The sequence below is a fragment of the Callospermophilus lateralis genome, unplaced genomic scaffold (genome assembly GCF_048772815.1).
Source record: "Callospermophilus lateralis isolate mCalLat2 unplaced genomic scaffold, mCalLat2.hap1 Scaffold_63, whole genome shotgun sequence".
NCBI lineage: Eukaryota > Metazoa > Chordata > Mammalia > Rodentia > Sciuridae > Callospermophilus > Callospermophilus lateralis.
Genome location: NW_027514713.1, coordinates 6855159 through 6927247, shown reverse-complemented (window position 1 = coordinate 6927247; position 72089 = coordinate 6855159). Strand labels below are relative to the sequence as shown.

At 42.8% G+C, this 72089-nt stretch overlaps 3 pseudogenes; 2 read left to right on the top strand and 1 right to left on the bottom strand.

Moving 5' to 3' along the window:
- The first annotated feature begins 7156 nt into the window (after positions 1-7156).
- LOC143389620 (centromere protein K pseudogene) lies at positions 7157-7651 on the top strand (annotated as a pseudogene).
- Positions 7652-39929: 32278 nt separating this feature from the next.
- Positions 39930-52619, top strand: LOC143389487 (sal-like protein 4; annotated as a pseudogene).
- An 18289-nt stretch (positions 52620-70908) lies between these two features.
- LOC143387244 (olfactory receptor 2T33-like) lies at positions 70909-71835 on the bottom strand (annotated as a pseudogene).
- Between the last annotated feature and the right edge of the window lie 254 nt (positions 71836-72089).

Here is a 72089-nt window from a genome sequence, read left to right as displayed (position 1 = left end):
ATTTTGTATTTTTTTTATATTTGTTGATTGAAAAGGAAAAGCAAAACATTGTAATGAGAACTTAACACATTAAGAATCAAACCTCCCATCTTCTCTTTCACAGATTTTGAAAGGACAAGAAAGAGTAAGAGAGGGATTGAGAGACAAGAAAGGAGAGATGAAACAAGAGAGAGATGGAGGTGGGAGAGGAGAGAGAAAGGGGAAGAGAAAGGGGAAAAAGAAGGGAGGGAACAAGGCAGTGAGGAGGGGGGCAGGCAGGCCAAGCAAAGCAAAGAAACAGGCTGGCAGCAAACCATGAGATTATAGCAATTTGAGGGACACTGTCTTGATTATGGCTCAACCCAAAAGCTGGTAGCTGCCTCCTCCTAACATCCAGAGAGTTACCAGAAGCTGCATGGTACAACTGAAGAATCTGGGACCAACTTTTATTGGAGAACTTGGTGCTTGCTAACCAAAGAAAGGAAGAAGAGTTGCAAGTGTCTTAAACTCAACTTAGTCTCTGAAAGAAATGGAATTTATTGGATCCTAAAGGGAAAAATTCAAATATTGGTTTCAGGTATAACTTGCTGTAGGCATCCAATCTAAGTCCATATAAATCCTTGTTTCTGTGTTGGATTTATAAATTTATAGGTGAACTTTCCATATGTCATGGGAAATTTGTTCACCCAGCTTCTCCAGTCATACCATGCAGCATGTGGGTAATATCTGCTCAGACCTCACAGTGCGCACACTCAAAAGAAACACTATTTTCCAGTGGTTCCAAGCAAAATCCTGGGATAGCTTTCAATGACTTGTGTTTGGTCACATACCCATCAGGAAAAGGATACTTGGTTATCAAGGTCAATATGATGGTGTGGATTGACATCAATGTGAACCCCAAAACTACAGATAATAAAATAGAGGTTTCCTCAAAGAAAAAGTGAGGAGAAGGTAGAATAAATGCTAAGCAAACAAAAACTCTAGGCGATGAGTATAAAGGTCCTTGAAAAACAGCATCCAGTGTTCTGGCTCATATTTAAACTACAGTCACTGCTTAAATAATCATTGTCATGTTTTGGATATAAGGTGTCCCCTAAAAGTTTCTGTGTTAATGCAAGAAATAAAATAATTAAATTCTGAGAGTTGTAAACTAATCAGTGGATTAAAGTCATTTGAGGGATTAATAATTTGAATGAACTAACTGGGTCGTAACTGTAGACAGGTACCATGGGACCACAGATATTGAGTCACTGGGGGCATGCCCCTGGAGATTGTATCTCTTCTCTTTCCCTTTCTCTCTTTCCTGGTTGCCATGAACTTTTCAGTTTTCCTCTGCCCAACCCTCTGCCATGATGCTCCATCCACCTGGAACCTGGAGCAATGCAGCCACTCAACTGTGGACTGAACCTCTTTAAAAGAAAATGCAAGATTAAAAATTTCTCCTCTGAGTTGTTCTGGTCAGGGATTTTGGTCAAAGAAATCAAAGGTTAACTAACACAGAAATTGATACAAGAAATGGGTTTGCTGTGGTGACTAACCTGACCATGTGGTTCAGAAGCCTTTGGAGCTGTTTTGTGGGAGTAGTTGGAAAGCCAGGAGCTAAAGACTGGGGGAGTCTCAGGCTGTTGTCTGCAGAGCTTGATGGGCAATTCTGGTGGGAGTTCAGAATACCCAGACAACAGAGTTTTCTCAGGATGCAGGTCCATGTCCCATCCTTCTGCATACTCGGTGGGAAACAGTGGCCTTGACCATGGCCATCAGTAAATATCTTCAGAAGGGCCCAGCTACTGCACACTTCCACAGGGGAGAGCAACTCAATAAAAAGGAAACACCTTGGCCCAGGGAGACAAGAGATGAGCCAAGTGTTTTAGTTTTCTGATGCTTAGAGTTTCAGATGTCTTAGTTCAGAGAAGGCTGGCTCCATTCCTTAAGGATCAAGGTGAGGATGAAAATCATGGCAGGAGAGGGCAGCAAAGGGAAGAAGACACATCATGGTAACCAGGAAGTAGAGAGAGAGACTCCACTTGCCAGATACAAATATATATCCAAAGCCACACCCTAATACTCACCTCCCCCAGCCACACCCCCCCACTTCAGTTGCCACTCAATTAATTCCTATCAAGGGATTAATTCACTGATTGGGTTAAGACTCTTACAACCAAGTCATTTCCCCCTTGAACCATCTTGCATTTTCACACGTGAGGTCATGGGGGACACCTCGCATCCAAACCATATCACCAAGGATGCAGGAGGGCAATGCACTGGTGATGGCCTCTGATGGTTTTGACTTCTGGTCAGGGCTACCAGCTTGCCATCCATATTTTGGCATGATGGTAGGAACAAACTTGTCTGCATCACTGAGTGCACCCTGTGCTCACATGTCCCTGGGCCCTACCAGCCTTCCATGCCTAACCTCCCTCTTCTCTTTGTTTGTCATAAAACTTGTCCCCTTCCACAGTGCATCTCCTTCTTTTCTGCCTTAGGTCTTACAGAAATTTTCTCCCTGGCCTGGGAACTTATGCTCTTTGCATGTGTGGTTTCTCTCTGTCATTCAGGTCTCTGTTCAAAACTAATGTTCATAGCTGTCTTTCCTAAACACCTGTCTGCAGTGGCACCCTGGCTGTAGTCCCTGAAACCACTCAGTTTTGCCTTCTTCACAGAACACACAAGCAGGGCATTTCCTGGTTGTTATCTGGGCTGTCATCTTGGTCTTATTGCTGGACCAAACAGTCCTGCTAAGCAGGGCTGTATGTCCCATTTGACGCTGCTCTCTGGTACCTATGAAGGGGAGAAAGACTGGCCCTTTAGGTCAATGGCTTGCCCTTGATCTTACCTGAATTCCCACCATGCAACCATGGAAACAGAGGCAGAGCACGGATGTGGGGTGCACATGGCACCCTTGGAGAAAATGACAGAGATGGAGTTGAAAACAAATACAGTTTTCTATATCAATAGAACCATCTGCCTGAGCATTTGATGCTATACTCCATCCAGTTTCAGGAGAGGCAACCTCATTGTTTTGATCAATTCTAATAAGGTATAATTTATGTATTAAAAAAAACACTCCAACTACATCTATGCAAAAGCCTTAGATGCCATGAGCTTTGACATAGATGCAGGTGAAACTACCACAATTAAGATATACAACCCTTTCATCTCCCCCAAAACCTCCTGTCACTCTCTGCCTGTCTCTCCAGCAGCTCCTGGCCCCAAGCTGCTAGTATTATTCTTTCTGACAGAATGCATCAGTCTTCCATTTCAAGAAAATTAAAATAAATGGAATTGTAGAACATGGATTATTTTGTGTTTGACTTCTTTCTGTCCATGGAATGATTATTGCCACATTTATTAATAGCCTCTTGCTGTGGTGGAGTGATATTATTCTGTTATATGTTTGTTTCATTTTTAATATCTATGTATACAAGTTGTCACTTATTATGGATTTGTTACTGGTATGTGGGTGTCTCTGTTGTCCTAATTCAGCCTGAGCCCTAGGGAGGGTCTGGGAACCTAGGCAGGGAGCTACAGAGTTCTATTCTCTTCTGGTGGTGCCCAGACTCTGTCTCATTTTATATGGAGTCTCACCCCTGTGATTTCCTAGATCTCCTGAGGAAATTTTTTATTCTGTGCTCCAACCAGCAGCAAAGAATCATTGCATGTGTCTTGGGAATCCAAGAGACACCCCCTCTCTCTTAAAAATATCAGAAGGTTGTGCTTCTACTGCTCCTGCAGGAGCAATGGGCTTGTCCATGTCCTGAGGGTGGAGGGCTTATTCCTGCTCCCCTGATGATGTCATGCTTTGGTTTAGTTGGACGAACTTCTGGGAAGCAGGGAGGGCATAGTGTCCCAACCCAAGAAACCACAGGTCCCAATATGTATGCCAGGCCACCCTAGTGAGAACTGTTCTGGCTTCAGTCTTTCCCCCAAGCATCTGTCCAAGGTTCAGTGAAGGACTTCCATGTGCATCTGGACCCCTCTGTGTCTGGGGCCTGCAGCTTCTCCAGACTGGCCTGCCCACTCACACATAGTCCTTGGCTGCTCCTGAACATCTTTACTGTCTACCCCTGGCCACCTGCAGGACAGCCACCTCTTTATCCCACATTCTGACACAGGTGAAAGCATCTGGTTGTCCTGTCTTTCTGTGAAGGTTCCCATTCTTTCTTGGGAATCAGTTTACTTGGTGGCTTCAAAATCTCAGCTCTCTGATGGATACTAAAACTTTTCTGATTTTGTAGATGACCTGGCCTTTCCTGTATTAAGTGAGGTGTTCTTAGCCCATGCCTAAATCCTAAGTAGAGGGAAAGGCTCATTCTTAGCATTTTCCCCCAATTCTTCACATTTCTATGTTTCTATTCTGGGTTCTTCTTATCACTGAAACCAGATATGTCACCCGGTTCTAATGGCAAGACTTGGGCATGTACCTAAGCATAAGACTGACCCCAGAAAGATGACAACTGCCAAGTAGGCACTTGAGCCCAGAATACTGAGCTTTAAATTTGGAATTATGTCAATTTAAAAACATCACCTAAGACATATAGTACCCTTTGGTGAGATATTACTTTATTCCAAGATTTGAGATGTCCACATCTTCAAAAACTATAGAGCTGAGACTCTTTGAGATTTCTAACATATAAAGAGCCTTAAGAATCAAAATAAAAAAATAACAAAGATTATGAAAAGATGATTCATCAAGGAACAAGTACCAATACGCAATATTGAGCAAAAATGTCTCAACTTCATCAGTAAAAATTGCATGTACAGTGTAGTCCTCCCTCTGTCTCCTCAGGGTCCTGCAGACACCAAAATCAAGGGCGTTCAAGTCCCATATACAAAGAAGTGTGACATTTGCCTAGAACCTGTGTGTGTCCTACTGTTCCTTAAATCATCTCTAGATCATTGCCTGATACAATGCAAATACTGTGTAAATGGCTGTTGTTCAGGCAACAGTGAGAGAAATGAAGGTCTGTACATGCTCAGCACAGATGGAGTTTTTAGAAATATTTGTAAACTAAGGTCATCTGAATTCTCAGATGAAGAATTCATGGATACAGAGGGCCAAGTGTACACAACAAGATATCAACTACACTGACAAAAATGTCTAAACATGTATTTCTGTAGGTATACAGCTAATGTTTGATATTATCTAATATAGAAATATTTATGAGAAGACAGAAAATTGTGCTAGATGCCAGGAAGTGTCAGAGCCATTTGCAAGGCCAGATTCACAGTGTTGTGCGCTAAGAATGTTAAAACCGGCATTTCAACCTTGACCCATCTTTCTCACATCTTAATGTGTACACTGCAGAATTTATCATGAATTGCAAAAAATGTTTTAGTTCAAATATGTTCACTCATCCACTGTTTAAGATAATGAAATGCTGAGCAGACTGAATATAATAACACAGGACTGGTTCCATTGTAACTTGTAAATGAGAAACCTGTGAGGTAAATATCAAAAGCCAACAGTTGGCTGGGGATGTAGCTCAGTTGGTAGAGTGCCTTGCATACACAAGGCCCTGGGTCCAATCCCCAGCACCACAAAAACAAAACCAAACAAAAGGGCCAATAGATTCTGCTGGTCTCACTCAGTAAGGTAAATAAACTGTAATTTCAGTGCCAATACTTACAAAAAAAATATTTCACATATAAAATTTCAGAATGAGGGTTTCTTTTCAAAGAACAGGGAATATCTGGAATTCTCTATTCCAGAATCAAACAATAATAATAGTAATAATAATAAAAATTCATCAAAAATAAAGTCATCATAATTAGTAAAACCATAAATCCAGTTGTAGCTGGTATATTGTCCCCTTCAGACTGGCCACCACTTTCCAGGTCTCTGGGATGCCCCCATCATTCATTCCACTATGTCCATTTTTTATAATTTTACTTTACCTGTCTGAATCCCATTAGCACTTACACTATGACCCTGGGATTAAAAGACAACAGCACCTCATGCACTGGAATGCTAGTCACCCATTAACCAGGTGAAAAGAGGGCTCCATGTCACTGCAAATGTGATTCCTTCACTGCATATCTCTGCATTAGATTTTTATGCTGCATCACAAATGATCATCTGTGACACAAGATCATTCTCTCATACAGGCACAGGATTACTGGGCTCTCTGCTCAAGGTCTCAAAGACAATAGGTGTCAGCCAGGTCTGGAGTCTCATTTAAGACTGGAGCTCTTCCAATTTCATGTCTGTAGGTGGAATCCCTTTTTGTGGTTGAAGAACTCATGCTGAGTTGTTACTTCAAGGCAAGCAAGGAAGTGTCCATTGCTGTGTCTAGCCTCTGAGCACAGGAAAGTCCTTAGTCTCCTTGTAAGGGCTTACCTGATTAGGGCAGGACACCATGGATGCCTCACATTTGATTGCCTCAAAGTCAATTGATTAGAGACTTTAATTATGCCTGAAAAATCCCTTTATCTTTGTCATATAGGTAAACATATCTGTAGATCTCACTCACAAGCAAATGAGCTTATCTTCCAAGGAGTAAGGTTCTTGCAGGCCAACTTAGAAGGTTAGTGGTCCCAACAGTGCTAAATGCATTTTTTTTTTGCTAAGAACAAATGACTAAAAAAAATGCACCAAAATTTTAACCACAGTTTCTTCTGACTATCAAAATGATGTATCCATTTTCTCTCTTCTTTGTAGACGTCAGTATTTTCCAGATATTTTATGGGAAATGAACTTGTATAATTAGGAGGGGAAAAAGACCCCAGCAGGTGACAGAATCCTGTTTATATAATTTGAGCTCCCAAAACTAGTGAAGCCTGAAACCCTGAATGTGTGCAAGGTCTGATAAATTTTCCCTTGGAAAACAGAATAATAACAAATTTCAAAGCTTTTTTTTTCTTTTTTTTCTCTCCTCTTGCATATGTAAAGAGCAATAACCTTGGAAATCAAGCCAGTGGATTGGCTGGAGCTTCTGAATTTGATCCCCAGTATAATAAAGATGCTACAAGCAGACCAACAGATAATATTCTAATACCTCAGCTGATCAGAGAGATTGGCAGCATTAATTTAAAGAAGAATGAGCCTCAACTTACCTGCCCATATAGCCTGAAGGCCGGAGTTCTTTTACTGTCTCATCTTGCTAGAATGAAAATTCCTGAGACCCTTGAAGAAGATCAGCAATTTATGCTGAAAAAATGCCCTTCTTTGCTTCAAGAAATGGTACTATCTACTATTCAGTCAAAGAATGAAAATTTAAAGGAAGACTTAGAAAGGGAGCAACAATAGTTGGATGAACAGCAACAAATAATGGAATCTCTTAATGCACTTTACAATGAATTGAAAAATCAGTTTGTGACATTTTCTGAAACAAGAATCTTTAGTGAGCTGAAAACTAAAATGCTCAATATAAAAGCATTCAAGGAGAAACTCTTGAGTACCTTGGGTGAATTTCTAGAAGACCACTTTCCTCTGCCTGATGGGAATGTTAAAAAGAAAAAGAAAAACATTCAAGAATCAACCAAATAGCTGATAACACCGCATGAAATACTAGAGATTCTTATAAATAGATTACTTGATGTTCCACATGATCCATATGTCAAAATCAGTGATTCCTTTTGGCTACCTTATATTGAGTTGCTGCTGCGTACTGGAATTGCTTTGAGACATCCAGAAGATCCAACCAGATTGAGATTAGAAGCCTTCCATCGATAAGAAGATGTTCTTTTTTCATAACAGGAAAGAATCTTGTCATCTAAGTATAATGGAAACAGGACTATTTGAATAAAAGAATATTATTTGCAAATCAAAATAATAATCCATCTTTCTTTTATCCTTAAGTGACATGTATTGCCATTTCTTCATTTTAAAAATGGCCCTTTCTTATTCATTCAGTGCTATGGTATTTTAAACTGTACAAAGAAAGCAAGTAAAAAATATTGTAGATTTATAAACCATTAATGTACTTTGCCTCATTCGATGTTCTTTGGAAAATTCTTTGTTAATTTAGGATATTCCTAATGTAGTAATAATAATTTTCTTTTCAATTTTATGGCAGTATATTTTATGCACGTTAAGTTTTATTTGTATTTAAGAATTATATTTAGGAATTATAATGGATAGGTCATTTAATTTGCCGATGTTTATAAAATTGAAGTAATATCCCAAGGAGAAAGTGACATAATTAAAAATACTAGCAAATCTAAAAAAAAAAAATTGGATCCATTTTTTCATGAGCACTCATCATATATGATATATGGACATATGTACATTCAAACATATGACACAAAACACAAGTGTGCACACATAATATAATACAACACATAGCATAATAGTAAAGGCCTTATAACTTTTTACAGGTGAAATCTCCATTGCAATGTTTAAAAACTCTATAGTCCAAAAAATAGAACTGATCAGCAAAACATTAACCTAGGTCTGTATGAGCTCAAAAAAAAGAAATAGAACTTCATGATATGGGAAAGGGCAATAATAAAATAGATATTGAAAAAAGCATCCTGGTTCTGTCGCAGATGTAAGGGTAGCCAAACTGGAGTTCTGGATATCAGCTGTTATGGATTTGAGCCAAATCACTTCTTTTTGGTCTGTAGAAATCACTTTAGTTAATCTTTCTGGAATCCAAATTGGCTGCTGTTCTCCCTGTGGAAACACACAAATAAGACCCCTGACTCCAGGCAATCACTGGGTCAGGACCATAGTTAATCTCTCTGGAATCCAAATCAACTGCTGTTCTCCCTGTGGAAACACACAAACAGACCCCCAACTCTAGACAATTACTGGGTCAGAGCCTTTCCATTGTCCTGTTAGAATATCTTTCCAAAGTACCTTGGGCTTATGTTCATTTTTTGGACACATAGGTGACATTACCATCTGTTGGCTTTGCCAGCCCTTTGCTCCAGAGCTGCAATCAGGCCTTCTCTGGAAAGCTAGCATTTCCTGGGACTGGGGAAACTTGCTTGTGTTTATTTTTAAATTTGATCTACTTTCCATACCTAAAGCAGGCAAGAATGGACAGAGGCAGGCTGCCTTTGCTGACTCAGGGAGAACACAAGGAGAGGTCAGTGACCTGATGGCACCTGGTGATTCTGAAAGCTGGTGAAGTGCAGCAAGGTGAAGCCCAGCAGCAGCCTGTGGGACATGACCAGGGAGATCAGAGCACTGTTCCAGTGAAAATGAGCTGAGAGAGACCTTTAGAAAAGCTCCTTTATTTTGATGGAATCTGATACAGTAATTGGATTTTTTGCAAAAAAAAATGTTGTGAATAAAGCATCTTTATGACAATCTCCCAAACTCAGAAATTTGCAGCCAAAAAATATTTACCAATCTGTAGGTTAAGTAATGGAGTTTGGGAAGGAGGTGGGGGTTGAGGGCAGAGAGAGAGAGAGAGAGAGAGAGAGAGAGAGAGAGAGAGAGAGAGAGAAACAGCTCACTGATTGTTTACAGTGCTGTCTGCCGTCCATATACCATTTGCTATCACAGATTTTTGATCAATAAAAACTGCTTTAAGCATTGCTCTCACCTCTGCTGAGGTGAGTACATATTTGTCTTGAGTGTACAATCATCTCATTTTTAGCTACTCCAGCACCAAGAGGTAGAAGCTAGAACTGCACAGAAAAATCTCATGGTCACCCAGTGTGATGTTCTGTTCTAATATTGGGCACCAAGACTACCTTTCCCGGACTTGGAAAATGTGGTCTGTGTGACCCACTGGCTGGTCTTCCCCCAGAGGAAAATATAAAGCTCTTGTTTCCCAGGTGCCCCTTTGTTTGTACTTACATTTTTCTCCTGATTGACAAAATAGAGGAGATTGTTAACAAACCTTTTTCATAGATGACTAAAAATTACTTGTTACAATTTTGACGGTGGAAAGTAAAAACACTTTAAAAAATTTATTCTGCACAAGGGAAACTTTTTTTAACCACTGTCATGCTGCATTATGTCTTTGAGCTATTTTCTGTTTTAATTGGAAGGCCTTGGAGAATGCACTGGCTGGAAGCTAGGGGGGTCTGCTGGACACTAGCAGGGGCAAGTAACTCATTATGCCATGCAGGTCCCGGCCCTGATTCTGCTGCAGAAGGAAGGAGGTTCTCTGGAGTTCTGTGTCCATGGGTGATGCTGCAGCTACAAATTATGCTAATTCTTACTTACTTGCAAATAGACCTGTTTTTATTTTGTGCCTCACTAGCTGCCCAAAAAGGCACTTTAGAAATAATTCCCATGTTTAAAGGCAGACTGTGTTCTGGTGTCTCACTGTGAGCTGCCCCAGCAGGAAGCCCATCAGGGTTGTGGAGTGAGTGCTGGCTTTGGAGAGGTGGGCTGGGGGGTTCTCCTGTCAACTCACCACTCCTGTCTCTGCCTCCTCACCTGTGCCTGATCTTACATCACCCAGAGGCTCTCCCAGCTCAAGCCCCTCCCAAGGAATCTAACTTGCTTTTCCCCCCATTCCTCATGGATTGTGGGAATGTCTCCTACATGGTGATTAGGGCCAGTGATGATTTCACTGCCTCCTGATAGAAGTTGGAGAAAACATCCTTCAAACTGAAAATTCTAACATCTCCATTGATTCACCATCTCCATGGCTTTGAAAAGCCTTCTTGCTTAGCCATCAGGCTGGAAAGCAGACAAGGTTTCAGAGGCAGATAACTGTGTTCCTGATCTTACTTTAGGGTTGTGCTTTCTATGTTAGAGTCCAGATTGGGTTTTATTTAATTTAGTAGAAAAAAATAGAGGGGATTTAGAATGGATGTTTATTTAAATAAAAAGGGAGTGTTAGTAAATCAAAAAGCATTGAATTTCTACTGACTTTGTCCCTTCTAACTATTGTCCCTGCTCAGCCATCTTTTATAGTTCACTGAATTTAGGTCTAAGAAGCTCTTGGGCACTCTCCCCCAGGTCCATGCAAACACACTCACCACTCACATACCCCATTGCCTGCCTTCACAGGCTCCATCTCCATTTCCTCAAGAAAAATGTAGTACAGGAAGAGCCTGTGTGCTTGAGATTTCCTTGAAAGAGACCATGGTACCCCTGAAGCCCTTTGAAGGTCATACATGCAGACCACCTGAGGCATGACTCAGCACCAAGCAACAGCCCTTTCAGAGCCCTCCCACCTTGAACCATGAAAACACCCTCAATGGGTGATATGTTCCAGTAGGTAGTTCAGGAGGTAGTACTGGCTACCTCCTCATCATCATCTCTGGGTGGAGCCTTGTGCTGACCTCTGGGACAAATCAACTAGATCCTTCCCTAAAGGAACTAAGAGAATGAGAAAATCACCAACAAATCATGGTCAGAACTCACCCTTCTTTGGGGTGGGGTGGGATGAGCAAAGCTGGGAAGGCTTTCTACATTGTGTGGAGCAGAGGTGATTGGTAACTGTTAACATTAAGCAGAATGCCGCAGTCTGGCTGGGCACAAATCACGAGCCACTCACAGCTTTGTAGATTCAAACAGCAATTCTTTATTCCCGATCTCACACCGGGCATCTACAAACACGTTCTGGGAAAATCCACGTTCTCTGCCCAAATCCACACCTCCACTGGGCTTCTGTCTCCCAAAAATACTGTCTGAATCCCGTGAGAACTCAAGGGGAACTCAGCCAGCAGGATACGCCCTATTCCCAGCAGGAATAACCTTCCTAAACCGGGATGCCCTAAACCCGGATTATCCTAAACCGGAACGCCCTAAACACGGATCCGCCCTGGTCCTTGAGCAAGATCACCTTCCAGGAGTCCTTCCAATAAGCAACATGGGGGTATGCTGGCAAGGAAATTGTCATACCTACTTGGCTAATGGCTCCCAGCAGCAGGAGTTATGAGTGAGGATAGTTTGTGAATGAGTTTCAAAGAAAGCTCAATACTTCTGTGGAGAATAAAATATCACAGGCATCCAGATGTTTCTTTTACCACTACCACCCATTAACTGGGTACATTAGTCCATTTTTCATAACTATAACATTATGCCTGAAGCCAACTACATGTGAAGAAAAAAAGTTTTGGGGGCTCATTTAAATATGATCAATTGATCTTTGATAACGAAGCAAAGGCAATGCAATGGAAAGAAGAGATTCATCTTTTCACCAAATGGTGTGGGCACATCTAGACTTCCACATACAAATAAAAAATAAAAAAAATCTAAACACACACCTTGCACTCTTCAAGCACATTAAATCAAGACAATGTAGACCTAAATGTGAACTTGAAACTCCTAGAAGATAACATAGGAGAAAATTCTAGATGGCTTTTGGATGTGGTGATAATGTTTTGGATTCAACACCCAAGAATGACCAATAAAATACACAACTGGTGAGTTGGAGTTCATTAAAATTAAACCTGCCCTTTGGAAAACATTGCCAATAAAATATGAATACAGGCCATGGACTGGGTGGAAGTATTTGCAGAAGATATAGTTCATAGAGACTTGTTATCAAAATATGAAAAGAACTCTTAAATTCAACAATAAGAAAAGAAACAGCCTGGTTTAAAAATGAAGAGTGTAGCAGATAGCCAATGAGCATGTGAATGGATATTCCATGTCCCATGGCAACAGGGAATCTCAAGGCACAGCACCATCAAGAAGCACTGCACACCAATTGGAACAGCCTAGATTCACAGCACCTGTAAGAGCAGAAGCTGGTGAAAAGGTGAAGTGGTTGGAGCGCTCAGCCACTCCTGGTGGGAGAGCCAAATGTGCAATCACTTTGGAAGACAGTTTGGTGGCTTTTTATGCAAACGACTATGCTGTAACCACAAAAGCCAGATGTTTTGCTCATTGGTATTTATGCACATTGGTTGAACATTTGTGTTTTCACAAAACCTATACACAGTTGTTTGCAGAAACATCATCCATAGTTACCAAGGTTTGGAAGCAACCAAATGTCCTCCAGTAGATGATAAATAAGTGGTGCTGTATCCAGAAAATAGAATGTTATTCAATATAAAAGAGATATGAGTTAATGGGTCACCAAGTCATGAACAGAAATGTGGTAAACTTCAATGCATATTACTAAGTGAACGTTGTCAATCAGAAATGGAGCCACACTGTAACCACAGCAACGTAGCAAGACCCTGTCTCCAAACAAAAATAAAAAGCAACTGGGGATATAGCTCAGTGGTAGAGTACCCCAGGTTCAGTCCCCAGAACCACAAAAGAAAGAAAATAATACATTTGAAAAACCCAATACAGGATCACTGCCAGTATTGGGGATGAATATGGCCCACATCTTGACAGTACAGATGTCAAAATACTTGTGCATCATGCTAGAGCTGCACTTCACCTCGACTCCAGGTCTGTGCTCAGAGATCTTTTCCTACCACCCTATTTAAAATAACAGGATCCTCCATAGTATCCTTATTCTGCTTTATTTCTTCATAGTGCTATATGTAAGCCAGAGCTAAATACACTGCAGAGAACCCACTCACGTTACTGACAAGTGACATGAAATGTGGAACCAGAGAACAGACCACAGAACTCTGAAAACAGGACACAAATGCACCTTCCCAGGCACACAACCACCATTTGCCAGCTGCCCATCTATGTTTTATGTAGATATTTTTAACCTCTGGGAGATCACAAACATGCAGCACAGCTAGTTCTCACTTTGTTTTGTTTAGAATGGGGTTGTGGAAGTTGTGGCCAGACATGTCACCCCACCCAAATCATAAAGATAGGGTGGGTGGGGACAGGGGATAAGAACAGACTCAGCCCAACCAGTGTGTGCATTACTTTCCAATGTCAGCTGCTGTGAAGGAAAGGGAGTAGTTCACCATTGAAAGGAAGCTACAGAGGCAGGGAAAGAAGCCCAAGTTCATCAACCACCGAAGGGTCTGCTGAACTTCAACCTTTCTGGGGTACTCCAGCTACTACCAGAGCCACTTCTTGGGATCTGCAGAAGGGGTAATACTATTAAGTGTAGACAAAGCTTCCCCTTCAAGGATCTGCTGTCATTTATGTGTGTGTTTCAAGGTAAATCCTTAGAAAAAGGGGTTTTGAGTTTGGGAAACAGACTAAAATGATACAAAAGTAGAGGTGAATGCTGTCTTTTGAAAGGAATTCACAGCTACTCTGACAGATCCTAGATGCTGAACAGACTGGCCAATGAGGCCAAGCAAATTGACTTTATGAAGACCACCCATCCCCATGGAAATACACAGCAAGCCCAAGTCTGAATCCAGTTAGTAGATCAGTGCTGGACTCAGAATGGCAGCAATTACTTATGTAGAAGTACTTACTTCCTGAAGGACCTACAGAGAATACAGAGACTAGGATGACAGAGTTCCTGTCCTCAGAGTTTCCAACCTGACATGGAAAACCATAGTGCATAATCAAGTGACCACTGGAAAAGCCCAAGATGGAAAAGCACTCTCCAGATGACAGCTATGCCTTCTCAACCTCCTGCATTCAAGTCCCAGAGCCTCTCGGTCCATTTCACTAGGAACAAAGGAGTCCAGACACTATGATGGCCTACAGATGCTAGTATCCAAATAAAATAGTTAGTGTGGAAATTCAAGGAAGGACCTCAGTTCTCCCCTCCTTTAAGGAAACAAGACATGCACATGTGGTGCTCTCTGCAATGACATTAGCTCCATGATGGCACTCTGGTCCCTGGACCCCACCTTAGCAAGCTTCACTCCCTCGCATAACATTTTTGGGGAGTCAATGAAAATAAGTCTTGCCAAGCTACCTCTAACCAGGCTAACAAGTGAGAGAAGGAGAAGCTCCTTCTCCTCCTCTCCTCCACTCCCTCCTCTCCTCAGTCCCTGCCACCAACACTTTGGTGAAGCTACTGTACCCTGGGGAGCCCCCAGGAAAGAAGACTACCATCTCCAAGGGACTCAAGGCAAAGACATACAATTACAGATGCTTCAATGTGTCAAGTCCATAGAAGTTGACAGTAATAGTTTAGCAAAACAGTCATATAAAACATTAATCAAGAGAAAAAAGTTCTGCAAAGTATAATGGAGAATATTTAAATTCAAACAATAGTAATCAGAGAAAGCTGCCAAACTTCTCCCATGAGACAGGTAAATCTTGAACTCAATATAGACTCCCCTTGTTGGTCAAAACTTCAGTCACTTGTGGTAGTGCAGGCCTGTAATCCCAGTGAGGTGGGAGGGTGAGGCAGGAGAATTATGAGTTCAAGGCCAGTCTCAACAACTTAGTGAGATCCTGTCTCAAAGCAAAAAAATAAAAAAAGGTCTGGAAGTGTAGCTCAGTGGTAGAACACTCCTGGGTTCAATCCCCATACCGCACAAAAAAAAAAAAAGAAAAGAAAAAATATCTTCAGTTAGCAGCTTTATTCATTCACAAGAACACAAGTACTTCTACAAGCAAGTACATAGAATGGCTGTGTTATTTACCAACCACAGCAGGTCACTTTGTGAGAGTGGATGAAGTTTCAGTCAGTAATTTCACCTGGACTAGATTCATCCCAACAAAAGAGGTGGTGTGCTCTCCATGGCTGTCCTCTGGCCACTGACAGCTGACCTGCTTGCTTGGAAGTGTGGGGTTGCCCTCATCCAACAATCAGTTCCTGCATTAACACTAGCCCACAAAGCAACAAACTAGCTAGTCAAAAACACTTATTCAGCATCACTATCCACTCCTGATTACTGGTGACCTCCTGACCTGATTTTCTCATGTCCTAGTTTAGATTCCGGACCCACACATTGTCACTTCTACCACTCAATCCTCCTTATTTCCAGTTCAATCCTGGGTCATTAAAGATATACCTTCTCTACAGAAACATGCCAGCCCATAGACTCTAAATCTCTGCTCATTCTGGCCAGTGCTACTTGTGTCTACCCCAAAATTCATGTATTTAGGCCCTAACCCCCAAAGCAATGGGCCTTTTGCTCCAAATGCCCAAAGCAATGACATTTGGAAGTGGGGCTCTGAGAAAGTAACAAATTTCTAAAACAGGAGCCCTCATGAATGGGATTAGTATCCTTAAAAGGGACGGGAAAGAGAAGGTCACTCTTACCACTAAGGAAACAGCAAGAGGGTCATCTACACACTAGGAAGAAGACCCCACCCTGAACCCCTTAAAACTTTAATCTTAGCTTTGTTAGCCTCTAAACCAGGAAATAAATGACGGCTATTTACACTTCTCAGTCTTTACTTTTTATAGCACCCCAAATAACTGAAAGCAACCCATACCTTTGCATGCAGAGGTGTCCCCTCCATTCTACAATTAGAACTTGGACAGAGCTCCAGTTTGGGCCCTCTACCCCTACCCTCCCAGCCCATCTCTATATTCTACCAATGCTTATAACCTCAGGAGCAAAAGGCCCATGCAATGATACCAATGAAACAGGCATCCACCCCAAACCTGGACCTGATTCTTTCTAACTAAGTCCTAATGGAACCGAGTCTCCTACTGGGTCAGCATGTCAATAATCATGTATGACATCATGTTGAGATACCAACTTAGGGGGAGTGAACACAGGGTGGGCACAAACATTTGTCAATACTTGTGTTTCTGCATGGTGACACAGTGTAGGGATGAGAAAACTTGAGCTCACAGAAGGAAAAGAGGGAACCACATGCCACTCACGTCATCTATGCAGCAAAACATTCATATTCTTTCTAGTATACCCATGTCATAACTAATAAATAACATACAATTGCAAAAGCCCACAGTCCTGGCATGTAAGAAGCATCTTCCATAAATGGGGGAGATTTTTGTCTTTATTCTCCTTACTTTATAGAACTATAGTCTCTCATGTTTATTTGAAAAGAATGCATATGTTATTCAATAATAGGAAGATGCTTAGTCCTAGAAGTCAAAATGTGGACAATGGCAACAGTCAGCAAAAATAGTTCTTATCCATTTAAATAAATGTGTAAGCCTTTGTTTATGGTATACATGGCTATTTTTAATGCTTAATGCTTTTTGGACTTTCTATTAGTATGAGCAAGACTTTTTCTTAAACACACATCAAATAAAAATGTTTTAGGGTGGCAGAATTTTAAACATTCTTTTTTTTTCTCTCTCTGCAATAAAATTATTGTCATCATCCTGGTAACTAGGAAGTTCTGTTTCCTGTTCTTGTTTTTATTCTTTTGTGGTGACAAGTGCCAGCATGTGGGGTAGGTAGGTGGGGTGAGACAGGACCAGTGAGAACAAGGGGAACTCTTTTAAGTGAGAAGTCCAGAAAGTTCTAGTCCAAGACATGCACTAAGGCACCTCTGTCTGTGTAACTCAGCAGTCCCAGATTTCAGTTTTGTCTGAAACCTCAAAGTTTTAAACTCATTATTGCACTCAATCATATTACAATTACTGAAGACTTCAATTATGGGTACATTACTAGCGTAACACACTTCAGAGAAATCACAGGGTGTGATTAGAAGACTATCACATGAATCATCCATGAGTTAAAAAAATTATCTCCATTTAAAAAGCCATATTAATCCACATGATGTTAGCAGAGAGCACCAACCATCTGACAATTATTCCAAAGCAGCTATAAATAGGCAGTTTTTGAAATTAATCAGCTCTGTTCTATGGTTCACCATTAAGCACATGTATGCAACATGTTTTGGGCTGTGTGCAAGCTGTTTAGTTTCTAGCATAAATGAAATAGAAGAAAAAAACAGACTTGGCATCAAGATTCATATATTTCAGCTGTGAGTATGAAACAGGAAGCACACGAAGAACTGCAACTTGGAGATGTTTAAAGCAAACAAAACAAACCTCCTCTGGGCCTATATATGTATAGCTGCAAAACCAACTGTTTATTTTATCACAAGTTGTTTAAAATCAGGGTTCAGAGTACAAACCACATGGAAATTATTGGGGTCTCCTTGTTCTCCCCCAACTAGTATGCTCATTTAATACAGGTAACTAGAAAAAAATGCATCTGGGACAGCACTCTGGGTTCTCTATGGGCAGCAGGAATAAAGAAAAGGAGGAGGGCTTAGGAAACAAGAGGTTAACCCTCAGAAAAGCAACACCAGCCACCCCTTCCCATTACCAGAGGGCGTCTTCTCCTCTCAATTCCTCCCCAGTTACCTGACTTTAGGAAATTTCAACTCCAAGAGCAAGGGAGAGAACAGGAGAGAAAGTATGGAAGATCCCAGATCCCTCCACTATCAACTTCTCGGTGATGTTTTCAAGTATTTGAAGGACAAGTCGTGATTTTTTAAAAAGATTAATCAAAGAAAATGTATAAACTTTTGAGTTCACATGGGGCACTTATCAAAAGAAAATATCAAACCTGCCTCTCCATCTTATAAGACCCTGAAGCATCCATCACCTGAAAGTTTTTTTAAGGCTAAGAATCCAGGTGAAATAACTAAGTATTTAAATAATTATTCTAGCTAATGCATTACTTCCCATCCACCTTATTTACAATAGATTAGAGCTTGCATTTAAAAAAATATACAAACACAAACACACACACACACACACACACACACACACACACACACACACATATATATATATATATATATATATATATATATATATATATATTCATTTTACTTCTAAAATACATATCTTTTGTGTGTATGTAAAAATGTATGGGTGTATATGTACATTTTTGTATATATATTTTGTGTACACACACACACACATTTTAAGAGTGCATGGTTTTGGGTAACTGACTTATTTTACTTATCATGATAGTTTCTAGATCCATCCATTTGCTAGCAATTCATAAAGTCATTCTTTTTTTGGCTGAGTAATATTCCATTATGTATATATACAACATTTTCTTTATCCATTCATCATCTAGGGTATTTATTAATCATTTCATTTATACAAAAGATATAGAACAGGAAAATCCATAGATTTGTATCATTAATGGTTGCCCAGGGAAAGGGCACTTGGGGTAAAAGGAGAAAGTTAATGGGGAGTGACTACTATTCATTCATCTGTTGAGGGACCCCTAGGCTGGTTCCATAGCTTAAATATTGTGCATTGAGCTGCTATAAACACTGATGTGGCTGTGCTACTGTAGGTATGCTAATTTTAAGTCCTTGGAGTATATACCTAGGAGTGGGAAAACTGGGCTAAATGGTGGTTCCATCCCAAGTTCTCAGAGAAATTTCCATACTGCTTTCCAGAGTAGTTGTACCAATTTGCAGTCCCACCAGCAATATGAGAATACATTTTTCCCCACATCCTCACCAACATTTATTATTACTTGTACTTTTGATAACTACCATTCTGACTAGATGAGATGAAATCAATGTAGTTTTAATTTGCATTTCTTTAATTGCTAGAGATTTTGAACACTTTTTCATACATTTGTTGACTGATTGTATTTCTTCTTCTGTGAAGTGTCTGTTCAGTTTCTTTGCCCATTTATTGATTGGGTTTTTGTTTTTTGTTTTTATTTTTTTGGTGTTAAGCTTTTTGAGTTCTTTGTATGCTGGAGATTACTGCTCTATCTGAAGTGCAGGTGAAAAAATTTCTTATGTTTCTATGTAAATTCACCACCAGTAAAATTCCACATCATATACTACCACAAGAATGGGATCCCAAATAGAATAAGTTATACTCCAAGTATGTATATGTCATGTATATCTAAAAAGAAAAAAGAAATCCTGGAACTGGGGTAAAAAAAAGTATATGGAAGGCCTGGAAAGACAATGTGGGTGGGTTTGCTAAGAATAAAGCATTCTTCCAGGAACCAGGCATGGTGGCACATGCCTGTAATCCCAGCAGTTTAGGAGGCTAAGGCAGGAGGATCACAAGTTCAAAGCCAGCCTAAGCAAGTTGGTGAGCGAAGCTCTAAACAATTTAGCAAGACCCTGTCTCAAAATAAAGAAAGAAAAAGAGCTGGGGATGTGGTGCAGTGGTAGAATACCTCTGGGTTCAATTCCTGATACCAAACAAAACAAAAATAAATAAAGCATTATTTTAATGAGGAATAATGGTATAAAAAATAATAAGAGGGAGGCAAGCAGGACCACAGTATATAAAAGAGCACATTCTCTGTAGTGACTCCTGGGTGGTCCTGGGTGTAAGACTCCATGACTATGTGCTGCTCAGTAAAATGAGCCAACTATAGTTCTACATCATAAGGATTTTAAAAAAATGATCCATGTAAACTACTTAGCATGTGCACAGGAAATACTTGAGTGTTAATGATCACTCTGCAATAAGTTTTAGTTCCAACTTTACCTACCATTAGTTGAGTGATGTTGAGCAAACTACTTGAAGTCATTTAAGCATGTATTTATTCACTTGAAAATTAGGCATCTACTTCAGGGAACTTTCAATTTCTACAGCTTTTCTATGCTGAAGCCCTCTCTTAACAACACAGCATCACTTTCAATTTCAAATTCTTTTATAGGAATCCAGATTCCATATCTTTCTTTTATTACTTGCTGAATAGTCATGATTTACTTGACACCACATGTCCAGTCAAAAGCATGACTTCTAATTAAGAGAAAGCACATGGAGGAAGTGTGTCCAACTCCTGGGATGAGCTTCAGGATCATCCTTGTCACAATGTGGTTTCTAGGAGTACATAGTGGCAAAAGGATGGTCAGCCATGATTGGAGGAATCCATGCATTTCCTTGTCAATATAATGGAGGATGTCACCAAATCAGATTGCTACTACAGTATTTCAAGTTACACCCTGGTGGTGATGGGACAATCATAAACCAATTTCTTTGCTATGGTCACACTTCTTTGAAAGCACCTCTCAACTACTTCTTTCTGTTAATACCGTTGTTATCCATACTTTCCAAGCAGTCTTAACAATGAAATTAAAATTGCCTTTTAGGAGCCATTTATTATATCTTGGCAGAAGAGAAATAAAGCTATTTCAGATTTTTCATTCTCCTTTTAAAATTCATCAATGACTTACCTTTTCTAAGAAAAGATTAGGCATAAATGTCCTTGCATGTCAAGAAATTTAAAGTGATTACTGAAAAAGATAATCTACCATGATCTGCACCATTTTATAGAATTGTCCTCATAATCCCCTATCATAATCTCCTAATACAGGTGGTGAACAGGCACTCATGTTATGTAAACAATACATTTACTACATTGCAAATAATTTAATATTGCTGCTCAATAGACTTACAATATAATTAACCTAACACAACAGCATTCATAAAAGATTGTGCAAATGGCAATTAGCTTTAATGATAGGAAGTACCTGCAATAATGGAAAATCAAACCAGTCTTTGCTTTTCTCTATTAAGTTTCTTAACGACCCTGATCTCCATCAGTGTTGACAGTTTTCCCAGACACCCTGACCAGTCTGTCTCAGCTCACACTCACTCATATGCTCATTAAACAATCTCTAATGAAATAATTAATTCAAGCAACTGTCATCAATGGGTGCTAACGACATTGAGAGACAAGTCGATGAGGAAATACACAATGAAGAATCAAGCTGCCAGGACAGAAACCTGATGATCAATGTTTGTATCACAAGTCAGACAGCCAGACATTTCCATGAGATGATGCAAGATGAAGTAGATGACACCACCAACAAATTAATCCTCTTCGAAAAGCTCACCAAGAATCTAATCAAGCTTTAGTACTTGATTTCAGTTTATAGAAACACAAAAAAACAAGTGGAACAAGTTTTAAAAGCAAACTAGTTGCCAAATTCAGAATGTTTTATTGGACAAAGATTGTCAATTTTTGAAAAAATCAGTGCACAGGGGAAAAGGGTGAGGGAAGTAGAGCTGTTCTCAATTTATAAAGTTTTAAGAGGCACAGCAGTCAAATGTGCTATGTGGGTTTTGCTGGGATCCTGGTTGGAAGAAACTAATTGTAAAAATCCATTTTTAATCTAATGAGGGATGCATTCAATGTGGGGGTGAAGGGGTGGAGGTTTAACAGATCACTGGTGTCCCTTCCATTCTTTGCTGTCTGATTTCTCAAACTGTTTCAGCCACCCCCAAGTTGAAGGCCTGGGCCCAGTCACAGAAACTGGGCGATAAATAGGTGGATTCACCAGCTCCAAACAGTAAAACCCTCAGTGGGGAGGACTCACACATGGAGAAACAAGGGGGAGTTCCCAGGGATCTCTAGAAAAGACACTTACTGGTTACTCTGCCCAGCAATTCTGCCAATGGGTCTCTATAACAGCTCTGAGCTTCAACTAAAAAGCAGAAAATCAATACTCTGAGAAATAAGCACTTTAAGCAAACAAAGTGCCCATGAGGTAGGAAAGGAGGAAGAGATAAGCAATGCTCAAGAGATAACTAAGATTTGGCATTCCTGAACAGTATTCCACCCTAACACCCCTACCCAGAAGGTTTCTCGGTTTTGCTTTTTTGTCTCTTTTTCAACGTCTGACGTATAATATGCACTAAATGCACATACTGCAGTGTGGTTCAATTTTCACTTCCTGTAACTTTAACTTTATTTAGTTTTCATATATATATATATATATATATTTTTTTTCTTTTTCTTTTTTTTTTCTGAAGGCCTGTGTCTGTTAGAAGCCAGCCTGAGATAGAGCAGTAGAACTTGCTTCCAACTTTTATGCACTGCTGGTGGCCTAAGAAGGTGATACACACTGACCAGCAAAGACATAATAATTAAAGTTGAACAGAGGCTTTTTGAGCCTTTTAAGTCTCTACCTCTGCCCTCTAGTCCTGCTTTTCTCAAGTTTCTTGCTCAAGTCATAGGATTTTTATCCTGTCTCTGCACAGAACTGTCCAAAAAGTATGGAACACACTGCTGTGGTTTAGATATTAGGTGTCCCCCAAAAACTCATGTATGAGACAATGGAAAAAGGCTTAGAGGTGAAGACTGGGTTATGAGAACCTAATCTAGTCAGTGAATTAACCCCTGATTAGGATTAACTGAGTGCTAACTGAAGGCAGGTAGGGAGTGGCTGAAGGAAGTGGGCATCCGAGGCATGTCTTTGGGATATTTATTTATTTATTTTGAGAAATGATTACAAAATTTATTGTGTGAATATTAAATATGTTTATTTAAATTAAATATATTACTAAATTCTACTATAAACTAGAATCTACCTTAGGGAAAGCTACCACAATAGTAGCTACTAAAGATCAAAGTGTTATATTAAAGAATTCAGGAGATATTGAAGAAGCTCCCACTGGCCAAAATTAGGACAATTTGCATATTAACACAGATAATAACTGATTGGATTGAAATACATAATCAAATATGTTTAAATCCATTAATAATAATAATAATAATAATAATAATAATAATAATACACCTTTAGAGGGTATTTATTTTTGTATTTGGCAAGTGGAGACTCTTTTTGCTCCTTGATCATCACGTGAGCTGGTTCCCTCTGCCACATTCTTCTGCCATGATGTTCTGCAATACTTGGAGCCCTAAGGAATGGAGCCAGCTGTCTATGGACTAAAACCTCTGATACCATGAGCCCCCAAATAAACAATCCTCCTTAAAATTGTTCTTGTCAGGTATTTTGGTTGCAGCAGAAAAAAAGCTGACTAAAAACACCAACTTCAAAGGCCTGGCAAAGTATTTCATCATTAATCTTTTTTAAAAAAAGCAAATTCCCCTGTGGTTTCAACACATATAGATTACTTAGAGAGTTGAAAGAAATATTTTAAAATTAAAGTTATTAATTTTTTTGTTTTTAAAACCATATACTCCAAAATAAAAAGCAGCAGTCTTTTAGTTTTTTTAATTCTGAACTCATAAACTAGATTATAAATAAAAATCCCTAAAAATGCAAGACACTTGCAGAGTTAGTTTAACTAGGCCATAAATATATTTTACAAACTTAGGAAAATGTGAGACTAGTGAAAATTGTCTTACCAGAAAATAGGGTATAATCCAGGTTAAAGTCAGTACTTACTCCAAAAACTTTATTGTTCATCGTGGCCAAAATTCCATATCTAGCTCTAAGCCACCTGTGTGCATGAAATCTTTTCAAACATTTCAGAACTCTTGTGAAGGACAAAAGTTTCTGTGCACCAAATAATATGAAATCTTCCAATATGGACATTAATGTTGATAGGGAAAAAAACGCCATTTAAATATAGAGTTTAGGGCCAGGGGTGTAGTTCAGTAGTAGAGCTCTTGCCTAGCATGTGTGAGGCACCAGGTTCGATCCTCAGGATCACATAAAAATAAATAAGAAAGGCATTGTGTCCATCTACAATTAATAAAAACAAATTTTAAAAAATAAATGTAGAGTTGGTAGATAGAGGGGGAAATGTATTAACACATAATACAATTATATAAACATTGAAAAAAATGCATGATGCCTAATCAAATTCTATCCATTAATAGTAAGAAAACAGCCAAGGGATGATTCATACAAAAATGTATTTCTAGTAAAAATGACATTTAAAACATAACTCAAACATGCAATCTTGGCCTAATGGCATAATTTGGTTTTTAATTTGGTGTCATTCTAACACTATGCCTAACAATATTGCTTTACAAAAGGATAACTTTAAGACACTGTAATTTCCATACAATAATACCAAAATACAAATTCAGAACAAATATTCTCCTTTAAAGTGCAACTGAAGCTTTATCTGGCAAGTGCATTATTCCAAAGGGATTCCCAGCCCTTTTTGAAGCTAAGATGTACAAGCTTTAAATGAACAGTAAAGGACCCTAGGAGTGGTCACAGGACTACAGAAACAAGGCCCAAACAAGGCCCCAAACTAAAACCTCTCTGTTTTAGTTTTCTCATTTGTAAAACATTAATCATGGTATGTCCCGTATGAAATCACTTAGAAGATCACAAAAGATAATGAACAGAGCCCAGGCCTGTCATTAACAAGTGCTCAGTAAATTCGAGCTGTAATTATTTTTACCAACTTTAGGCATATTTCAGTGGATGATTTTCTCATCAGCTCAGAGTGCCGCCTTCTGAGAAAGATCAAGAATGTTCCTTAAAAGCAGATGTGTGATGCAACAATGGATACAGTCAAATACATTAAATAAATGAAAACAACTGGAACACAAAAGGCTGTTATACGATTCCATTCGCATAAAATTTCTAGAAAAGTAAATCTCTGGGCTGGAGATGTGGCTCAAGTGGTAGCGTGCTTGCCTGGCATGCGTGTGGCCCGGGTTCTATCCTCAACACCACATACAAAAACAAAGATGTTGTGTCCGCAGAATACTAAAAAAAATATATTAAAAAAATTCTCTCTCTCTCTCTCTCAAAAAAAAAAAAAAAAAGAAAAGAAAAGTAAAACTCTGGAGACAGAAAAAAAAGATCAATATCCCTAAGGCTAAGGATGGTAATAGGAACTGACAATGAAATCTAAAACCGGACCATGGCAATGGCTGCCCACTCTTAACAGATTTACTAAAAATTATGGAACCGTATACTGTTAATGGGTAAGCTGTATGGAATGTAAATTACACCTCAATAGAGTTATGCTTGAAAAAACAGATGCATTTCTAAAGCATCTGCACAGGCAATTTCTCATCAATCTGGCATCATTGTAAATTCCAATAGTTATGGAGTACAACAAAATTGGTTTGGAAATGTAAGGCTTGGGCACAGATCAAACTTTGCTCCTAATCCTGATTCAGCTTCTTCTAGGACAAACTTTTTACTTCTCTAATCCTTGGCTTCCACATCTATAAAATATGAATAAAATGATACTAATTTCAGAGGGCATTGTATACATTTAAAGATAATCCTTGGCTAGTCTTCCTGTTCCAATAAATAAGATCCCTCTTCACCAAATGGCCAAAAATGTAGGTGTCACTCATGATTCCTCTTTTTCAAATATCAGCTTCAAATGCATAATGTTAAATCCTGCTAGTTCCATCTTCCAAATATATGAAGTATTTAAACACTTTTCAGCAGCTCCACTCAGTCATTTGAGCATCCCTCTCAGATGTGGCAGTAGTTCCCACCATTGGTCTTCCTACTTCCTCCTTCACTGGACCCTTTGCAGTCACCACTTCCCTCCACGGTCAAAGGGCTATGTATAAAATGTAAGGTTGATGTCTTCCAACCCCACCTCAAAACTCTCCCATGATTTCCTCATCAGTCAAGTCTTGACCATGGGTCCCCACTCAAACCTTCCTCCTGCCCTACTCATCTAGTTCCAACTACACTAGCCTTCTACCATTCCTTCCACAGCAAGCTTACACTGGCCTCAAGCGTTATTAATACTTGCCTCTGCACAGATAGACTGGAGCAGTTGCTCAGTTTATTCAGGTCTCAAATTTTTCGAAGAAGGGCCTCAGCCTATTAAAACACCACCTCCCCTCCCACCAGACTAAGCTCTTTGATCTGACATCTTTCTTATGGGAACCACCTTATCTCTGTGTCTATTTACTGTCTCTCATACCACCAGCATAAAAACACCATGCAAGCAGGGGTTTTATCTGTCTGTCCTATTCACCATCCTACCCACAGATCCCTCAGAGTCTGAAACAGTGCTTTGCATTTAGTAGCATTTGTTAAATATTTGCTGAATGAATAAACAAATGTCATAGAGCACTTAACACGCGGCACATAGGACATTTTAGAAAAGTGTTCATTGGTAATAATTGGATTGTCATTGTTATAATTTTTGTTACTGTTACTGCATTTCACAGATGTGACTACAGGAGCCCTGATAATTCAGATCAAATACTGTTTATTACCTCTATGATACCTCCCATTCCATGAAGTCAGAATAACCAAATGAACCCACTATACAAGGAGCTTACAGCACATCACAGCTTGCTCTCTGCAGGGTTCTGGGCTCTTCCTACTCTCACCTTCTCCTGAAGGGGTGGCCCACATGACATGAGAACCCCAAAATGTTCTCTTAACGAACAGTTTATAGTTAAAGGCACTTTTACAGGTATAAAGGAAACATGGTTTCATCTCACTCTCAAGACAAAGCTGAGAGGTAGGGAAGTTAAAGAAGAAAATGGAATACAGAAATAAATGACCTACTCAAAAATCATATTAATTTATGTTGAGCTTAGGTCTTAGGATTCTGGAAATTTATTTCCAATGCATTATACTATTATGTGGGTGGAAGAAGAATGGATGGTTAGATGGGTGGAAGGAAAGAAGAAAAAGGAGGAAGGAAGAGAGAAAGAAAGAGGAAAAGGGAACAAGAGAGGGGAAGGAGGGAGAAAAAAGAATCATGGCCACAGGCTTACCTCATTCCAATAACATCAAATTATAAAGGAAAGAACATTAAGTTCCTTCCACATACACATTAGCACAGTATTCATAACTTCCTCAAGGACATGGAAATTTTAATATATCTACATTTAACATCCATAAACAACTTCTGATTATTTATGTTGCAGGATTTAATAATATAACTGTAGTTTTTTGTGAACTCAATAGCATCCATTAGGCCCAGATGCCTTAAAACACAAGTTTTCACTTTAACTCTCAGAGGTGTGCACTGAGTTTCCACATTATTATCAATTCCACAGTGCCACAGGCCTCCCTCCTGCACTTCTTAAGTTGACACATTAGGAAGAATGCCAAAAGTGTAGAAAATGACATGAATTTCTGATGTTAAAACCAGGTTATCTTTAAAACTCTCCTGAAGACATGAATAGAGACGAGGGCCAGGTGACAAGAGGAACAGAGTCCCTCACCCTGCCCAAATGTTCCCAAGCCAGCAACTTTTTTTTTTGGGGGGGGGGGAGTACTGTGGATTGAACTCATGGACTCTCAACCATTGAGCCACATCCCCAGCCCCCTTTTTTGTATTTTGTTTAGAGACAGGGTCTCACTGAGTTGCTTAAGGCCTCACTAAGTTGTTGAGGCTGGCTTTGAACTTTCCATCCTCCTGCCTCATCCTTCTGAGCTGCTGGGATTACAGGTGTGCATCTTGACATCGTTGCCAGGTGCTTTACTAAAAATTAGAGTCAAAAGGCTGTGAGCATAATGTCTACTTGAGTCCCTAGTCTGTCTTCTAACTGGGCTGTGGGGTTTTCTAGTACTGTATGGTGGAAGGCCTTTACGTATTTTGGAGATTAAGCTTTTATTATGTATTTGGCTTAGAAATACTTTCTCATCTGTAGGCCACGTTTTCCTTTGCTGACTATCTCCTTTGCTGTGCAGAGGGTTTGAAATTTGAGGCAATCCACTTGTTCATTTTTGTTTGCTGCCAATGTATTATATCCATGAAAGCAGTGATAAAACCAAGGTCTTGAAGGTTCACCAATGTCATAAAGGTTCCCCCTATGTTTCTTTTTAGGAGTTTTGTGGGAACACTCAAAGATCCACCAACAAATGAATAGATAAAGAGAATGTGGCACAATGTTCAGTGCAATACTAGTCAGACTTAAAATAGCAGGAAGTGCTTCCACATGCAGCAACACAGATGAACCTTGAAGGCACTATGCCAAATGAAATAAGCCAAGTATGTAAGGTAAATGCTGCATGATTAAATTTATAAGAAGTATCTAAACAGTTAAATTCATAAAATTAAGGAATAAACTGGTGGTTGCATGGGGCAAGGGATTGAATGAGATGATAAGAGAGATGTGGAGTTGCCAACAATGGGCATAAAGTTTCAGTCAAGCAGGATGAATAAGCTCTGGACATCTACTGTTCAACACTGAACCTGCAATCAACAATGCACACTTTTAAAAATATTATAAGTTTGCTAAGAGGGTAGGTCTTATGTCACATGTTCTTACCATAATAAAACTTTAAAAGTAAGTTTTAAAGTTAAACTTTCTAAAAGGGTGGTACTGACACAATAGTATAAACACCATCACTTACCAAGTCACAGGGACCACAAGTTAGGTACTTCATGACCTTATACTGTTCTCATTCGCCATAGAAGTCAGATACACCAAATTCATCTCACAAATGAGAAAAATCAAGGCTGACAGGGGTTATATTGCTTGCTGGAGATTAGAAAATTGGGGAATATATTGTAATTCTGATGTGCGTGGCTCCCAGTTCCAAACCCTTCTCCAACACCACATTCAGATTCTTGTCCCATTCTACAATTCCACTCCAACAGCCCAGGGCTACTGTAGAGCAGGGCTGTTTCCTATAGATGATCCTATATGACTTACATTAGTGCTGACAACAATAAGGAGAAAATGAGGAGAAAAAAAATCCTCCACTGCCCCTGTGCCTGATACCACTATAACAGGGACAGCTGGTCTGAAACTGCATTTTTCCTACCTTGCTTCTGACAAGACCCGACAACACTTACTAAACAAGGTTGCAGAGGCTCAGCAGTCTCCATCAAAAGTTCTCTGGTCTCATGACTGCTAAAGACTTATTTAGCAGTAGACCAGGAACAGCACCCAGAAAGTCCTTCTCTGTCATGCCCTACAACCCAAGCCTTTGCTGTGTGGAGGGAACATTACTGTTACCAAAAAATATGTCTCTCACAACCTCCCCACACAAGTGCACACACACACACACACACACACACACACACACACACACACACACCAGCCCCTGCTTCACCAACTCCTGTACCTATCGCACTTTCCTTACTGTGAAATCAACAGCCCTTCCTGTCCCCAGTAGCTCTCCCCATTTTTCCTTCCTACAATTCACCAGAGCTTGAAAATAATTTTCAGCAAGTCTTCTCACCCTCTCCTCACAATTCCCAGCTCATTTTTCCATTTGTAACAGAGATGCTCCAAAAGCAATCCTCACTTCTGTCAATACCAATGAGCTCAGGTCACCATGTCCCCACCACAATTGGCTTCCCATCCCTATTGGCCCTGAGATTACCTTGAAAGAGGACAAGAGAACAACACTGTAGAGTTTCCCACCCCTGCTCAATTCTACACTACAAAATGCCCCAGATCTGTAGCCAAATTCTACACAAAATCCAAGCAATGCACTTAATCTGTTCAGCCATGCCCCTACTGCTATACTCTCAGCTGATCAGTCCTAGACAAATCATCTTATTTACCCCCATCTATGCCTCAAACCCTCCTTTACCTTACATGGTCAGAGCCCAATTTCCCATCCTCAGCTGTGGTTTACATCATTCTTTCTGACACTGATTAATTCATAAAGTACTATTTTATATCCATAGCTCTTAGAACTATAATTTAATAATTTTTGTGTCATTATGTACGATTCTTAAAATGCCATCCTCACCTGCCCTGACACAGAACAAGGACCCTATAGGTTCTGTTAAACAGTAACAAGTAAACAGTAAACAGTGACAAGTTAACAGTAAATGCAGTGTCTAGCATATAAGTGGCACTAAATAAATATCTGTTAAATGTAGAGAAATAAAAAGCAAACCTCTCACATATCAGCCTTAGAAACAGCCTTGATGGGCTTAACATAGTTCAATGGTAACCTAAGCCATGTTGCCAAATAATTTTATTTATTTTACTGACCGAGTTTTGAGATTAATAATACTAGGTGGGTAAAAGCATGGATTCCTCTTCTGTGCATTCCTTAAGTACATAGGATAAAGTACTCATCTCAAATGGATGAGACCCAGCACTTGTTGAACTAGAAGGGCAAAGGGTGACAATGGTTTACTTTGAGAAGAAAAAGCAAAATCAGGCCAATATGAGACAAGGAACTACACAAGGAACTGCAGGGTGTTCTCATCAGTCACACCAAGACCACAAGTGGCTCTGGGATGCACAGATTCTCATTCCACAGCAGCTCTCCTGGTACAGAGCCAGCCCCCAAATTGTTCAGTTTCTACTTTTTCTAAACTAAAAGAAGGCTGATGACTCCCCAAGATAGGTGGGGACTTTTTTTTTCTTTTCTTTTCTTTTTTTTTTTTTTTTTTTTTACAAATGCCTGAAATCTATATCACTTCAGCAAACTCCCTAATCCATTTTTTAAAAACACTTGCACAAGGATTCTGGAAGAAAAAGGCAGATGGGACACTAACAAAAAAATACCAAGCCTTATTAACTGGTCTTCCATGTGCCATCTTTCAGTTTGGACAGAAATAATCTACTCCTCAATCATCCTGAAGAATTCGTAAAAAAAAAAAAAAAAAAAAAATCTTTTCCACCTGTGTGACATTTTAAACAATTAAGCATCAAAAAGATGAATGGATGAATGACAGCATCCTAGCATCCTACAGTTCAGGAACAAGATTTCTTGGAATTTCTTGGATTTTTTGGCTCTCAACCACAAGCCAAGTCTACTTTTAACCACCCGAGGAATGGAATTTTTCTCCTTGGTAGGAGGCTGGCCATCAGAAATAGCCACAGAAAGTCCCTAACACTGGGCTACTCCCATACTTTTCTCTCCTTCAAGGCAAAAGAATTAAAGAGCAAACTCTTTCTGACCTCAAGGTCAGCTTGGATGTGCTACTTTTATCACCCAAGGTACTATAGGAGGGTTGAAAAATAAGATTCTGAGCCAGGCATAGTGGTCACACCTGTAATCCCAGTGGCTCAAGAGGCTGAGGCAGGACAATCACAGGCTTGAGGCCACCCTCAGCAACTTAGGGAAGCTTTAAGCAACTGATATCCATTTGCAAAATAAAAAAGAGGGAGGGCTGGGGATGTGGCTCAGTGGTTCAATCCCAGGTACCAAAAATAAATAAATTTTTAAAAATAAGATTCTGAGATGCTGGTGTTTCCTACTGAAGTCTCTTCTGATATTATTATTCAAACTCTTAAAGGTATTCTGTTACCTATAGAAGACTGCATACCTCCCCCTTCCTTCGCAGGACACTGCAAATACTCTAAGCATGCATACAGACTGAGAATATCCAAGCTGCACATGAAGGAGCCCAAACAGTACTAACAGCAACAAAAAAAATGCACCTGTTAATTCAAATCCACAACTTCCATCTTGTAAATTCTCACTTCAAAACGTATTGCATCAGCTTCATTACCAACCTACATCTAAATGGTTGTCTCAACGGCCTCTTTTCAATTTGCATATTAAATCATTCAAAGGTCCCAAAATTTTACAATAGAAATATAAAAGTGGGTAATGATAAAAGCATTGAGCAGCTAAATACATGGTTGAATTACTTTTTTGTTGTCCAGAGTACCCACACTCAAAACTACTCAATACTCAATGGGAAACCCTTATTTTACTTTTCAATGCAAAATATTTTAGAAGCAAGCATGTTTCCAGCTATAAAATCACTGCTATTCCTGTTCTACCAAAAAAAGTTCTTTTCCATCACATATTTCTCCCAAATCCCAGAACATAATTTTACTCTGTAAATACTTTTAAAGATGATTTGTATTTATTTAAAAATAGCTAATTCCAAACTATGCCTGAAATTTAAAGAATATATAATCCATAAAACTTTCTTGTCAGCATATTCTTCCAAGTGAACTGGAAATTACACTGTTTTTCCTTTGTTTTCCCTCTACTTTCTGCATAGGTGGTTATTTACAAGGCTATAAAAGTATACATTCCAAAACAATTTTTTATTTAATCATGTGTGCAATATTTCAGAATTATCATTAAGTATCATATTTTAGAGTGATATAACTGGTAAAATTTAAGAATCAGTAGCTTACTGTGTGCATCTCTCATATATCTCCCTCTCTCTCTCTCTCTCTCTCTCTCTCTCTCTCTCTCATACTCTCATTCACTCATTTGCACAAACACCAGGACAACCCAACCATAAATCAAGCAAAGATGCCTTCAGCCACAGGGTGTTTGGGTGGTATTCACATGAGTAAAATTTTCCCACATTTTTTTCATTTTTTAAATAAATATACACAATTTCATAGTTTAAAGTTCTAAACTTGAAACCACTAGCACTTTGAAATCACTAGATAAACACCCCAGACACTATTTCAACTTAAAGCAACTCGGACAGCTAATATGTCCAAAGTCATGGAGGGGTAGTGTGCCAAGGGGGGAAAAAACTGATGTATCTATTAGCAGGGAATCTCAAGTTGGCCCCTTCCAATCAAGAAACTTCTCTCTGCTGTCATTGACTAAAATATTTTCGCATGAAAGGATGGATATGGCTATGTCTGCACTTTATCCTCTGAAAATAATTTCTCCTCAAATTTCACAAAGGTTGATACCATTCCTTACTTATATTAAAACTTGAACATTGGCAACAGACCTTCTCCTAGTGACCTAAACATGCCTGGGGTGAAATCACAGAACTCAAAACTGGAGTTCTTTTTGAATGTGCAAACATCATCTGACACACTGGTTTCACTGGACTAGCAGAGACAGATGAGTCAAATCAGAAAAGTCACTTGCAGACTAGAAACTGTCACTGCCACCTTTCAACTGGGGACAAACCCTGGCAACTCTGCCTTTGTCTGCCTGGCTGGGACTGGCTTCTGGCCGCCGGGGCAGCCAGGGTGAGCGGGAGCCAAGCACCGGGCATCTGCCCGGGAGCAGCGCGCCCAGAGCAGCGCAGCCCGCTTCAGGCTTCAGACAGTCTAGTCTGAAGGGCCAAGGAGGTAACAATGAACCAAGCAGCCACTCGGGCTCCCCTTTCTCGCGTCGCCCTCCCCTCCCTAGCGCCCCTGGGCCGGGGCCGCAGCCCGCACCCACCGCGTGCCAGCCCCGGACACCCTGCACCTCCCTGGGCGCCGCACTGGGTGACTAGGGCTCCTGCACGCCCACTACGCTCCTGCGCACCAGAGATCCCTAGCCCATGCCTCTCACCACTCCACTGGCCTCCTGCCAGGAGGGTCCCTCAGGTCGGGGGTCTGGGCAGGCCGCCGACGCGCTGCGTCCCTGCGGGCAGCCGGTCTCCAGGAGACCCTCGTCTTTGTGTGAGAACTAAGTGCGGGGCCAACCTACCGCACTTAGCGGTAATGCGGTTGGGATTTCTGGAGCCAGTTTAAGCAACAAAAAGGAATGAGAAGTAGAATCCAAGGACAAGTTTATATCTGGGTCTTAGAAAGGGACCAAGGCAGTGAAATAATGTAGGACATGCATTTTAAGACTGGATCTTGGAAGTATTTCTAATTTAGGAAATTAGAAAAAAATTCAAGGAGATGGAAGTGGAGTTGAGTCTTATGTAAAAGCAAGTTCAAGAGAGGAGAAACCCAGGGCCAGGTGAAAGATAGGAAAGGCAAGGTGACGGTGACGGTGATGGTGGGAAACAGAGTGATTAGTTCAGTACCCCAGGGCCCTGGGGTATGTGCAGGAGAGCAGGGAGAAGTCTGAAATCCTAGCTGAAGCCAGATTAGAAGGGACTTTGCGTATTAACACTGAAGAGCATGCATCTCAAAGAGAAAATCCTTCAAACAGTTATTTAAAATACCAAGTGGAAAAGAACTGAAATAAAAAATAAGACCTGAGACTTTCAGACATGGTGACTAACAGGAAGAATTGGCAAATATGGCCTTATTTATCTAGTTAGTTCTTGTCTCAAAAAAAAAAAAAAAAACACATCAATTTACAGAAAAGGTTGTCTTTTCTAAAACCACAAAGGAAATGGATTTTGCAAACAACTGCCCATTCATTTGAAAAGTTCAAGCACACTTTCTAAAATGTGATATAATTTCCATATTTAAATTCAAAGTCACTTATAGACATTTTTTCTTAATTGGATAAAAGAGATTCAAAATTTAAACCTTATTTGTGGATTAGTTTCCTCTTTCTTCTTTCTCTTCCCTTCTTCCTTGATCCTTCTTGTATTTGAGCTGGGTTCACTCCTCTGTCCTAGACAATAGGTGTTTTCTTGTTCTTTAATTCTGATCTCTTCTTCCTGTTTTGAATGTTGTCATAAGTTGAGATTTTATATTCATTGTGACATGAGTCCTCAGCCACTTGGAAATTTAATATCCCTAAGCAGAGTTGAGAGGAGAAATAGAGATGACTCCCAGCTGAGAAGACTAAGGCTTAGAGAGGGAATGTGACTTTTTTAAGAATATAGAGCCAATTCAAAGCAGGATGAAGTCTGAGCTTATTCTCTCTTACCTTGTGATCATTTCAATGCACTATCTGAGCACATGTGTATTCGGGGGCTTTGGGGAAGAATTAGCATCTTAGAAATGGTTCAGAGATTCAGAAGATTCTTCGTGTACTACTTCAAGACTTTATTGAGTATTTAGAACTGAGGGGAACCTGAAGATCATCAAGTTTGTCAACCACTTTGCCATGGCCCGAATGTATCCCCCAATTGATTAATTAGTTAATTCATAATTGGTACTAGTGATTGAATCCAAGGACACTTAATCACTTAGCTACATCCCTAGTCCTTTTAAAATTTTATTACAAGATAGGGTCTCACTAAGTTACTGAGGATCTTGCCAAGTTGCTGAGGCTGGCTTGGAATTTGCAATCTTCCTGCCTCAAACTCCTAAGACATTGAGATTACAGCTATGCACCACTGTTTTAGTCAGCTTTTATGTTATTGTTTTTTTAAAAGGAAGGGGGAGAGAGAGAGAGAGAGAGAGAGAGAGAGAGAGAGAGAGAGAGAGAATGTTTTTAAATATTTTATTTTATTTTTTTTAGTTTTCAGCGGACACATCACCTTTGTTTGTATGTGGTGCTGAGGGTCGAACCCAGACCGCATGCATGCCAGGCGAGCGTGCTACCACTTGAGCCACATCCCCCGCCCACTTTTATATTATTGTGACTGAACTACTTGACAAAAACAACTTAGAGAGGGAAAAGTTTACCTGGGGCTAACAGTTTCAGATGTTTCTTTCCATAGTTGGCCAACTCCATTGTTTTGGTCCCATCAAGTCAACAGGGCACATCATGGGGGGAGGGCCCAATGCAGGAAAGCTGCTCAGTTCATGGCAAGGTCAGAAAGCAGGGAGAAGGGGAAGGATCCACAGGAAAAATTAACCCTTCCAGAGGAGGCCCCAGTGACCTACCTTCTCAGTCATGGCCCACCTGCCTACATTTACCACCCAGGCCTTTCAAACTAGGATACACCTTTCACAATTCACTCATTTTCCTATAGAAACACAGAGCCTTGGGGGAGAGACCTTATATCCAATCGATAAGAACCACCATAATTGACTGTCCCCACAAATTTGTGTAATCCCCAATACAACAGTGTTTGAAGGTGGGGCCTTTTGGGAGGTGTTTAAGTCCTGAGGACTCTGCCTTCATAAATAGATTAGTACCATTATAAAAGGACTTGACAGAGAGAGTTTGGCCCCTTTTCACTCTCTGTCCCTTTTACCACTTTAAGACACAATGTTCCTTCACTCCAGAGGATGCAGCATCAAAGTACCATCTTGGAAGCAGAAAACAGCCCTCACTGGAGAGCTGAACCTGCTGACTCCATGATCTTAAACTCCCCAGCCTGCAGAACTGTGAAAAATAAATTTCTGTTAAATTGCCCAGTCTTAGGCATTCTGTTATCATAACACACGCACACACACACACACACACACACACACACATACACACACAGAGAGACTAAGATACTCCTCTTGCAGAGGAAAAGATCAAGGCTGAAAGAAATGAGGGGAACTTGCCCAGCTTACATGGCTGGTGAAGGGGCAGAGCAAAGTCAAAGATTCCAATCTGCTGACCCTCAGGAGCACATATTCCTTCTGTATATGCTCATCCTTATTTTTCAAAGTCTCCATTTCAATAATTCATCTCTTTACAGTCACATATACTAAAAGGAATTCCACTTCACAATTCCTGGAAGAACATCAAGTGGAAAGTATCCAAACCAGGGAGAAACCATTCCCTTCATTTTCCTCTGCATGGTCAGTTCAGACTGGTGTGTGGCAGGGGAGGATGTGTGGAAGGCTGGATAATTTGGTATCAGCAAGTTCTTTATCTTTGTATACCAAGAAAGTACCACAGTTACTGACTTTTTGGTGAAACCAGAATCCAAAGCCATTAAAGTGGAGCTGTGATTCTGGAGAAGAAATCACTTGACCCAGCAATTGCAAGTTTATTTGTACAGAGCTTCTGGAGGCATCTTCTTCTTCATTGTCATAAATTAAACACATTACTGAAGCTCAATGGTCTGACTATGTAGCAAGTAAGGAATGTGTACAAGTGTGCACATGTGTGTAAGAGCACTATGCAAACACTAAAACATTTACAAAAGGAAAAATAAAACAAAAATCCATGGCTCTTTCCTGTAGTATTTTGTTCTTTCTCCTCTATCATGGATTAGACCCAGAGAAAAAATATGGGTCCAAATCTTTAGATTTGAAGTTTTCAACTTTGCCTGTCTGGTAAAATCACCTGTAGTTTTGAAAATAATGTTGGTGCCTGAAGTTTACCTTCAGAGATTCTGTTTCACTTGATCTGGATGAGGCCTAGATATATGATTTTTTAAAACTCCCCAGATAACTAACCTACATCTAGGGTAGAAAATTATATACTTTGTTATTGTTGTTGGTACCAGGGATTGAACTCAGGGGCACTCAACCACTGAATCACATTCCCAGCCCTATTTTATATTTTATTTAGAAACAGGGTTTCACTGAGTTGCTTAGCACTTCACCATTGCTGAGGCTGGCTTTAAACTTGTAATCCTCCTGACTCAGCCTCCCAAGCTGCTGGGATTACAGGCACGTGCCACTGCACCTATCTTACATAGGCTTTTAAGTAGATTTTCCTGACTACTGAGATCGATTCTTGTGCTATGATTATTTTGTAACCATTTGTGGCCAAATACACTTAAAATGTAGACTTCCACTGCTTTCATTCAATTTAATAGAAACTTGTTGAATGCCTTCTGGCCCACAGTCAGATGGATTGCTATAGGTGTGTGTGAATGGAAATGTCCTCTGCCCTAGAAGAGCATAGGGCAAAATAAAGGGCTCTGTCACTTATAAAAAACTACTGTCTAGTTACTAAAGGGAGCAATTACTTTCTGCTAGAAAAATTCTAAGGGTCTCATGGAATAGAACCTTAAACATTCTGCAGTATGTAGGAATATTTTTAATAATTTGAGGAGCAGATTCCTTTGTAAAAGGAAACTCATTTGATTGAAAAGTTGCTTTGATAAGTCCACCATGGTTTAACAATAAGTCTTAGACTAGCATTTGGGTTTGGAATATAGAAACTTCTCTACATAAAAGAGTGGGAAGAGGGGAGCAGGGATGAATGCTATGTGGGGAAGTGGTCACAAGAACACTCAGTGAGTTTCTGACCAAGAACAAAGATTCATATGTCATTTTTAATAAGAATTTTAAAGACAAAATATTATGGAATATAAGCAAAACTGTCCCTAGAATCGGTGCCTCACAGCTGGCAGGTCAGATCCTCTCTTCTCATCTCCCAAGTTCTTGCAAAAAGCAGGTCTCAGCCCTAGGGAGGTGCTATGCTATGGGCTGCCATCCCCTGGGCCCCTGGGCAGTGACTGGACAGGTGTGGGGTGACACCAGAACCCCCCCCCCGCTGCCTTTTCCTCAAGAGGACCCCACATGCTGTCCTGTGTCCCTGCGCCATGTTGTACCTACACGACCCGTGACAACCCCATCATGTACCCAGACCAACAGGCCACGAAGAGACACAAGGGGGCTCCTGGTCTCGCAGGATGATGTGGCTACCAGTGCACCCCCCTCGCAGGAGCTCGCGCTGGCCTCTGAGACCCTCCAGAGCTGGAGGCCGCTCTCCTCAAGGCCAGATATGGGGCACGCACATCAGGTGGAGCCGCCTGAGATTGGGTCAGCCTCTGTGGAGTCTCAGCACACGCCCCCTCCCCCGCGGGTCTCCCTGGGGTGACTCCCTGCAAGATCTCCTGGGTCCAGAGGCGCAGCGGCAGCAGCGGCCACAGCAGCGCTGGGACCACCCTAGACGTTGGACCCGCACACCTGCCTGAGAGCACAGCATCCTGTCCTGCAGCCACTGCGTGTGGGAGGCCCCGTGGTCCTGGGCCCGGTGGCTTTGCGTCACCTGTGCCCTGTGAGTGCGTGGTGTGGGCTTGGGTCCCCAGACGGCCTGCAGGGTGCACTGCAGCCACCATCATGGGTCCCCATCCTGCGGTGGCTGCCAGCAGCCTGAGCTGGGGTCCTGTCGCACATCCAGATCTTCCTCTTTGACATCTGAGCTCCCTGCTGAGTACCTCAGACTCCTTCAAACAGCAGCCCATGAAACCTGCCAGGCCCCACGGTTGTGCAAAGTTGAACACATGCATGTGTGTGTTTGCCCATGCACACACCCGAAGATGCATCCGTGTTTATGTGCATGGGTACATGCGTGTGTACGTGGCTGTGTATGTAAAACACGCATTTCTGTGTCTGGGAATGTATCCACCTTTGGATTCCCCAGGGAGGCCCAACATGGGGTATCTGTGGGTCAGTGACCGCTGTCTGGACCGTCCACCTGGCTGTGTGTCCATCTACCATCTCTAGTGACCGTTGTGTATCTGCATTGATTCCTGTATTACATGTTTCCTGGGTGCTGAGGGGTCTCCAGGGAAAGCGAACCTTTGGGTACCCATCAATCATCTACCTCTGTGTCTGTTCTTCCACCAGATCCAGCTATCCATCCACCCATCCACCCATCCACCTATCCACCCATCCACCCACCCATGCACCCACCCACCCATCTGTCCACCCACCGTCCATCTGTCCTTCCATCTGTCCATGAACTCTGCCATCTATCTGTCAAACATCTATCCATCCATCCACTATTTCGCTATCTTATCTCTCTCCCGGATCCATCTATCCATCTGCCCATCATCTGTCCACCCCCCCTGGGCTGCCCCTCCTATGGTCCCACCACCTCCTAGTAGGGTCACCCTAGGACTGAGCCTTCAACATATGAACTTTGTTTTGGGGGGAGACACTCCAGATGTACATGGTGACCGAGGTCAAGGTCAGCTGTTAGAGAACTTCGGCAGAGTGTCCTCCAGGGCAGGACAATGCTGCGGTGGCCCAGACCCCGGGCAGGGGGTTGAGCAGCGGCATTATCTCTCTGGCTGCTCAAGCTCAAATGAGAAGCAAATTATCTCCAAGGATCAGATAAAGGAGGAAATGTCACTGAGAGACAGCCATAAACAAATGCAGATGGAGGTCTCTTGAGAAACACTGGCTGCAGGGGAAGTCAGCACATTACAACATGCATTGCAAGCCCGGAAGACGAGGGTGGAGGTGGGCAGGCGCCGGGACCACTCTGCAAGCCTCCGCCACCTCCGCATCGCGCCCCCAGTTCTGGCCGGAAGGGGGTAAATTTCCCAGCTCCAGGAATTTGTGGTGTAGAGGGCCAATAACCACGGCTCTCCCGGCGCCCCGATGCTCGCACCATATCAAGACGCAAGCAGGCAAGACCCCAGCACATCAACTCCAAGGAGGACCAGGGCGAGCAGACGCGGCACCAGCAGACTCCAGAGTTCCCAGATGCTGCCCCAGCGGCCGGTGGCGGGGGAGCCGGGTGAGTGGGGCTGGAGCGCCCGCCGGGGCGTTGGAGTTTCCAGGACATTTGTGGGACCCTAGAAGGCACGGGCTGCGTGCGGGGTGTTTCGGCTTCTAGTGTGGATTCTGGAACCGGGTTCTGGGGACTCCCTCTAAGGGAAGGGAGGCAGCCTAATCTCCCCCCACCTCCGTCTTTGCAGATTTTACACTTTTTTTTTCTCTTCTCTCTTGTGTAAGTTTCAACCCCAGCTCTTTCCCCTCTTATTGTAAAGTTGACCCCCACTCTCTGCTGTGTCCCTCACTCTTAAAAGGGTTTCCTCTCCTGGTCCTCAGCTTCTTTCTTAATTGGTGCCACTCTTTTATCTAGTAACCCCCCCTCCCCTGCAGTAACTTCGTTCCCCCTCCCTCTGTGGCAGTTCCCCCTTCCTCTGTGGCGGTTCCCCCTCCCTCTGTGGCGCAGGTTTTAAAAGAAAGAGACCCCAAGGCTCTCCTCCCTGTCCACCACCCCTTGGGGGCTTTTGTAGGAGGGTGGAGGAGGGGCGCATCCCTGGAAGACCCTCCCTCAGGAGGGCGATCTGTTGCACGCCCAGGCCAAGTGGGGGAGGGGGCGCGACCTCTGCTCACCCACAGGGATTGGGGTGCTGGCCAATTGCGCTGTGGAGCAGGCTGGATCGCCCTGAGAGTTGGTGGAGAAGAAAACTCTATTTCTCCTTTCACGTTTTTTTTTTCTTTTTCTTTTTTCTGTTGGTTTTCACCTTTTCCCCAGGCTACGCTGCCTGCCAATCTTCGCCCTAAACTTTCGGGGCCTGACCTCCAGCCATCTTTGATTTCCGACTTCCTAAAAATAACCGCGGTAACCAAGGGGTTCTGGCCCCAGGGGACCAGGGCAGCTGGCACACAGCAACCACCCTGGCTTTATTTTGCCACACTCTTTGAGAATGCAGTTGGGGTGGGGAGGAAAATGAAGTCCAGGTAATAATTTTAGTAGGTCAAAAAATCTGCGGGTGGTCTGGGAGGGAGCTTACACTACTTAAGGAAAATTAGCATTTTCTCAAAAGGGTTTCAAATGCCCTTTGTGTAAAACTGGATTACAACCATCAACAATTAAGATTCTCAAGTTTCAAGTAACTTCCTGAAATGACCTATGACCTACACTGGCTTTAGTGAGGTTTCAGGCCAATTCATCTGAGTCCCCCCCCTCCCCCCAAAAGAAGAGGGCACTGCAATTTGCCCACAATCCCTTTTTTATTTATTAAAAATAAATTGCATTGTTAAATACATTCCTCAACTGTAAGAACCAGGCCCTACACTCCTGGGTTCAAGTCAGTTACACTTGTGTGGCTCCTGTAGTTAGTGAATTTCCCTGTAGGTAGGAGCTGGGAACCATTTTGGGAGGCTGGAGATGGTTAGCTTTTCCTCTTTTGAAATGTGAAGTGTTGGTGGGTGTAGGGAACTCTTTGGTGGTGTTTTTTTTTAAGGCATTTGAGCAGGGGATGTGTTCCTGTCTGGTTGCATGAACTTCAGCAGTGTGAACAGGAGGCTAACTTCATTTTTTTTATCCTGAGTTTTGCGTTCCTTATGACAACAGTGATAAGATGATAGTTAGATTATTTGCATTGTAGAAGTGTGTTAGGAATGTGAACAATAATTTTGTTAAAAAGAAAATATTTTTAGTTTGACTATTGTGTCAGGATAGTGTTGTGCTGCTCACTGAAATAATTCTGCAGAGAAAATAGCCTGCTCTGTGTTCGACCCAGTCTGGACCTCAGGTACATGATCTTTAGTTCTCACAACCAATTGTGGCTTCAGGTTGGGATGATTTTGCCTACGGTGCCTGGCCTGGTTGGTTTTTTTCAGCCTTGCCCTAAATCCAAGGGATTGAGTTTGTGGTGGTCTTTGAGCAGTTGGTAGTGGGATGGGTTTATCTTTCTCGTTTCCCAGATGAAAAAGATATGTCTAGTGTTTGAAGCTGCCTGTACCCAGGGGCCTATATTAATTAATATAATACAATAAGTAACAAGATCAGCATCCTGTAAAGTAACCACCGAATTGTCAAGTCATTGGACCAACTGTAGGCCATGTGAGAATGTGTGTTTGTTTGTGACAGTGTCAAAGGCTCTGCTGAAACCACTGTAACTTATTCCTCACATGCCAAATTAAAAGAAATGCCCATTTTCAGTTTTTATGAAAGTATTTTTTTTCCTAATTTAATGAACCCCTTCTTAAGAATGTCTGCTTTAGAAGCTGGGGTTGTGGCTCAGTGGTAGAGAGCTCACCTGGCATGTGTGAAGCACTGGGTTCAGTTCTCAGCAGCAAGTAAAAATTAATAAATTAAATAAAGGTATTGTGTCCATCTAAAACTAAAAAAAAATTAAAAGACTGCTTTTAGGAGCTGGGGTTTGTGTAGTTCATTGATAGATCACATCTTTAGCATATACAGGGCTCTGGGTTCAATCCCCAGCACTCTGCCCAACAGCAAAAATTTCTGCTTTAGAATGTACCTTCAGTGAGAGAATATTGCCCCTAAAATGATTAAAATCTGGGAGAGGGACAGAAACATTTATTGATATGATACTTGTTTGTGATGCTCCAGAGAAACCACAGTATGATATACTTATGATACATTATAGCAGGACATGTTGGATCATCAATTTACAGAGGCCTGTCTAAAAATAGGGGGCTGGGGATGTGGCTCTGTGGTGGAGCACCCCTGGGTTCAATCCCAGTACCATGCTGGGGTGGGGGGGTGGACTAGGTCCCTTATTTTATTGTCCTCCTTAACTAGTATCTAAGAACTCAGTACTTATTTATTTATTTATTTTTAGTTTAGCTGTATGTCACCTTGAGCCACTTAATTATTTCTGAGCCTCGGTTTTCACATCTACAAAACAGCAGAAAGATGCTTGTTTGGTTAAGTGGATTTGAAGATAAATGAGTTCAGGCGCAGGCCTTTGATGAGTATGGATGGTGGGTAGAAGTCTGCCTGGGCCCTAAGAAGCAGCATGGAGAGCTTGACATTTTTGCGGGAATTTTGGGTCTTCAGAAGCAGAGGAGAGACATAAGGGTGACATGAGGAGTTAGCTTGACCCAGGAGTTTTTTTTTTTTTATTTTTATTCTTTTTTGAAAAAGAGAGAGAGAACTTTTTTTTTAATATTTATTTTTTAGTTTTCGGCAGATACAACATGTTTGTTTGTATGCGGTACTGAGGATCGAACCTGGGCTGCACTCATGCCAGGTGAGCACACTACCGCTTAAGCCACATCCCCAGCCTGACCCAGGAGTTGTAGGTGTGTTTTAGATGTTTAATGTCAATCTAAAAGAAGCTGTAGGACAAAGGTTGGTACAGTTTACAGTTTTCTCTTCCACCTGAGTTCCCAGGTGCATTCTCCAGGAGGTGGATACCAGCAACTGTTTCTCTTGTATCATTTTCTGTTTCCTTGTACATATTTATGTCTTTATCTGTGAGCCCAAATGGGAGCACATTATATACACATCCTGTTCTTTTCCATTTTTTCCCTCTTATGAAATAACTCCTGGGCGGTTGTTCTGCGGAGGAGCACTCTAACAAAATCTACTTGTCTTGGTAGGATACAATGTTCATCTTTTGTGCACTCTAATTTATTTAGCCAGAAACTTCCTGATGGACAGTGTGTGTCCATTTGTGTACTTGTTTGTTAATATGAGAAATGCTGCAAGAAATACCTTGCAATACAGGAAATAAATTCCTAACAAAGGAATTGCTGAGTCAAGGAGAATTAAACTAAAATTAAGATGTTGCCAGATAACTCCCTGAAGAAGTTATATCAATTTATGTTCCCTACCTGTGAGTGTATTTCCCCCAGAGAAAGTTTTTGACACATAATTACAAAATTGCTTTTCCAGAAAGATTGTGCCAGGTAACACCACCCCCATTACCTACCCATAAGCACTGCGTTTGAGCACATGAATTGCATATACAGATACCATTGATCTGGGAATTGATGAGATTTTTTTTCTTTCATCTTTGTTTTTTAACTTGACTCTTAATTTAGGACTGAGTCAGAGTGCTATGAAGGTCTTAGGTCTTTGTGCTCTGCCTCCCCTATGCAACTGTTTCTGGAAGTAGCATTGTGGCATCATATCCCTTCTGGGGCTGAGGATATAACTTAGTGGTAGGGCACTTGCCTAGCATGCATGAGGCCTGTGTTTAATATCCAGTACTGCAAAAAAAAATGTGAAGGGAGGAATAGTGGTGGCATATGGCTAATCCCAGTGACTCAGGAGGCTGAGGCTAGAGGATTACAAATTTGAGGTAAGCCTGGGAGAATTAGCAAGGCTCTGTCTTCCTATGAAAAATAAGAATCCCTGGTTCATCCCAGTGCCATAAAGAAGGAATATGTGTGGTTTTTCTTGTGTGTGTTTTACATGTGTTTGTGTGTTGGAAGGAGGGACACTTTGGAATCTCAAAAATATCCCTGACCAAAAATAGCTGCAATGTAAAGACATGAATGGAAACATACAAATGGTGGGTCCATGGTTGCCCCCACAGCCCTGATTCCTCTGCACACAGTAGGTGGTGAGCGTGGTTGGTGAGGTAGGCACTGGGTGACTTTGGAAGTCTTCTTTTTACTCAGTCTGAAATTGGTAAAAATGAAGTCAGCTTATTAAGGTTGCTCTTCAAGATCCATCCTTCCTCCAAACTATTGAAAGCTTTTCAGTCAAAATCCATGGTTTACTAACATAAAAAGCAATTGTTTATTTATTTGAAAGTGGTGTGCATCCTTGCCTTGGCTCCATCTACATGGAGAAGTCACACATAGGCTTCATTTTAAACAAAAGAAGTCCTGCTACTTCCTGCTTCTGGGGCTTACATCACCTGACTTTTGCAGCATGCAGAACTTATACTCTTTTTTGCACTGTGAGTGAACCAGGATCACCTTTGTCACTGCTGTAAACAGTTTTACCTTTAAAAACAAACAAACAAACATGTGCACACTTGATAACATGGATCTTTGTGCTTGTGCAAATGTGTGTATGGCTCAGGTTCATAAGCCCAGAGGTGCTAGGTCTGAGACTCCAAGCTCCAGTGCCTTCTTAGGGGAGGGCCTAGCCTACCTGATAGGGTGGCAGGGGGCTGGACAGAGACTGCACACTGGACTTTATATTCCTAGGACCCAAGCCTCTGGGTACAGCACAGTCCTCAAAAGGGAATCAGAATGTGTACACTAATACTAACCCTAATCTGGATAGGATCCACTTGCCCAAAAAATTCACAGGTCAGTCATTTTTAAGAAGATAAGACTCAAAATAGGACTTAGCTTTTGTACACAGATGTTCCTTGACTTATAGTGGGATTACATCCCGATAAACCCAGAGTAAGTTGAAGTTATCATAAGCAGAGAATGCAGTTAATATGCCTAACTGACTGAGCACCCCTGCTTAATCATGCTGTGGTGCTGAAGATCTCACTTGCTGCTGGTGATTCTGTGGATTTCCATGATCACAAGAGAGGATTCCCAAGCAAAGGTCAAAATGTAGAATTCCAAGTACTAAGCCTGTGTTGCTATCACAATGTCATAAGTTGAAAAAAACAGCTGAAGGATCCTGGATCAGGGATTGTGTATTTTATTTCAGAAAAATAGAATTATAGCAGAAGTTGTTAGTATGTGTGTGTGGTGGGGGGGTTCACCATTCCTTTCCCCTACTTCCATACTTCTCACTTTCTACAATGGCTTCGTTTTCCTTTTAAAGTCCTAAATTCTAAGACACTGCAACGGGTTTGTCGTAATCTGAAAGAGTCAATGAAGTCTTTCTACGCTCATGTCTTGCTTGGCCATTGCAGTCTTTTTCCGTGTGTTTCCCACATGTGAAGCTGTTCTGGGAACATTTTTCTTGTCCTTCCTATCTCAATTCATCCAAGTTGCTATGCTCTGTATTTCAAATGAATTTAGTGTTACCATCTGAATTGTTGACACCTTTAAGCTTTTGTTGCCCCTGGAAAGCACGTGCTGGGTGCATTGGTTGAATGAGTCATTGACTGCCTTTCACTTACTATGGGCTGAAGTAAGAGGTCAGCAGCCATGATCTGAGCAAACTCAATGTCCTTCTCTTAGACAGAATAACCCATCTGTTTGCCTCTGCAAGCTGACTCTGAGAAAGGTGCAGGGGTTGGGATGGGGATTGTTTGGATAAGTTATATTCATTTTCTAGGATTGCCATTAACCAACTGCCTTAGACTGGATGACTTAAATGAACTAAAATTTATTCTCTCACAGGTATGGAGGCCAGGCAGGTGCAAATGTAGGTGATAGCAGGTTTGGTTCCTTCTAGAGGCTCTGAGGGAGACACATCTGGTACATCTCAAATCTCCCTTTCTCAAATAACAATACCAGCCTTGGATAAAGCCTAGGCCCAATCTAGCTACATTTGCAAAGACCTTATCTCATCAGGTCACATGCACAGGTTCTTAGGGGGGGGTGCCACATGGGGAAGTAGGACCCTCTTTTTTTTTTTTTTTTAATTTGTGCCCCCTGGTGCTGAGATTGGAACCCAAGGCCTCACATGGGTGAGGCACACGCTCTACCACTGAGCTGGCGCTGGCCATGTCTTTTGGGGGAGCATAATTCAGCCCACAGCTTTGTTCATTCCCACCTTTTGGGTGTCTCTGTCTCCGAGTCCAACCTTCTCCTGTGGGAACACCTGAGGAGTGCCTGTTATTGAAGTCGTGGTTCTTTCCGATGTGTTACCATGTCCTTTCCTTGAGTTGAGTTCTTAGCTTTTTCTCTCTTATAACAGGTGCTTCAATGAACCACACAGGCAATGGCAATGAAGCAGGTGGGGACAAAGCCACTGAGAAGTGGCTCCACTAAGAAGACACTCATATCTGTGAGAAATGCTGTGCCGAGTTCTTCAGCCTCTCAGAGTTCTTGGAACATAAGAAAAATTGCACTAAGATTTCACCTGTCCTCATCATGAATGACAGTGAGGGTCCAGTGCCTTCAGAGGACTTCTCCAGAGCAGTGCTGAACCACCCACCACACAGCCCAAGCAGTAAGGATGGTCACCAGGGGAGCAGCGGCAGCTCCAAGGAGAAGCTGGGCACCAAGCCTATCATGTACTTGAAGACAGAGGCTGCCCTGCCACCCTCGCCCCAGGACATAAGCTATTTACCCAAAGGCAAAGTGGCCAACACTAATGTGACTCTGTAGGCACTCCGGGGCACCAAGGTGGCTGTGAACCAGCGCAGCGCCGATGCCCCGCCCACCCCGGTGCCCAGTGCCCATGGCATCCTGTGGGTCCTGGAGCAGATCCTGTGCCTGCAGCAGCAGCAGCTCCAGCAGCTGCAGCTTATAGAGCAGATCCACCTGCAGGTGAACATGTGGGCGGCGCAAGCCCTGCACTCCAGCGTGTCAGACGCCCTGAAGGCTTTGGGCAGCCACATGTCCCAGCAGGTGTCCGCCACTGTGGCTCTGCTCAGCCAGAAGGCCGGAAGCCAAGGCCTGTCTCTGGATGCCTTGAAACAAGCCAAGCTACCTCATGCCAACATCTCTTCCACCACTGGCTCGCTGTCCCCAGGGCTGACCCCCTTTGCCCTGAAGCCAGATGAGTTGTGGGTGCTCCTGAATGTTGTGTCTTGGCTCCCAAGCACTTTGCTACCTCAGGCCCCAGGTTCTGTGCTCTTCCAGAGCCCTCTCCGCCATGGTGCTAGACCCATCCAAGAAAGGGAAAGGGAAGCCACTGAACATCTCCACTGTGGATGTCAAACCCAAAGACGAGGCGGCCCTCTTCAAGCACATGTTTAAGTACTGTAGCAAGGTTTTTGGGAATGAAAGCTCCTTGCAGATACACCTCCTCTCCCATACTGGAGAGAGACCTTTCGTGTGCTTTGTCTGTGGTCACTGCTTCACCACCAAGGGCAACCTCAAGGTACACTTTCACCGACACCCCCAGGTGAAGGTGAACCCCCAGCTGTTTGCTGAGTTCCAGGGCAAAATGGCAGCAGGCAATAGCATCCCCTATGCACTATCTGTCCCCATCCTTGTAGATGAATCGAGTCCCTCTTTAGACAGCAAACCTGTCCTTGTAACAGGGACCCCTTGTGTAGGGCTACCTCAAAATCTCACTCCGGGGCTAACCCCAAGGACCCCTTGGGTGGCCCACTGCCCAGCGACCTGCAGCCTGGGCCTTCTCCAGAAAGTGAGAGTTGACCCACACTATCTGGGGTGGGACCCAACCATAATTCCCTAAGGGTTGGTAGCTTCCAGGGGAGTGGGACCTCCAATCCAGGGTCAGAGACCCTGAAGTTACAGCAGCTGGTGGAAAACATCAACAAGGCCACCACCGACCCCAGTGAATGTCTCATTTGCCACCGAGTCTTAAGCTGCCAGAGCGCTCTCAAGATGCATTACTGCACCCACACCTGGGAAAGGCCTTTCCAGTGCAAGGTCTGTGGCCGAGCTTTTTCTACCAAAGGCAACTTGAAAACGCATCTTGGGGCTCACCAAGCCAACATATCTGTAAAGACCCAGCTTTCATGCCCCATCTGTCAGGAGAAGTTTACCAATGCAGTCATGCTACATCAGCACATCCGGATGCACATGGGTGGCCAGATTCCCAACACGCCTCTGCCAGACATCCCCTGTGACTTTACAGGTTCCGAGCCCATCATGGTCCGGGAGAGTGGCAGCACAGGTGCCTCCTGCCCCGAGGAGGTCTAGAGCATTGATGTAGATGAAGTAACATCTCAGGATGCCCCCCCTGGCTCCTCAAAGGTCCCTGCACCTCTTCCCAGCACCCACTTGGCATTACCCACCCTGGGGTTCCCTGTGATGGCTTCCCTAGATGCCCCAGTGAAGGTGGGTCCTGCCTCTGGGGGCCTGCAGTGCCAGAGCAGCCAAGAAAATGGCTCAGTGAAGAGCTACGGCCTGACCAACGACTCGTTCTTGCTCGTGGGTGACCAGGAGTATCAGAGCCAAAGCCCAGATGCCATGGAAACCATGTCCTTCCAGGCCGTGTCCCCAGCCAATAGCCAAGCAGAAAGCATCAAGTCCAGGTCTCCCAATGCTGGGGCCAAAACTGAGACCTCCGAGAACAGCCACCCTAAGATGGAAGGTGATAGAGCTTTGTATTTCACTTCTGTCCCTTGTGGGCTCAAGGTAAAAGGGAAGCTGGGTTGAACTTTGCAAATGTAGTGTGATCTGAAGCAGCTCCTCTGTAGGGCAATTAGCTTTCCTGTACTTCTGGGTAAAGGGACCTAATAACCACCTCTGTCCTAGCCGTGAACAAGCTTTTTACTTATAGTGGTTAATGCAAATTGGGTATGGACAAGCAGCATTATGGTTGGTTTTTGTTTTTGTTTTTGACCCCATGGGGATCTAGGGGTAATCTTAAGCAAATCCCAGTAGCAGTGGGCAAAACTGCTTTTTGGCCACTGAAATAAACTATAGTTCCTTGATTCTGAGTCTTGCTCCCTAATGGAATGTTCACAAGTCATTTATGAAGGGGGGGGGGGTAATATCTTAAGTGTACAAATCAATTTGGGGCACATATTTTGGGGCATGTATTGATGTCATTAATGGTAAGATAGGGTAACAGGGGCATCATAGAATCAGACCGATAGGTTCTGGGCAGGTTTTAAAGGTAACTCTTGATGCAGAAACTTGAACTTGAGTTACAAGTATTCCCATGTTGCCCATTCTTTGATGCAAAACCGAAACGGTCCATTTTCCAGTCTCTATTCTTTGTGCAGATGAACAATCCAAAGGCAAGCTGCTGGTGAGGTGTCATTTCCTATAAGCCATCTCCTCTGGTTTAGTGGGCAGTTGTTTTCAAAGCTGTCTTGTTTCTAAGGATGAGTGGGTGTTGGATAATAAAAGTTTGGATTTTCTTCCCCTCGCATACTAGGTCGTAGCAGTCTCCCATCAACGTTTATTCAAACACAGCCCACCTATGTCAAAGTTGAAGTTCCCGGCACATTTTTAGGACCCTCCACTATGTCCCCAGGCATGACACCTTTGTTAGCGGCCCAGCCACGCCGACAGGCCAAGCAACATGGCTGCACACGGTGTGCGAAGAACTTCTCATCTGCCAGTGCCCTTCAGATTCATGAATGCATGTACACTGGCTTAGCATGTGTAAGGCCCTGGGTTCCATCCCCAGTACTGAAAAAAAAGGCAAGGGGATATATAATTATATCTCATAAGTGATGGATCTTGAAACATCATTTTTTTTTTTTTTGGTACCAGGGATTGAACTCAGGGGTACTTGACCCCTGTGCCACATCCCCATCGCTATTTGTATTTTATTATTAGAGACAGGTCTCACTGCGTTGCTTAACCCCTTACTTTTGCTAAGGCTGGCTTTGAACTCGTAATTCTCCTGTCTTAGGCTCCCGAGCTTCTGGGATTATAGGTATGTGCCACTGCACCTGCCTCTAATTTTCTTTTAATCATTAAGGGCTGGGCTGTAGCTCAGTGGTTCAGCACTTGATGTGGCATCGAGCATACATGAGGCTCTGGGTTTGATCCCCAGTGCAGCCAAAAAAGAAAAAGCTAAGTAGATCTATAGAATAAGTCTGGAAACAGAAAATCTTTATTATTAGTTGTGAGCTAATATTGATCATTTATGCATTGGTTTAACCTTCCAGGCTTGACAACCACTGAATTTCTGTTTCCTGGCCTGCTAAGTTGAGATAAATACCATGATTAAATATGAGTATTATGTAGATGCATGTCCAGAAACACTGGAGTTTAAAACAAACAGTAGCCTTCAGGTTAATAGCCATGCAGCTGGGTCCTTCCAGAGAGTGGTCTGTGCTATAACTGCTGTTAGGAAGAGCTACCCCTGTAAAGGGTGAAAGTGTCCTGCAGATGGGAAGAGGGCTCTAGGGTTTTCCACCTGGCCCCACCTCTGGTTTGTTGTATAGCCCTGAGCAAGATCCCTCTGGATCTTTCTTTCCCACCTCACAAGTAGATGGGTTCATTTCCTTATGGTTAAAATAAAGGTCAAAACTTCATCTTAAAGTTGACCTAAAAGGCATTCTCTATTTTAATTATATAAATCTAGTTGGTAAAAGCTTTGTGGTAGGAATATGTAGTGGTAGCCTCTTGTGACACCTAGAACTATAAGGATTCATCAGTGCATAAGCCCCTGGCTTGTTTGGGCAGGTGGCTTGCTGTGACTCGGTCTCTCTGGCTGCCCTGGATGGTGGTAATGATGAACTCCAGGGTTGTCCTGGAGCAAGACCAAGTGCTCTTAAGTAGGGCCTTCCCAGTCACTGCTAGCAACAGCAGCGCTAGTGATGCACAAGCAGCCTCTTCTGTTCCACCCCGTGGGGTGACCACTGGTCTCCAGGGTGTTAGTAAAGATGCAAAGAGTGCCTAAGAAACCTGATACTTCATGCAAGGGTTTTTAAACTTTTAAAGAAGATAAAAATTATTCGAAAACTTGAATGGCAGGCAGGAGAAACAATTATGGAAAGCATCCAGGTTGAAGAAAAGCCAGGGGAGAGGTAGTAGGGTCTTTCCTTAGGAAGACCTACATTGAATAGAATCTCCTCACCAGGGCCTTCTGTAGCTTTCCCAATCGAATTTCTGTTTTGTTTTTTTCCCAGTGCTGGGGATAGAACCCAATGCCTTGGTTTTTGTTGTTGTTGTTTTTTAACGGTACCAGGAATTGAATCCAGGGCCACTTAACCACTGAGCCACATCTTTAGCACTTTTTATTTATTATTTATTTTGAGACCTGGTCTTGATATGTTGCTGTGGACCTTTCTAAATTGCTGAGACTGGCCTTGAACTTGTGATCCTTTTGCCTCAGCCTCCCAATTCCCAAGCCACTGAGATTGCAAGCTGAATAGGGCAAATATTGACCTTGACATTTGGAACAGTGCCTGGCATGTAGCAGGTGTTTGCATAAGTACATACACACAGACAAGTGTCTAGGCACTGCCTTGGTCTCTCTAGGCAGGAGTGCTGGCCAGATACTGCCAGATCTTTGCTTCCCCCTTACCCAGTATTTGAATTTCTATTTTTTTTTACATAATTTACTTCCTAAATAAAAAATGCATATTGAGAGACACTCTTTGGGTAGAGTGTCGCTGGGGAGCAGTAGAATATTTGCTAAAAAACTCGGTCCTGTCCACAGGTACACTACATGACACATGGGGCAACAATAACTCAGCTTGCCGCAGGAGGAAGCTGACCATCGAGAACACCATGACCCTGTTGGGTACGGATGGAAAGAGAATCTCTGAAATATTTCCCAAAGAGATCCTGGCACCCTTGGTACGTGTGGACACTGTCCCTGTCGTGTGGAACCAGTACACCAGTGTGCTCAATGGTGGCCTGGCCATGAAGAACACTGAGATCTCTGTGATCCAGAGTGGCAGCATTCCCACCCTGCCCATTTCCCAGGGGGCCAGCTCTGTGGCCAGCAGTGCCCCAGTCTCCAAGATGGACTCCCAGTCCCCGGGGGCAGTGCCAAGATGAAGAAGCCAGGTGTTGCCGACAGCGTTGCCAAACACCAGTTCCCTCACTTCCTGGAGGAAAACAAGATCGCAGTCAGCTGAGCCCAGGTGAACCTGCCTGCTAGGAGAAATGCAGATCCTGTGGAATGGATGGGAGCTGGACTGGTTTTTGATTTTCTTCAAGAACCCATCTCCTCTTTTCTTTATTCTTACTGATATGCGAATGATGTTTACAGTTGTGACCTCAACCTTGGGCAGTCCTACAATCATGATTGTTGCTATGCTGCTTTGCAAAAAAAGGAAAAATTGAAAAAGAAAAATAGGTATACCAAAACAGACTAGATTTTTTTAATTTATTTTTTTCTTTTGGAAAGAAGCGGGTCTTGCAAAGTAGCTTTGTTACTTGTGACAAACTGTATGTATACATAGAAGCTTTGTACAACCTAGAGTGACTTTCCAAAGACTGTTGCCTCTTTCAGGGTGAAACAGTTGGAATTTACTGCACCCTGGTGGAAAAGACAACTACTTAGCCTAATTGGGTGGGTGGGGGTACACTCTACCTCCAGGGCAACCAAATGTGCATAAGTAAGTGGATGGACACCTTCTGCCCTCTACTTAGGGGCCTGTTTTACATGACCTTCAATTCTGTGCCCATCTTTAAAAAAAAATTTGAATGTACTTAAAAAAAAAACAACAAAAACAAAACAAAACAAAAAAAACCCTAAGGTTGTAGAATATACAAAAATCCTTCAACCTTAGAATCTTAAGTAGGATGCCCTTTCATGGACTTATTTCAATCCTTAGGGAGCCAATGTGTGTGTTGCTGCTTATTTAAAGACAGTTCAAAGAAGAAGCTCAGAGAAGGGCGTACTTCTATCACAGGTTCACATTTTCTTCTTCTTCTTTTTTTTTTCAATTTCCCCAGTGCAATTTATGTCAAGTAATAATGAAAATTTTTATTTTTCCTTGAGTTGCATGGAGGCTACGAAGTTGAAACAGGCAAGTCCCGGGTGTGAAAGCTTTAATTTATCTACCTCATTTATTTTTTATTTTAGTAGCCATAGGCTTTATTTTCCTATTTTATGACCACTGAAGTATTACTAGGCCCTGTCTTAAACCTAAGAGTTGACGATTCCTGGGATGAGCCAGACATTCTCCATGTCTTTGTGATTACTTTTTTAAATCCCCTTTCATGCATGTGATAATGTAGAGCAGATGCTGAAACACTGCTCTAGTGGTTGAATGAGGAAGGAGAAAGAAGGACCTGACATTGGGGTCGAGGATTCTTCCCCTCTGTTCGGATGGTCCTTGTTGAAATGTGGATCAAGACTGTTACCTAAAGTTTTGTCTTAGTTATTGCACCTGGCTTTAGGATCCAAAAAAAGAAAAAGGAAAGGAAAAATAATATATGTTTTTGCCAAGTTGTGCCTTTCCTTCTGGAATTGTAAGTGAACACAGTCATAGCCCCTGTTTACACTGTGACACGGATATTGTTATGAAGAACACACCAGTGGCTCTCACTGCTGAGCTCACAGTGCCTAGTGAATGTGTAACCAATGGAGAAACCCCTGTAGGACCTGCTGGTGCTGTTTGTCTGTGGCAAAATAAACTTTGAATGTTTTTTTTTTTTTCACTGACCAGGTGTGTATGTTTTCTGATAGTTTCAGTTCCAAACCTGAGAATTTGACCATCATTTTCAGTTGTCTTGTGACCTTCTGTTTTCTAAAGATACACATCTGGTTACATCCACACTGGACCTGCTTCCCGGGCATACATGAGACCTTTCTACCTGCAGTTTTGAACTTCACCGCCACTTCTTCTTCATCTTCTTTTTCTTTTTTTGGTACTGGGGGGGGGGGTACTGTGCACTTAATTTAGGTCTTCCTTTAAGTGTTCTTGCCATAATTAAACTATATTAAAAGGGAATGGAACCTGGTGTGGTGGTGCACACGTATAATGCAAGCACTTCTGGAGGATGGCACAGGAGTTCAAGGCCAGCCTCAGCAAATTATTTATTTATATTTTAGTTATAGTTGGACACAATACCTTTATTTTATTTATTTATTTTTATGTGGTGCTGAGGATCAAACCCAGGGCCTTGCATGTGCTAGGCGAGTATTCTACCACTGATCCACAACTCCAGTTCCAGCAGTTTAGCTCAGCAACTTAGTGAGACTCATATCTCAATAAATTAAAAGGGCAGGTGATGTGGCTCAGTGGTAAAGTACCCCTAGGTTCAGTCCCAGTACAAAAAAAAAAGAGAGATTGTGCTGAGAGTCACACAGGAGGGGGTATTTAGTGCAAGGGAAGGTTCTCAGGGTGGGGGAGAACCTATTTTCCCAGTCATGTTTTTAGATGTCTTCCCAAAATCCAACCCATTTCTGGTAATTCTTTTAAAATATCTGAAATCCCTACGTGACTCCGTGGCTGGATGCTCTGGGCAGAATAGCTTGCTTCGTGGGATCTCAGGTTACCTTGCATGCAAAGCAGATCTAACACTGGGTGCATGGAGTTAAGAGTGAGACTGTGTAAGAATTGTTTAGAATTTGCTCCAGCTCTGGATCAAATGGATATCTCTGGTACTGATGCGGGAGGTCACAGGTTAGAAGACTGCTGGCAATGGACACCACCTTTACCTTAAATGTGGTCCAAGCTTATGAACATCCATTTCCTGGCATATCTAATTGTCTCCTGATGGTTGGCTTTAAAAATACAAAATTGAATGGCCAAGTATGGTGGCACATGCCTGTAATCCCAGTGGCATGGGAGGCAGATACGGGAGGATCATGAGCCAGCTTCAGCAACAGTAAGACACTAATCAGCTCAGTGAGACCTTGTCTCTAAATAAAATGCAAAATAGGGGATGGTGATGTGGCTCAGTGGTTGAGTGTCCCCAAGTTCAATCCCCAGTACCACAATAAATAAATAAATAAATAAATAAATAAATAAATAAAGCAAGCAAAAAAGTCTCAGGGGCCAGGCATGGTGGGAGGCTGAGGCAGGAGAATTGCAAGTATAGGGAGGTCCTAAGCCATTTAGCAAGACCTGCTTTAAAAAAAGGGACAGAGATGGAATGTGGTTGGGTGGTTAAACAACCCTGGGTTCAATCCCCAGTAACCACTACAGAAACAAACTCAGCAACATGGGGGTGTAGCTCAGTGGTAAAGCATTCAGGTTCAGGCAACTAGGAATATTGATTTGAATTTAAAAACAGGCAAAACATGGACAGTAGCCACAGGGCAGATAATGAGCTATATTTGGGGGGAATTCATTTGCATTTCTATAAACAATCATTTGCATTACTATCAATTTTCTGCAACTTACATTTTTGCAAAATAGCTCAAAGTTGGTGAAGGGCACTGCTAACCATGAGGAGTCCTTGTCATCAGGTCCTTGTCACCTTTCAAGGTTATTTACAGCTCCTCTAAGAAGCAGGGTTTGTTTCTTATTAACTGTCTCTCACACCTGGAACATTCTAAGACCGGAGTGATGGCCTCTTCTGTTGGTTTTCTCCTGGTGCTGACTCAGCATTAAAAAGGCCCAGGGTTCCATCCCCAGCACCACCACCCCCAACAAACACACAAAGTTTTATAGCTCTATATGTTGATTGTAGAAAGTTGTTAACCTAAGGTGTTTTTAGTGAGGTGGTGGACAGGATTACCAAATGTTCAGAGACAAAGGTTTAAAAATTCTTTAACATCATCTATGGCTCTGTGATTCTCAAGCCAGGGACAATTTTGCCCCCATCTGACATTTTACAATGTTTGAACACATTTGTGGTCATTACACTGGCACAGGGCTGCCATTTGCATCGAATAACATCTTTCCATGCAGGATGGTTCTCTGAGAGAGACACTTAGCCCAATGTCAAGGCTGCCAAGGCAGAGAAGCCACTCTGGGGAATACCTAGAGTGTCCATTTAGAGATAATTCATTCAGGCAGAAGATTCTAGGCTCCAAGAAAACTTCATGTCCTCTCTCCCCAGCCTTGACTCCTTGCCAGCTCACCACCAAGCACCGCCTCCTTAAGGCAGATCAAAGCAGCCACCTGCCAGCATGGAGGTCTGTGAACTGAGGCTTTATGAGGTCAGAACAGAGAGTCTCAGGGATATTCTGGCCCATACCTGACATCATGGGGTATGTTATGTGAAGTCTATGGACCAGTTTCTTTGGTTTCTGGAAAGCAAAATTCCCAGTCCTTTTCATTTTTTTTTTTTTTTGAATTTTGAAACAGTTCTAGCTAAATTGCCCAGTCTGGCCTCAAAACTTGTGAATGTCCTGCTTCAGTCTCCTGAGTAAAATGGGATTAGTGTGCACCACCTGCCTGGCTAGACTGGCTTATCTTTCAGAGACCTTTCCAGCAGTCTAGGAGTTAGACTTCTTGCACCCAGGGCCTGTTGGTTGGAGAAAGCTGTTATGCATTCCCCAAAGGGGAGCTGTTCCTAAGAAGGCTGAACTATGAGGTGGTACCATGGGGTCAGGAAGAGACACTGTGTCCCTCGAGGCACACCCCTGTCTAACCTGCCTGTTCTGTCTGTCCCTGCACAGACCCTGCCCATCTCCTAGGGTTGGAGGGATTCAGGACAAAAATGAGAACACCTAAGAAGCACTTAGTACAGGGCCTGCCACATGCTCAGTCCTTCCCCAAGGTCTGCTCTTAAGCTCTTACTATTATTACCATGAACCATATTAAACTGTGTCATTAGATCACATGATGTACCACATCAAATACCTCTAGGAACTGCCCTGGAGGAACTCCTGGCCTTTTTCCTGCCTCATGGAAGCATCTGGATCTTTCCCATGATGAGATAAATTGAAATAAAAGCCTTTAAGAGTCTTACTTTCGCAGTGACATAAGCCTGTAATCCCAGCAGCTTGCAAAGCTGAGGCAGGAGGATTGTGAGTTCAAAGACAGCTTCAGCAATGGTGAGGCACTAAGCAATTCAGACCCCATCTCTAAATAAAATATAAAATAGGGCTTGGGATGTGGCTTAGTGCTTGAGTGCTCGTGAATTCAATGCCCAATACCCCTCCCCCCTAAAAAAAGAGTCTTGCTTCCTGAGGCAGCCTTGCTGGAAGGCAGTTTTTAAAAAATGACTCCTCTCCTATTAAAAAGAATATTTGGAGAAGCAAAAGCGATAAAAAAAACACCCATGATTTTCCCCTATTTTTATATGCAGGTGTTACTACCTTTGGAGGGGCTTCATAGGGACTTTTTGGTCTTTAAGATTTTTCTGTTTAATGAAAAAAAGTAAAGAAAGTTTTTATGTAGAAATTTTATTTCAGGCTGGGGTTGTGGCTCAGCGGCGCAGCGATCGCCTGGCACATGAGAGGCCCTAGGTTTGATCCTCAGCACCACGTAAAAATAAATAAATAAAACAAAGGTTTTGTGTCCAACTACAACTAAAAAATAAACATTAAAAAAAGAAAAAAAATATTTCAAGAAAGCATTATTGTGAAAGTAGTAATATATGTTGACTAGAGAAAAAGTGTATTGATAAAATGAAAAGAAAAAAGTTTCATCTGGATGTGCATACATAGTAATGCAAAATGTTAATGAGAAAAACTGTGAGTCAAACCTGGGGTTGATTATAAAACATGTGGAGGTTTCTTTACTGTCTGATCTAGTTTTCTGTAAACTGAAGACTCCTATGACCAAAAAACAAACAAAACAAAAGACTATTAATTATGTTTCAAAATCCATCTGGCCCATCCCAATAGCACATGCTGGTAATCCCAGTGACTATGAACTTTTTTTTGGGGGGGTGGGGTACTGGGGATTTAATGCATGGATGCTTAACACTGAGTTACATCTTCAGCCCTTTTTTGGGGGTGTGTGTGTGTATGTGTATGTGGTGCTGGGGATTGAACCCAGGGCCTTGTGCATGTGAGGCAAACACTCTACTAACTGAACTATATCCGCAGCCCCTTCCCCAGCCCTTTTATATATTTTGTATTTTAATTTGAGACAGGTGCTCTATAAGTTTCATAAGGCCTCACTAAGTTTCCCAGGCTGGCCTCAAACTCGTTGTTCTCCTGCTTCAGTTGCTGAGTTGCTAGTATTACAGGCATGTGCCACCATGCTCAGCTAATTTCAGAGATCGGGAGCCTGTGTCAGAGGGACCATAAGTTTGAGCCTCCCCCACCCCAGGCAACTTAGTGAGGTCCAAACAAACAAAAAAATCCATCTGAACTATTTTATCCAGAGATAACCATTGATAATACTGGGCATTTATTCTTAGATTGGGGGTAAACAATATTTATAGCCATAGTAGTAGTAACAGGTGACTTTTCCCATGCTCTCATAGCACTGAATCCTTCTGACACTCTGTCGTGAGGAGCCTCACAGAGCTTCCTTTGTGCCAGGCACCCTCTTAACATGCATGATCCATTCATGCACTCCTTCTAAGGATCCTAAGAGGCTGTTACCATCACTAACCCCATTTTAAGATCAGAAAGCCGAGGTCCTGTGGATCTCCTAACTTGCCTCAAGCTCCGAAGCTGGGAGGAGGTGGAAGTGACATTAGGACCCTCGATGAGTACCGCATGGTACCGCATATTTTAGAAAATAAGGCAGTTGGGAAAGTAGACATAGGTTCCTCCTTAAGGACCAGAGGGAGACTGAATGTATTTGGAATCAGGATTAGTTAGTGCCGGGAAGTGTCATGAAAACTGTGGGTCCTGCTTTCTGGAACATAAAGACCCGGCTTTTAGCCCAGCCTAGCTGCTGGCTAACCCATGCCTTTGTGCAGCCACTCTGAGCTCCTGTTTCCTCACTTGTGAAGTAGGTTTGATCATTCACACTTGGATTACAGTTGGGGGAACATGGAACTCTGCGCAGGTTTTAGGTGCTTGATAAAAACAATAGCTCATGTTTTTTGAATATATCAACTGTTTGCAGCTGATCTGAGGATGGGGCTTGAAGGGGCTGGCCCAGGGAGATTTAGCGGGTGGCTATGTGTCCTACATGTGGAGCATCCTTCTGGATGTAGGAGAGAGAGAACAGGAAGCAAAGGCCTATTAGCCAAAGAATGCTATTTCCTCCTCAAAGTTACATGCAGGAGCTTCTAACTACACGTTTCCTTCCTTTCCTTTTTTTTTCTTTTTTTTAATGGCAGCCTTGGAGGATTGAACCCAGGGTCGTCCCCAGCCCTGACATGCTTCCTTTCTTAAGCAACTTCTTTAGAACATAAGTCACACATCTTAGTTGGGATCCTTATAGATCCACATTTTTTTTCACCCAGTGCCCCAGACAATGGGGTATTTGGTGGTTACACCCTATATGGAGGCAAACATACTAAAAGCTGTCCACATCCAACATGAAATATAATTACGTGTAACTATTTGCTTTAAACCAGACTTGGTGGCATCCTCTGTAATCCCAGTGGCTGAGGAAGCTGAAGCAGGAAGATCCTAAGTTCAAAGCCAGCCTCAGCAATGGGGAGGTGCTAAGCAACTCAGTGAGACCCTGTCTCTAAATAAAATACAAAATAGGGCTGGGGATTTGGCTCAGTGGTTAAATGCTAGAGTTCAATCCCTGGTACTCAAAAATAAATAAAATAAATAAATAAATAAAAGTTTGCTTTAGTTTTAGATTGATTTATTATTATTACATTTTGAGGCTTTTTACATATTGACTTTTAACCTCCTTCCTCTTTCCCAAACTTTTTTTCCTTGTGTTCACAAAACTTTATCAGCCTTTTGGAAATTTTGTGGATCATAGACATTGTGTGGGTGCAAATGTGGATGTGGAAGGGGTCGGGTATGACTGTGAATCACAGGACATATGGTAGAGCCTGACTCCATGTCTGAGGACTGAGTGGGGGGCACGTGTGTAAATCTGAAGAGGTGGCTGGTGGAGTGAATGTGGGAATGGAGTGTGCCAGGTAGTGTGAGGGTGTTCCCATGAATGAGGCAGTGTGTGCGGTTGTGAATTCCAGGTAGTGGAGAGTGAGGGTGTGGATCCAGACAGGGTGAATAAAGGGTGAGGGAGTCTGAAAAGCTGAGTGTGCCAAGGTGTATGTCCCCATGTGATTATGATTCTTGGGGGCACACATGTGTGAGATGTAAGGTGTACAGACTAGGGTGACCAAAAGGGGGTGAGATGTGGTTGGTTGTGCCTGCGTGTTCAGTGCGCATAATTGAGAATATGGGGTGTTGCTGGGGGTTGAGCGTGGCAGGATGTGTGCATGTGTGAACATGACTGTGCCTGTGATGGGGTGAGTGTGGAAAGGTGCTGTATGACTAATAGCTGGAGATGGGTAGGCCTTGAGCAGGGCTGGCCTGTGGGTGGGTGCTGGGGGTGCAGCGGCAAGGCGCGCGTGCGTACGGCGGGGCGTGGCAGGGGGGCGCGTGGCCGGGTGGGCGTGCGTGGGGGCCGCGCTGCGCGGGTCAGGGGCGGGGACACTGCGGCTGCCGCGGTGAGGCCTACACCGCCCGGCCGACCCATGTGGCATTCGCGGCTCGAAGCAAGCGGGCACAGCACGGAGCTCCGTCTCATGATGCGCCGGTGTCCGTCGGTCGGGCCGCGCGGGCGGCTCCGCGCGTGGCCCCGCGCTCGCGACCTCGCCCCTTCTCTGCGGGCCCTGCCCGCCAGCTACCGCCGCCTCCTCTACCCGGGCAGCGTGGCGCTGGCGGGCGGCGGTGCGGGGGGCGCGGCGGCCAAGGCAGGCGGAACCACCAACATGATGGACAACATCCCCCTGCAGCCGGTGCGCCAGAAGAAGCGGATGGACAGCAGGCCCCGCGCCGGGTGAGTGGGCCTGGCGGGCCGCCCCTCCTTTGTCCGTGCGCGCCTGGGTGCCCGGGTGCTGGCGCTCCTGCCAGCTGGGCCTGTCAGGTTGGCTGCGCCCTGCGTCGGGGGCCATGAGCTGCGGCAGGGCCGGCCCAGGCGGTGGAAAGGGACTCTCTGAAGCCATCCCAGCCTGAGCCCGTCCCTTTGGGCCAGAGCGCCTGGCTGCCTCGCTCCCTCGCCCACCTTCCTCTGGAAACCCTGGGAAGCCCCGCCCGCCCAAGGCTGTTTACAGGTGTGCGGAATTAGAATCCTCCGTGCCTTTTCCTCATTTTATTGTTTCGAGATCACTCCCTGCAGTTGTAATCTCGACTTGGTCTGGAGGAAGGCTTGCTGTGCTCGCGGAACATTTCTCGCGAGTGCAGATATGCCGCCTTATGGGGGGGAGGGCGTGGCCTTCTCCTCGGGGTCCCTCATCAGCGCCTCCAGGTCACAGTCAGTAGAGGCTGAGCGGAGACCACCTGCCTTCTGACCTTAGGTGGGCCGGAACTGGCAGCTGCAACACGGTGGGGGGTGCTCCTGCTGGCGGATTGACGACACTGTCCCCACAACCCTCTCCAGTTTGGGGGAAAGAGTCCCCTGGTAGGGACAGGATTTACCAATGCCATGCCCTTTCCGCAGCGGCCGACCGTGAGGGCAGTTTAGGTGTGGAAGAGGCGGGCCGGGCTATGGAAAGGGACTCTCTAAAGCCATACCAGACTGATGGGTTTTCCTTTCCTTAGAGCACGGGTTGCTACTTTGTGTCTTGCCGCTTTCCCGTGCAGTGGATGCAGGTGACCTTTTGAGATTTTGAGGATCTGTGGCATTGCCTGGAACAGACGCACCTGGGAATGAGGACTGGGGGAGCTCATGAAAATGCAGATTCCCTGGCTTCGCCCAGACGCGCCAATTAGAGTTCCTGGGGGGTGGGACCTAGAGATGTGCATTTTCACTGACTACACTGGTGTGAGTGATGCCCATTGACGGCTAAGAACGCAGCGGGGCGTGGTCTGCGGCCTTAGGACCCGCCCTCTCTGGGACTTCTCTATGGCAGCCACTTCTTGCAGTGTCAGTAGCTTGGAACCGAGATGCAGAAGTGCGGTGGGACCTCCTAGGGTGACTTCCCTCGATGTTAGTGGAATTTTTAAAAATGTAGAAATATATAATATACATATACATGAGTATGAATTACATGTATGATCGTATACACGTGTGTATGTTCTGTTACCGAGGCCAAATGGGGACCCCCCGCCACTGGCTTTCCTGAGTCTTCCGGTGAGAACACCTGGCTGAGGTTATACTGAAGAAACAAGCTTGAGGTTAAGGGCTGCACCCAGGGTGCAGGCGCTTGCCACCAGCGGCTGCTGTTCTGTGTTTTTTTACCTTGGGTTTTTTGTGGTGCTGGGGATCAACCCAAAGACCTCCTGCCTGCTAGGCGAACTTTCTTCTGCTGAACTACATCCCTAGCCCCAGTTCTGTATTTTAATTTTTACATTCACTTGCGCTCCAGGCCTGGAATTGCCAGTTTTGGAATTGATTTTTTTTTTTTTTTGGAACTAATGTATTTTCTAAACAGTGATGTGAACTCAGATTCAAATCATGTATCTGGAGTGTTATGCTTTGGCCCTTTTTTTTTTTTTTGGTAGTGGTGGGGATTGAAGCCTGGGCCTGGAACATGCATAGCCCACCTGCAGTAAACCTTTCAATGAGTTAAAATGATAAACAGACTCTAAAGCTGTGTCATGAACAATTAGGAACCACCTACCAAGTTCAGGATCTGTGCCAAGTGATTCCACCTGCCCAACAGGTGTGGGTGCTCTAATTGTGTAATTTCCTGGGGAACTTAAGGTCCATCTCAGATCCCCTTCTAACAGTTGGCCCTCTGTGGCTATGGATTCAATAAACTGGTTGAAAAGATTTGGGTGGAAAAAAACTGCCTCTGTACCAAGGTGGATACAACATCTTTATTTTTATATGGTAGCTGAGGATTGAACCCAATGCCCCACGCATATTAGGTGAGCACTCTAGCTCTGAGCCACAACCTCGGCCCCACAAGGAATTATTCTTAATTGATAATAGAAATATGCACTGCTCATGTGGAGGTCTGGAGGTTGTGCTGTACGTAATTCTGTATTTTAAAAAGTAAGATTTATGGTTGGGATTGGAATGGAGGGTAATATCCATTTTAGAGTTCGCCACTTTGGGAAGTGATTTTTTTTTAATTGATTTATTTTCTTTTTTCTTAAAATATTTTTATTAATTATTGATGGACTTTATTGATTTATTTGTTTTATATGTGGTGCTGAGAATTGAACCCAGTGCCTCACACATACTAGGCAAGTGTTTACCACTGATCTACAATCCCAGCCCAAGAACTGATTTATTTTCTAAACAGTGATCTAGATTCAGATTCAAGTCATGAATCTGGAGTGCTATGCATTTGCCTTTTTTTGTGTTGGGGGGGTAGAGCTAGGGGATTAAAGCCAGGGCCTGGAGCATGCTAGGCCTGCACTCCACAGATATATACCCCCAGTTAAGTTATAATCTGCATTTTTTGGAGAGTAGCAATGTCAATGTGGGAATTCTGGTGTTTGGAATACCTTGGGAACAAAGACTTTCTGAATGTAACTGTCGGGCTGGGAGGGTGTGCTAAAGGAAGGAGAGACTCCTGCCGGATAGTCAGCCTCTGCTGGGCACTTGAGATGAAAGGCCTGTGTCCATTCCCTCCAAAACAACATGTTTTTGAGGTCAGTTTCTAGTTTTTTCATTTTGTAGACAAAGATGTAATGATATTAAATGTTCAAATGATCACAGAGATAATCAGTGAGGGGGGCATAAATGTGGATCCAATCTACTCATTTGGCGTGATGTCCCTGGTAATAAAGCTGTGGGGGGGCTGGCAGCAGTGGCCCATGCCTGGGAGGCTGAGGCAAGAGCATCGCAAGTCTAAGGCCTCCCTAGCAATTAAGCAAGAGCCTGTCTCAAAAACAAAAGAAAAAAAAAGAGAAAGGGCTGGGGTTGTGGCTCAGTGGCAAGGCACCCTGGGTTCAATCCCTAGTCCCCAAACCAAAAGATAGAAAATGCTGTAGGTTGGGATTTAGGTGAAAAGTCAGAAAAAAGGTGCCATATGTCTCAGGGGACAGTGTTACTAACACTTCCCAAGATTTGCCTGTTTGCTGAGGCCTCTGGCCCCAACGTTCTTTCCTCCCATGAGAAAGGTTCCGCATCTGGGGACCAAGGACTGTCGAAATGGCTGAGTTGGGAAAATAGGTGCTTGTGCCACTCTGCTGGGAAGCATTTTATGACACTGCGACCTTTGCTTCTGGTGGTGTGGAGTCCCTCTGGATGGAACACCAGGGACTGGGTGTCAGGTGCTTGGACTCGGGATTCAAGGAGCTGGGTTCCAATCCAAGCTCTGCTCCTTACTAGCAGGGTGATCTTGGGAAGCCTGCTTCATCTCTGTGGGTCTGGGTCTTTCATCTGTTCAGTGGGAGTAAATTGTACAGTGGCAGGGTCACTTTGACCCTTGGTGCATGTAGAGTTTGGAACAATGATGTTTAATTTGCTTTAGGTATTTACTGGGGCTGGTAGTAATAATTACGTGTGTGTATGTGTGTGGGTGTGCAGGTGTGTGTGGTTTGCCTTTGGGGATCACCAGGATTCTTTGTTAAGAGGAGGGCCTGCCTTTGATGGTAGAAAATTTAGAAATGTCACAACTTCATTGTTCTTTTCTTACCAAATTCAGGAAAATAAATAACTTATGTCAAGTATTTCCTCCAGGCATGTGGAAGCCTATGCTACCTGGGAGGTGCGGTGAGCTCCGGCCGACCCGACACTTCACCTGGCCATGATAATTCCAGGTTTTGTGGCCAGGTCGGGCAGGGATGCTTTGATGTTTGATGTACTTGCACATGGGAGATGAGGAAGTCTGGCAGATGAAGTAGGTTGAGAAGGAAGAGCTGCTCATCTGGATACATATTCTATCACTAGGATTTAAAAAAACAGTTTATTGAGGTGTACTTTAACATAACATAAAATATAGCTGTTGTAAGGCTATGGTTCATTGATTTTCTTTTAAAAATAAATCCACAGAGTCATGCAATCGACTTTGTGAACATTTCCTTGACCCCTAAGTCCCCATTAATCCCTCTTGTAAGTTCCAGGCAAACGCGGACTGCTTTCATTTGCACTTTCTGGAAGTTGATATAAATGGAACCTTACTTCGTCTGGCTTCTTTCACTTAGTAGAATGTTACTGAAGTCCCTTTTTACTGATGACTAGAGTTCCATTGTGAGGATGTGCCACTTTTGTTTATCCTCTGGCCTTAATGGACGTTGGGAAGGTCTTGAGCTTGGGGCTTTGTTAATAACGCTGCAGAGACATTCCAAGCCTTGTGGGCTGGTGGGTATGTGCTTTCATTCCCCTGGTCTGCCCTGAGTCATTGAGATCCTGTATCTTGTCCTCTGTGTCTTCCCCACCAGCACTGTGGGTGCTCCTGCCCCATCACCCTTGGTTGGTTCCTACACGAGGCAATTGCCCATGGTTTGGTCCTGGACCTCCTCCCCTGCTGGTGAGGGCATCTGCACCCACAGCCTGAATGACCACCTCACTCAGGAGGCCCTTCTCTCCTCCCCCGACTGCTCTGTAGCAGACCAGAAATATGCTGGTTAGTGGAATCAAGTCTTCATCTCTCTCTCTTTTTAAGTTTTTTATACTAGGGATTGAATTTAGGGGTGCATAACTACTGAGCCACATCCCAGCCCTTTTTATATTTTATTTAGAGACAAAATCTCACTGAGTTGCTTACAGCCTGGCTAAGTTGCTGAGGCTAGCCTCAAGCTTGAGATCCTCCTGCCTCAGCCTCCTGAGCTTCTGGGATTACAGATGTGCACCACCATGCCCAGCAGGCTTACATCTCTTAACACATGGATTTAAGAGTGTTAAGTGTTAGTGTTAACCTCGGGAGGTCACAGCTTGAGTGGAGTGGGGATTGGAGTCATTTCCTAGCTTTGGTTCACCTGATAAGGTATTAGAATAGGGGCAGAGGGACCTTTCAGATGAGAGGAAGTTCATGACCTTGAGATGGAGAACCATCCTGGATTGTCCCTGTGAGCCCATTGCAATCTCAGGGTCCTGAAGAGTCAGAGATAGAGCTAGGAGGGTGTCAGGAAGATGAGGTGGTACTGTGCTGCTTCCTGGAGAGGAAGGAGCATCCAGGAGGCCGGGAGGCTGGGACTCTGGGGAGGCCATGCCTGTGGGGAAGCCATGAAGCCAGTTCTCCCTGGAAGGAGCAGAGCCTGTTGACACCTGGCGTTAGCCCAGTGAGACCCATTTTGGAGTATTACTCTCTGGAACTGTAATAGAAGCCACAATATATTTGCTTTGCTTTATTTATTTTTTTCCTTTAGTGGTGCTGGGGATGGAACCCAGGGCTTCAGGCATTCTGGGCGAACCCTCTACCACTGAGCCGTGCCCAGCACACATATGCATTATTTTTAGCCACTAAATTTGTGGTAGTTTGTTACAGCAACCAGAGGAAGCTGGGAGGGATGGAGAGATCTTGGGCACAGGCTCTCACCCTAGGCTTCCCATCCCCTGGGGTGTCTGGGTATCAGCAAGGAGCCTGTCTGGGTGGGTGCCTCCAAGGCAATTCCAGGTCATGCTTACCTTGTACTTGAGAGCCCAGAACTTAAATCACCATGTTTGTGTGACTCACTACCTGTCCATGGAGGAAGAAACAAATGTGTATTTAGGACCTGCAGGTTCAGGCTCTGAGCCAACAGTTTCTCATTTATAACACAGTGGCCTTTGATATTGGCCTTTTTTAAAATCCTTGTTTTACTGATGAGGAAACTGTGGTTCAGAAAGGTGAGGCAGTTTTTTAAGGCAGAAACAAATTAGAACCCAGATAAGTCTTGAAAACTGCTGTATAAAAAAAAGAAAAAGAAATGAAAGATCAAAATGCTGTATAAAACAAAAGATTTAAAAAAGATTTAAAAATAGATTGATTTGTGTGTGTGCATGTGCGTGTGTGTGTGTGTGTGTGTGTGTGCACGTGTGTTTGCGATAATAGGGATAGAACCAGAGGTGCTCTACCACTGAGCTGTACCCCCCTTTTTTTGGTTCTGGGGATTGAACCCAGGGGTGCATTATCACTGAGCCACATCCCCAGCCATGTTTTGTATTTTATTTAGAGACAAGGTCTCACTGAGTTGGTTGGCACCTCTCTTGTGCTGAGGCTGGCTTTGATTCTCTTGCCTCAGTCTCCCAAGCTGCTGGGATTACAGGTGTGTGTCACTGTGCCTGGCCCCAGTCTTTTTTATTTTTTATTTTGAGACAGGATCTTTCCAGGTTGCTGAGGCTGACCTTGAACTTGTGATCCTATTATCTAAACCTCTGGAGTCATGAGATTCAGGTGTGTAGTACTGTGCCTGACTCATTGTATTTTTAGCTAAAAGCATAAAATTTGGGCATATTAACAAGCTGTAATTCCCAGAACAGGATATAGCTTCATTGCCTGTGGTAAAGAGTTTGGCTCTAGGGTTGGAGAGACCTAGGTTAATGGGCCAGTTTTTCCCTTCTCCTGAGTGTGGAAAATCTGAAATGCTTGGAACTAGACATGTTTTAGACTTAGGATTTTTAAAATTTTGAATATCCTGGGGCTGAGACCCAAGTGTAAACACAAAATTCATTTGCATTTGATACATCCTTGTATTCATAACTCAAGGTTGTTTTGTACAGTAACTTGTTTATTTATTTATTTATTTATTTTGAGATGGGGCCTCTGTCTCGCCCAAGCTGGTTTTGAACTTGTGGGCTCAAGCAATACTCCTGCTCCATCCTTCCACATATTTGTAACTTCAGATGTATGCCACCAGGCCTGGATTTTTAGAATTTTATTCTTCAACCTTATTGTTATTATTATTGTACTGGGATTGAACTCAGGGCACTTCACCACTGAGCCACACTCCAGCCTGTTTTATTTTTTTTATTTTGAGACAGGGTCCTGCTGAATTGCTAGACCCTTGATATGTTGCTGAGGCTCCCTTGAACTTGCAATCCTCCTAACTCAGCCTCCCAAGCCTCTGGGATTACAGGTGTGCACCACCCTGCCTGGCTGGGATTTTCCATTTGTTGCATGGAGTTAGAGACCGTCAGGGTTTGGAGTTTGGATGTTTAGAGTACAGGTGCTCAACCTGTTCTTGTCTTCCCCAGCCACCACCACCCCCCCACCACCCCACCCCTACCCCCCACCCCCCAACCCCCCCACTTGCAAATGAAATATTTCTTTTCTGGGAATGCAATCCACTCTGTTGGCCTGTACTTTAGCATTATCCATGTGTCAAGTAAGATCTGAAAGTTACAGAGTAAAGAGTGTCTTAGAAATAACTTGCTCTAAAATATGTTATTTTAAAATGGAAAACAAAATTTGGTCTAAATGTTACTCAAGAAAATAAAAAGTTGTGAAAGAAGTAATTCAGATGAGAACAAAATAAGTCAAAGTAAAAAACAAAATAGTTAATCTCTGAGTTATTTATTTTTATTGTCTTGGAGTTGAATTTGTACTAATTACTTTTTCCTTTGGCTTTTATACAAATAATATCTAGACATTTTTACAACACATAAATATGTTTAATTATTTTATTTTCAAATTAAAAGCTTTGCAAGCTTGCCACATGTCTTGCCTGAAAATTATTATAGGTTTATAAAAATTCACAAGTTAAAGATAAGACATATAGTCTGACCACCTGATACATCATTTTTGAAATCCTATTTTATCATTTTAATCTAATGTTTTATAATCTAGCATAAGATGTTTCTATAAAAATTCAGATTCTCAGTGTCATCATTCTTCCAATGGAAATGGAAGACTGTGTTAAAGGGTTTACTCTAGGGCTGGGATTGTGGTACAGTGGTAGAGCGCTTGCCTAAGATGCATGAGGCATTGGGTCCTATTCCTAGCACAACATAAAAATACTGAACAAAACAAAATGCATAGTATAACCAAACATGTAAGTTTTATTATTTCAAGTAAAATGAAAGAGGATGAAGATATATTACACAAATACACAATTAGTAAAAACAGTTCATCTTCAGCCATTGAATTAAAGTGAGTGTTTGAAAATACATAACAAACAACTGAATATATAATTTCATTTTTTTCTTTTATACTAAATTTTATATAGCATTTTAAATGTCATATATGGTCTATGAATGAATTACCAAGTTGGGCTCATTAGGGAGACTACATGCTTTATTATTTCTTTCCAAAAATAAAAACATCCATTTAACAAAATTTAAAAAAAATCAGACAGTAAAGTAATAGAAAAAATATAGAACTTTCACAGCCATTAGGGGAAGCCAAGCTAAAAACAAAATAAGTTACCAAAACACTCACTAGAAGTTCTAAAAAAAGTCTGATAACAGTGGATGCAAAAGAATCTTGAGCACTGTGGTGGTGGAAATGTCATATTAACATTCTGTTTCAGCAAACAAGTCAAGAAAAAGTTCACCATCCATCTACCTAAATAACAGTAATTAAAAACATCAACAACAACTTTTGATCCCACAAATGAGCTTTAGTTTCCACAGATCCAAACTGAACATAGTCCAGTCATCCTCCAAAACACATGGGGTAACACATTGTGGCATTTTAGACAATAGAAGACCTGTAGGAATTAAACAGGGTGAAGAACTGGTGAGAGCAGAGTTGCAGAGGAGTCTTTGAACTGAGAGAAAAACACAGGATGCAGGACTGTTCATCATGGGGTTCCAAAGACAAAAATAGAATAGGCCAAACTAAACAATGGGATAAACAGAAGATCCATGGTCGTTCTTGAGGGTGCTTCACTGGTGGTGGAGGGACTTGGGAGGCTTGTGAATGTAGCCTTTCTTGATAACAGTGTAGACTATTAGGCTTGTATTTATTGAATTTACTTGAAAGAAAAGGCTGGGTTGTGAGCAGCATACTTCTTAAAAAGTATACCTTAGTCGAAACATAGATAATAATCCCAAAATTGCTGGAATAGTGAATTCACTTTTTGAGTAAAAGTTCATTAAAACATGCAGGTTTATTGATAAGTAAAATGTGGGGGGCAGATATACAGATCCAAGGGAATCCAGTAGTTCTCCCTTATCTCTGGTTTTGTGCACCAGAGACTCAGTAACCTGCAATCAACTACAAACTGAAAACCTAAAATTTAAAAATCCAGAAATGAATAATCCATAAGTATAGGATCTGGCACAGCAATGCTCCAGTCTGACCTGAAAAGATGAACCTCTCCATTTAATGAGAAAAGAAAAGAATTATAGGCAGAGGTTGCAGAGATCTTTGCTAAAAGTAAATATACATGTGAAACTGCAAAGAAGGAAAAAGAAAAGTGTGCTACTTTTGCTCTTGAACCTCAAGTTTCAAAACTTATGGCCACAGCACTCAGTGTTCAGCTAAGGTCAACAATGTTTTCAAAGAGAGCATCAGTGGTTCCAGGTTTCTCCTGGGCAATGTGGATCCTCTCTCCCATTCATAAGTAGGGGTCCCTGTAATTACCACTCTAAAAATCCCACCAGAAACTCTGCCCAATCACAAAAAGCTGGGACAACTTAGTGAATTATTAATAAAATATCAAGGGCACACACTGGCCACACACTTTCTCAGGGCCCGCTTGACCTTGCTGTTCCTCAGGCTGTAGATGAGGGGGTTCAGCATAGGGGTGAGGATGCTATAGAAGGCTGACACCACCTTATCGTGGTGAGCTGACCTGTAGGATTTGGGTCTCATGTAGATAAAAATGGCTGCTCCATAAAAGAGCCCCACCTCATCCACGTGTGAAGAGCAAGTGGCAAAGGCCTTCTTGCGGGCTTCTGTGGAGCGCATGTGGAGGATAGCAGCCAGGATGAGACTGTAGGAGGTCAGGATGAGGCAGAAGGGCACCAGGAGCATCAACACACAGCAGAAGTACATGGCATCCTCAAAGACAGATGTGTCAGCACAAGCCAAGCGCACCAGCGTAGGGGCCTCACAGAAGAAACGGTCTATCTCTCGCCTGCTGCAAAACGGGAAGCTCAGGGCAAAAACAGCCTGCATCAGCCCCTCAGCTGCTCCCAGGAACCAGGACCCCATGGTCATCCTCAGACACAGTGGCCAGCTCATGAGCATGGGATTGCGCAGAGGGTGGCATATGGCCACATAGTGGTCATAGGACATGGCTGCTAAGAGGAAGCACTCCCCACCACCCAGAGTGAGAAGGAAGAAGATTTGCTAGCCACAGCTAGCAGGGGAGATGGAATTGATTCCAGTCAAGTAGTCAGCAGCCATTTTGGGCACAGTGGTGGAAACCAGCATGGCATCCATGAGGGACATTTGGCTCAGGAGGAAGTACATGGGTGTGTGGAGCCGGAGGTCCTGTTGAATCAGGAGAATCATGAGGGCATTGCCCACTAGAGCCGTAAAAACTATTGTCAGAACCATCTCAAAGAGAAACTATTGGGCTCTGGAGTGACCCAAGAGACCTAGGAGAATGAAGTCGAAACTGTTGTTCCCACTTTTCATGATTTCAAACAACAGAAGAGACACTGTCAGTGGAAATATAGGAGAGAGATTAATTTTTTAAATGCCCCTTGTTATTTATATCCTTTTAAATAATCACATGTGTAATAATGAAACCTATTTCAAATCTTTCATCTCTCACTTTTCTTCTTATTTTTATTTTTGGTGCTGAGGATTGTACTCAGGGGTGCTTGGCCACTGAGCCATATCCCCAGCCCTATTTTGTATTTTATTTTGAAACAGGGTCTCACTGAGTA